Raw genomic sequence first — 72,089 nt, 5'->3', positions numbered from 1 at the left:
AGGATTATTCTCACGGATCTCACGGAGCAAAGGCATATGACAGAACTGGTCACGCTGAAGCAACCAATTCTTGGTCCATGAACTCCTCCCCACCCTGTTCATGGACTGGACTTGTGTCAAGGTAAGGACCCCAACACCAAGCCTCCACACAGCCCGAACTCTACGAGGAGTACGTATACGCAACATGGCTAGAAAACGGTCGGCTGCTCAGAACGAAGTAACAGAACGCACTGAAGAACAGCAAGGCCTGTGAAGAGCGACCCGAAAAACAGTAACGAACGAACAAGAACACAATGACAAGTCAATGGTACTCGCTGCACGCACTGAAGAGCAGATAAAACCCCACAAGCACAAACTGAACAGCAGAAAACGATCTGAAAACCACGAGTCTGAAAAAGCGTGAATCATCTCCCACCAAACTTTTACTAACACGACATTAGCAAAAGGAGCCCAAAGGGTGCCGCGCTTGGTTCTGAACTGGCTTTTTCTAGTCTCGTCGTACGTGGTGTACGTCACCGCGTTCTTGGCGATCAGAAATTCCGACAACTTTGTGCGACCGTGTGTACACAAAACAAGTTTGAGCCAACATCCGTCGGAAAAAATCCATGGATTTTGTTGTCGGAATGTCCGATCAATGTCCGATCGTGTGTACAGGGCATTAGAGTAAGTAACCCTCTACGCAGTTTAAGGTTAAAACTCTTATTTTATTTGTAAATTGAAATCATATCCCCTCTCAAGCGTCTCTTCTCCATAGAGAATAAGTTCAGTGCTCATAACCTTTCTTCATAACTTTTCAACATAATGTCCTCCAGTTTCTTTGTTAGTTTCATTGCCAGCATATAGTCAGTTTTTCAATTTCCAGCATATCTTTCCTGAGGACTGGTGTCCAGAACTGGACAGCATACTCCGGGTGCGGCTGGACCAAATTCTTGTAGAGTGGAAGAATTATCGCTTTATCCCTGGAGTTAATCCTCTTTTTAATGCATGCCAATATTATGTTTGTGTGTAGTATATGCTTTTTTTGCAGCAGCTTGGCATTGCATGCCATTGCTGAGCCTATCATCTACTAGGACCCCCCAAGTCCTTTTCCATCCTTGATTCCCCCAGAGGTTCACCCCCTAACGAGTAGATTACATTCATATTTTTGCCACCCAAATGCATTATTTTAAATTTTTCCACATTAAACCTAATTTGCCATGTAGTTCCCCACCCCATTAATTTGTTCAGATCTACTTGCAAGTTTTCCACATACTGCGGAGAAGTTATTGCCCTGCTTAGCTTAGTATCGTCTGCAAATACAGAGATTGAACTGTTTACCCCATCCTCCAGGACCTTTAGGAACAAATTAAATAGGATTGGTCCCAGTACAGAAACCTGCGGGACCCTACTTTCCACGCCCGAGTACTCCCCATTTATCACTACCTTACTTGCCCTTACTTGCCCTTGTGGCCAATTTTCAATACATGTACTCACTGTATGATCCTTGCCAACAGACCTTACTTTGTACAGTAAACATTTATGGGGAACTGTATCAAATGTTTTTGCAAAATCCAGATACACCATGTCTACGGGCCTCCCTTTATCTAGATGCTCACCTCCTCATAGAAGGTTAACAGATTGGTTTGGCAAGAACGATTCTTCATGAATCCATGCTGATTACTGCTAATGATTAGGGATGAGCCCGATGTTCGCCTGTTTGCCGAACAGCAAACAATATGCGGTGTTCGCGGCAAATTCGCAAGCCGCCGGAACACCGTTAAAGTCTATGGGACACTAACATGAAAATCAAAAGTGCTAATTTTAAAGGCTTATATACAAGTTATTGTCATAAAAAGTGTTTGGGGACCTGGGTCCTGCCCCAGGGGATATGTATCAATGCAAATTTTTTTTTTTTTAAATGGCTGTTTTTCAAGAGCAGTGATATTTTTAATGCTTAAAGTGAAACAATAAAAATGAAATATTCCTTTAAATATCGTACCTGGGGGGTGACTATAGTATGCCTGCTAAGTGGTGCATTTTTCCCGTGTTTAGAACAGTACCACAGCAAAATTATATTTCTAAAGAAAAAAATGTCGTTTAGAACTGATCGTGGCTGTAATGAATTGTCGGGTCTCGGCAATATAGATAAAACTCATTGAAAAAAAGAGCATGGGATCCCCCCAGTCCATTACCAGGCCCTTTGGGTCTGGTATAAATATTAAGGGGAACCCCGAACCAAAATTTATGCGTGGCAGTCCCCCTAAAATGCATACCAGGCACTTCAGGTCTGATATGGAAATGAAGGAGAATCCTGCTCCAAATGTAAAAAAAAAATGGCATAGGGGTCCCCCTAAAATCCATACCAGGCACTCCGGGTCTGATATGGAAATGAAGGTGAATCCTGCGCCAAATTTTTAAAAAAATGGCATGGGGTCCCACTAAAATCCATACCAGGCCCTTCAGTTCTGGTATGGATTTTAAGGGGAACCCTGCGCCAAAATAAAAAAAATGGCGTAGGGCGCCCGACGGACCGAAAAAAAAAAAGCTGCAACCGATCCGCCTCCATGGGAGGCTCCCACTGACTGTCGCGTCTTCTCTGTGACAGTTCTTATATAACTGAGGGTGGGGCCACCTGGTGACATAAACGGGTGACCCCGCCCCCTCTAACACCACGGGGGCTTTCCCGTGGCTTCCCCCTGGCGTCAGAGGGGGTGGGGTCACCCGTTTACATCACCGAGTGGCCCCGCCCTCACTTATATAAGAACTGTCACAGAGAAGACGCGTCAGTTGGCGGGAGCCTCCCATGGAGGCGGATCGTGGGACATTTTTATTTATTTATTTTTTAATAAAGGACTTGTCTCAAGCTGTCTCTTGTCTTTTTTACCATTTTTGACACTTTTTTTGTGAAATGGTAGTGGATGTACCCCATTACCAATTCATACAGGGAGGGAGGCCAGGATCTGGGGGTCCCCTTGTTAAAGGGAGCTTCCAGATTCCGATAAGCCCCCCACTCGCATACCCCCACAACCACCAGGCAAGGGTTGTGGGGATGAGGCCCTTGTCCCCATCAACATGGGGACAAGGTGCTTCGGGGTCAGACCCCAAAGCACCCTCCCCTTATTGAGGGCATGTGGCCTAGTAAGGTTCAGGAAGGGGGGGGCACTCTCTCGTCCCCCCTCTTTTCCTGCGGCCTGCCAGGTTGCGTGCTCTGATAAGGGTCTGGTATGGATTTTGGGGGGACCCCTAAGTCATTTTTTTTTTTTTTTGGCGCAGGGTTCCCCTTAATTTCCATATCAGACCTGAAGGGCCTGGTATGGATTCTAGGGGGACCTCCATGTAATTTCTTTTTAAATTTTTGTTCAGGGTTCCCCCTAATATTCATACCAGACCCAAAGGGCCTGGTAATGGACTGGGGGGATCCCATGCTCTTTTTTTCAATGAGTTTTATCTATATTGCCGAGACCCGACAATTCATTACAGCCACGATCAGTTTTAAATGACAATTTTTCCTTTATAAGTGTCATTTTGCTGTGGTACTGTTCTAAACACGGGAAAAATGCAACACTTTGCAGGCATAATATAGACACCCCCCAGGCATGATATTTAAGGGAATATTTAATTTTTATTGTTTCACTTTAAGCAAAAATCACTGCTCCCGAAAAACTGACATTTAAAAAAAAAAAATTGCATTCATACATGTCCCCTGGGGCAGGACCCAGGTCCCCAAACACTTTTTATGACAATAACTTGCATATAAGCCTTTAAAATTAGCACTTTTGATTATTCATGTTTGTGTCCCATAGACTTTAACGGTGTTCATGTGTTTTGCCAAATTTTTTGCCTGTTCGCATGTTCTGCCGCAAACCGAACCGGAGGGTGTTCGGCTCATCCCTACTAATGATACCGTTTTCATTACTAAAATCTTGTATATAGTCCCTTATCATCCCCTCCAAGAGCTTGCATACTATTGATGTTAGGCTAACGGGTCTGTAATTCCCAGGGATGTACTTTTTTTTGGCTCTTTTTTAAATATTGGTGCTACATTGGCTTTTCTCCAATCAGCTGGTACCATTCCAGTCAGTAGACTGTCAGTAAAAATTAGGAACAATGGTCTGGCAATTACTTGACTGAGTTCCCTAAGGACCATCGGGTGCGAGCCATCTGGTCCCGATGACTTATTAATGTTACGTTTTTCAAGTCTATTTCTAATTCTGTTCTCTATTAGCCATGAGGATGCTTCCTGTGACGTGTCATGAGGATAAACACAGCAGTTTTGATTACTGAAGCCCTCCCAATTCCCCTCGTGAAGACTGAGGAGAAGAATAAATTCAATACCTTTGCCCTCTCATCCTTTGCAACTGTCAGGGCTGGGATCAGCCCTTCCTTCTCTGAGCTGGCCGCTAATTGCCAGCTCCTATCTTTCCACAGTGACTCACCTGTTGATGATATCCTGCTCGTCAGTCCTGCCTACTTAAGCCGTCCAGCCCAGATGATCTCTGCCTTCACCTTGGTCAGATCTGTTCTGTAAAGACTTGCTTGGCTGACATTCCTTCTGGCTCCAGATCCTGCTTGCTGTTCCACTACGCTCATCTCTGGCTCCCTGACGTTTTGGCTTGTCTGACTATCCGTTCCGGTTCCTGAACTCTGGCTATGTTTTGACTACGTTTACTCTGTTTACCTTTTTTTATTATTATTAAACAAGTGAGATTTAACTGTACTTCTGTCTCAGTCTGATTCATGGTTTCTGACAGTAGGCAAAGACCATGAATTCAGAAGATAAAGTCAACCCACTTGTTGGTAATATTTTTTCCAGATTGGATGAGGCCACTTGTTGGTAATATTTTTTCCAGATTGGATGAGGAGGGTCACCGCATGGATCAGTTGCCATGGCGTTACAAATGCTCCTGAGTCACACGGCTCACCTGGAATCTCCCACTATGGCTGCTCCGGTACAGCCTGTGCTCCAGGCTGTCCCTGCTGCAGCTCCAGTCTTTGTGCAGGCACCCGCCTCGAGTATTACCTCTATAAGAGGTATGTCTGGTTCCGTTCTGCTTCCCCAACGATTTGGGGTCGATCCAGTCCAATGCAGAGGGTTTCTCAACCAGGTTGAGATATACTTTGAGTTGTTGCCCCAAGTGTTTCTCACGGACAGAAGCAAAGTAGGTTTTGTGATATCTTTGCTTTCTGAGAGAGCCTTGGCCTGGGCAAACTCTGGGAGATGCAAAAACCTGTTGTCTTGAGTTACCCTGAGTTTGTGGCTTCCTTTAAAAGGGTATTTGACGTTCCCGCATGCTCCACTTCTGCTGCCAAGTGCCTCATGTCCATCATACAGAGTACGAAAACAATTGCCGATTACGCCATTGAATTCCGTACTCTGGCAGCAGAGGTTGCTTGGAACAATGAGGCCCTTGTGGCTGCTTTTTCTCATGGTCTCTAGGATAACATCAAGGATGAGATATCAGCCCGAGATATACCCACTGAGCTGGAGAAGTTGATCACGTTTGCTATCCTCATTGACTCCAGACTCAGAGAAAGAACTCTCTTTTAAGGAGTGCTTGCGGAAGCCTCCTGTATATTTGTCTCCGAGCTGTGCAGTCCCACCCTTGCCTCCCTTACCTTCCATGCCTCCTGGTACTGAGTCGGTCAGTGAAGATGAACCCATGCACTTGGGCTTCACGCGTCTCTCTGCGGATGAGAGAGCTCTTACGAGGAGGGAGAGATTGTGCCTTTATTGTGGCCAGGCAGGTCACTTTTTGAAGTCTTGTCCTACCCGTCCAGGGAACGCCAGAACCTTGAGGTCCTGTCACGAATAGACCTTAGGTGGCATTGTTTCATCCCCAGTTATCCAGAAGGCTAAGCCCCTGGTTTTGTTTACCCTTTCTTGGGCTGAGTCGTCCGTCGAGATACAGGCTCTGATCGACTCTGGGGCTGCAGGCCTGTTCATTGATACTGACTTTGCATCGAAGCACTCAAGTCCGCTGCAGCTGGGTGACACTCCACTTGCCACTGAGGCTCTTGACAGGAGACCTCTACAGCCTGCCCATGTGACTCATGAGACTGTTCCGTTGTCCATGGCCATAGGTGCTCTTCACCATGAGATAATCCAATTCCAATTTATTTCCTCACCTAAGTTTCTGCTGGTTATTGGTTATCCTTGGTTACAGAGGCACAACCCATCTTTTGATTGGCTCCCTGCCGAGGTTCTCTCCTGGTCGCCACAATGCAGTAAGACATGCTTCCAGAAGGTAGCCAAGGTCCTGTGCTTTCCTGTTCTCTCTCCTCCCTGCCGGAGGAGTACCACGATTTTAGCAATGTCTTTGACAAAGGTCAAGCCGGTAGTTTGCCTTCACACCGGTCGTATGATTGCACAATTGATCTTCAACCTGGTGCCATACCCCCTCGTGGCCGGGTTTACCCTTTGCCGGTCTTGGAAGATAAGGCCATGGAGGAAACCTTTCTCAAGGTTTCATCCGCAAATCCTTGTCTCCTGCTGGTGCTGGTTTCTTCTTTGTGAAGAAGAAGAGTGGTGAACTGAGACCTTGTATTGAGTATAGGGGTTTCAACCGTTTCACGATTAAGAATGCCTATCCATAATAAATGTCCCATAAATCAATATCAATCTTGATAGTAGTACTCCAGTGTTATTATCATATCACCGTGCTTCTCAATAATTCCTATTGCTTGTGCAAGCCACAACCAGCTATTTAATCTGCTCACCTCAAGGATGAGTCAGGAAGACTCAAATTAACTCTTTATTTTCACTCCCCAAATGTCTTTTCTTTCTGTCAGGACTCAGCTGTTCAATTTCTCCTTTTCACGATCTCCACTCCACCCAATGTATCCCTCACAGATAGGGGGTTGATCTCCAAGATTATCCAGCTGTTCCTCCACTTCGAGGGACTCGTGTATCAACAAAAACAGCCGACATAGTGCTCTCTGCTATAAAACTTTTATATAAAACCCTGCTAAAAGAGGACACTTACTAGATATAAAAACGAAATTTGCTTGTTACATGTATTGGGTACGTCCGCTCGCTCACCACAGTGGCTGCGCAACATCACAGGCTCGGATCCTCTTATCTGCACATGTATCGACCTCTGAATGGTCTTCCTCAGCAGACGAAGCAGAGGATCTGCTGACGAAGACCATTCAGAGGTTGATACATGTGCAGAGGAGAGGATCCAAGCCTGTGACATTGCGCAGTGATTTCACTTAAAGTTTATAGCGGCTGCAACTTTGCACTTTAGTGCACTTGCACTTTAGATTTAGTTGATTACGGAGTTATTTGACCGCCGCAAGGGAGCAACGGTTTTCACAAAGCTTGATTTGAGAGAGGCATACAATCTCGTGAGGATTAAGGAGGGCAACGAATGGAAAACTGCATTTAATACCAGAACAGGCCATTATGAGTACCTCATAATGCCTTTTGGCCTTTGTAACACCCCGGCAGTTTTCCTGGAAATTTATTAACGATGTCCTCCGAGATTTGTTGCAGTTATGTGTGGTGGTTTATCTCAATTGTATCCTCATATTTTCCAAGTCCCTGGAGAGCCACCACACAGATGTCTGTCGTGTGCTTCAGAAACTAAGAGAGAACAATCTCTATTGTAAACTGGAGAAGTGTGAATTCCATCGTGAACAGGTTAAATTCCTGAGTTATGTCATTTCCACTGCTGTTTTTTCGATGGACCCAGAGAAACTTTCAGCAGTCCTACAGTGGCCCCGACCCGTGGATTTGCATCCTATGCAACATTTTCTTGGCTTTGCCAACTATTATTGGAAGTTTATTCGTAGCTTCTTGTCTCTGGTCAAGCCCCTGACTGATATGACCAGAAAGGACGGTAACCCACAGTTTTGGTCTCCGGAGTCAATTGAGGCCTTTGAAAGTCTCAAGGCTGCCTTTGTTTCTGCTCCTGTGTTGGCACATTCTGATCCTACGTTACCTTTTATCCTTGAGGTTGATGCTTCTGAGACTGGAGTTGGCACCCTTCTGTCTCAACGTCCTACGTCCTGAGAGCGCTATGCATCCTTGTGGCTACTTTTCCAAGAAATTGTCACCTGCGGAGTGCAATTATGAGATTGGTCACAGAGAGCTGTTAGAGATTATTTTAGCGCTGAAAGAATGGAGACATCTCCTCGAAGGTACCACTGTGTTGGTTCTCATTCTTACTGACCATAAGAATCTCACATTCTTGTCTGAGGCTAAATGCCTCTCTCTTAGAGGGGCTATTTTCTTGTCAAGTTTCAATTACATTGACTCATTCTTACCTGGCACTAAGAATGTAAGGGCTGACGTTTTGTCACGACAATCTTCCTCCACTTCCAAGATGGAGTCGGCTCCGGTTCCTGTGATTCCTCCTGATCGTATTCTGGCTATGGTTCGCACCAGTCTCACTTCTCTTTTGGGTGACAGAATTCTTGCTGCTCAGGTTCATGCTCCTCCTGAGACCGCTGCTTTGTCCCAGAGAGTCTCCGTACTGCCGTGCTCCAGACTTGCCATTCTCCCAAGGCTGCTGGCCACCCTGTGAAGAATCAACTCTTTTGGGCCATTTCCCAACAATTCTGGTGGCCTTGTCTACGTGCTGATGTAACTGCCTTCGTAGCTGCCTGTTCCATGTGTGCTCAGAGTAAGACTCCACGACACCTTCCAGTGGGCCTCCTACAACCCATACCCAATGGAGAGAGGCCCTTGACCCATCCGTCTATGGATTTCATTATGGAGTTACCCAACTTCCAGGGCAACACAGTTATCCTTATGACCTTTTCTTGAAAATGTCTCATTGTTTTGCACTTAAGAAGTTTACTACTTCTAAGGAACTGGCTTCCATTTTTGCTCGGGAGATCTTTCGCTTACATGGGCTAACCAAGTTGATTGTCTCGGACAGGGGTAGTCAGTTTGTGTCCCGGTTCTGGCAAGTCTTTTGTGCACAGTTGGGAATTCAGCTTGCTTTCTCCTCTGCGTATCACCTGCAGTCTAATGGGGCCACAGAACGAGCCAATCAGTCCTTGGAGCAATTCCTATGCTATATTTCTGACCATCATAACAACTGGTCAGACCTCTTACCGTGAGCGGAGTTTGCTCACAATAGTGCCTTGAATTCTGCTTCCCGATTGTCCCCGTTTATGGCAAACTATAGTTTCCAACCTTCCATGTTGCCTGACTCGTTTGTTCTGCAGAGTATTCCTGCATTAGAGGAACGTCTCCGTGGTCTTTGTTCCACTTGGGCACAAGTCCAGGAGGCTTTACGACATACTAATGTTAGGTTCAGACTCCATGCTGACTGCAGACGCCTGCCTGCACCTTCCTACCAGGTTGGGGACAGGGTCCGGCTGTCATCTCGCAACCTCTGACTTCGTGTTCCCTCTCTGAAGTTCGCACCTCGGTTTATAGGGCGCATATAGTACCTGGTGCATTGGAAAGGGTATGGTCCGGAGGAACGCTCTTGGGTCTCATCCTCAGATGTACATGCCCCTGTCCTCCTTTGTGATTTCCATAGATGTTTTCCCCTCAAGCCTGGTGGTCCTCCAAGGGGGAGGGGTCATTGAGGAAGGGGTATTGTCAGGGCTGGGCTCAGCCCTTCCTTCTCTGAGCTGGCTAATGTCCTTATTTAATATGCTCTTAAAGCAAACCCATCTCTCCTCCGTATTCTTCGTTCCTAAGATTTTATCCCAATTTATATCTTCTAGCAAGGTTTGGAGTTTAGGGAAGTTGGCTCTTTTGAAATTCAGTGTCTTTGTATTCTCCTTATGTTTCCTATTTGTGTGATTTATACTGAAGCTAATTGACCTGTGATCGCTGTTTCTAGGGATGAGCTTCGTGTTCGAGTCGAACCCATGTTCGACTCGAACATCGGCTGTTCGATCGTTCGCCGAATTGCGAACGTTATGGGCCGTTCGCGCTAAATTCGTGTGGCGCGTCACGGCCCATAATTCACTGCGGCATCGCAGTGCATTGCTGGCTGATGATTGGCCAAGCATGCACTATGACCCGCATGCTTGGCCAATCACAGCGCCGTCAGTAGAGAGAGCTGTAATTGGCCAAAGCCAGGGTGGCTTTGGCCAATTATGGCTCAGGGGATTTAGTACACACCCCACACTATATAAGGCCGCCTGCACGGCGGCCCTGTGTAGTGTGTGTTCCGGTGTGCTGAGAGATAGAGAGAGAGAGAGACAGTGTCATTTGATTTGAATAAGATAGATTAGGCAGAACAGTCAGTCAGTTAGCTGCACTTACAGTGTATTGTGTATATATATGCATCCCAGGTGTTGCATATATATATATACACTGTATTCAGTTTAGCTAGATCCGTTCCTGTTATCTTCTATCTAGACTATTTACATTTAATGCAGTGCGTCCTGCTCACAGTGTTCAGCTAGATCCGTTCCTGCTATTTACATTTAGTGCAGTGCGTCCTGCTCACAGTGTTCAGCTAGATCCGTTCCTGTTATCTTCTAGACTATTTACATTTAGTGCAGTGCGTCCTGCTCACAGTGTTCAGCTAGATCCGTTCCTGCAATTTACATTTAGTGCAGTGCGTCCTGCTCACAGTGTTCAGCTAGATCCGTTCCTGCTATTTACATTTAGTGCAGTGCGTCCTGCTCACAGTGTTCAGCTAGATCCGTTCCTGTTATCTTCTAGACTATTTACATTTAGTGCAGTGCGTCCTGCTCACAGTGTTCAGCTAGATCCGTTCCTGCAATTTACATTTAGTGCAGTGCGTCCTGCTCACAGTGTTCAGCTAGATCCGTTCCTGTTATTTACATTTAGTGCAGTGCGTCCTGCTCACAGTGTTCAGCTAGATCCGTTCCTGCTATTTACATTTAGTGCAGTGCGTCCTGCTCACAGTGTTCAGCTAGATCCGTTCCTGTTATTTACATTTAGTGCAGTGCATCCTGCTCACAGTGTTCAGCTAGATCCGTTCCTGCTATTTACATTTAGTGCAGTGCGTCCTGCTCACAGTGTTCAGCTAGATCCGTTCCTGCTATTTACATTTAGTGCAGTGCGTCCTGCTCACAGTGTTCAGCTAGATCCGTTCCTGCTATTTACATTTAGTGCAGTGCGTCCTGCTCACAGTGTTCAGCTAGATCCGTTCCTGTTATCTTCTAGACTATTTACATTTAGTGCAGTGCGTCCTGCTCACAGTGTTCAGCTAGATCCGTTCCTGCTATTTACATTTAGTGCAGTGCGTCCTGCTCACAGTGTTCAGCTAGAGCCGTTCCTGCTATTTACATTTAGTGCAGTGCGTCCTGCTCACAGTGTTCAGCTAGATCCGTTCCTGTTATCTTCTAGACTATTTACATTTAGTGCAGTGCGTCCTGCTCACAGTGTTCAGCTAGATCCGTTCCTGCTATTTACATTTAGTGCAGTGCGTCCTGCTCACAGTGTTCAGCTAGATCCGTTCCTGTTATCTTCTAGACTATTTACATTTAGTGCAGTGCGTCCTGCTCACAGTGTTCAGCTAGATCCGTTCCTGTTATCTTCTAGACTATTTACATTTAGTGCAGTGCGTCCTGCTCACAGTGTTCAGCTAGATCCGTTCCTGTTATCTTCTAGACTATTTACATTTAGTGCAGTGCGTCCTGCTCACAGTGTTCAGCTAGATCCGTTCCTGTTAAATTCCTACTGACAGGCAGGCTTGTCTGGTTACAGTATATAAAGCTACCTGAAGAAAATTACAGGTGTTCTATTTGATCCTATTAGTACCACGGTCAGGCAGCTAGACTATTTACATTTAGTACAGTGCGTCCTGCTCACAGTGTTCAGCTAGATCCGTTCCTGTTATCTTCCTACTGACAGGCAGGCTTGTCTGGTTACAGTATATAAAGCTACTTGAAGAAAATTACAGGTGTTCTATCCCAGCTTAGTGCAGCTACAGGCCATTAGTATGTCTGGAAGGCCAAGAAGGAGAGGCAGACAGTCACAAGCCAATAAGAGAGGGCAAGCAGGCTCTGTGTCTAGTGCTGGTCGTGGAGACGGTGCATCCTCATCAGCACGTGGCCATGGGACACGCTTGGCCTTTTTTTCGGCAGCTGGCCGTGTTGAGCCGCAACATGCGGAAGACTTGGTCGAGTGGATGACCAAGCCGTCCTCATCCTCCTCATCCTCTCTCACCCATGCCCAGGGTGCTTTGTCTGGCAAAGCAGCGGCCTCTTCCCTCAGCTCAATGTCATCAGTGACTCCTTCCCTAGCTCCACCATGTCCTCATGAGGATTCCCTCGAACTGTTTGACCACAGTGTTGGGTACATGCTCCAGGAGGATGCCCAGCGTTTGGAAGGCTCTGATGACGATACTGAGCTCGATGAAGGCAGTAACATGAGCACGGACAGAGGGGGTGCCCAAGAAGGACAGCAATCTGGCATTCATGCTCCCCCTGCTGCAGCATACTGCCAGGTTTGCTCCAGTGATGAGGAGGGAGGGGATGATGAGGTCACTGACTCAACGTGGGTGCCTGATAGGAGAGAGGAGGAGGAGGAGGCGGCGGCACATCACCAATGAGGCAGGATGCCCTCCAGGGGCCAGCCTAAGGGCAGCACATTGACTGCATCACACCCCAAAGCTCCACATGTGCAGGGCGCTGCAGTCTCTGCGCGTTATTCAAAAAGTTCTTTGGTGTGGGCCTTTTTTGAGACGAGTGCATCAGATCGCACCGCTGCTATTTGCAACATATGTCTCAAGCGTATCTCGCGTGGCCAAAACATCTCCCGCTTGGGTACCACATGCGTGACCAGACATATGTTGACCTGCCATGCAGTTCGTTGGCAAGCGTATCTAAAAGACCCACACCAAAGAACAAAGAGGATCTCTCCTTGCTCCTCATCAGCTGAGATTTCCAACCCCACTAGACCTTCAGTCCTCTCTGAGACCTGCAGTGAGAGGAATGAAGGTGTAGAATTAGGTGTGTCACAGCCAAGTACTTGTGGGCAATCTGCTTTTGGTACACCGACGTCAGATTGTACCAGGCAAATTTCCCTGCCCCAGCTGCTGCACCGCCGAAAGAAGTTTGCTCCCAGCCATCCACATGCCCAGCGGTTGAATGCTAGCTTGGCAAAATTGCTAGCACTTCAACTGCTGCCTTTTCAGTTGGTAGACTCTGCCCCCTTCCGTGAGTTTGTGGAATGTGCGGTTCCTCAGTGGCAGGTACCCAAACGCCACTTTTTCTCACGGAAGGCGATTCCGGCTCTCTACCGGCATGTGGAAGGCAATGTCCATGCCTCGCTGGACAGGGCGGTCAGCGGTAAGGTGCATATTACCGCTGACTCATGGTCCAGCAGGCATGGACAGGGACGTTACCTAAGTTTCACGGCGCATTGGGTGACTCTGCTGGCAGCTGGGAAGGATGCAGGACAAGGTGCAGTAGTGTTGGAGGTTGTTCCGCCACCACGCCTCCAAAATGCTGATTGTGACACACCTCTCTCCTCCACCCCCTCCTCTTCTTCTTCCTCCATGGCCTCTTCCTCGGAACCAGCGGTGCTCCGTAGGCGTTCAAGGGGCTACGCAAGTACGCAGGCCAAAAGATGCCATGCGGTGCTTGAGCTGGTGTGCTTGGGGGACAGGAGCCACACTGGGGCAGAGGTTCTGTCAGCTCTGCAGGGGCAGGTTCAGAGGTGGTTGACGCCACGCCAACTTAAGGCAGGAATGGTGGTTTGCGACAATGGCACCAACCTCCTCTCTGCCCTCCGACAGGGACAAATGACCCATGTGCCCTGTTTGGCTCACGTCCTTAACTTGGTAGTGCAGCGGTTCTTGGGCAGGTACCCGGGCTTACAGGATGTCCTGAGGCAGGCCAGGAAAGTCTGTGTGCATTTCCGCCGGTCATATAATGCCAGTGCTCGGCTGACGGACCTCCAAAAGGAGTTTAACCTGCCCAAGAACCGCCTAATCTGTGACATGCCCACCAGGTGGAACTCAACGTTGGCCATGCTGCAGCGGCTGCACACACAGCAGAGGGCCATCAATGAGTACCTGTGCGACTATGGCACCAGGACAGGGTCAGGGGAGCTTGTTTTTTTTTCCCCACGCCAGTGGGCCATGATCAGGGATGCATGCACTGTCCTGTCACCATTCGAGGAGGCCACGAGGATGGTGAGCAGTGACAGTGCATGCATCAGTGACACTGTCCCCCTTGTCCACCTGTTGGAGCACACGCTGCGCGGAATAATGGACAGGGCACTTGAGGCAGAACAGAGGCAGGAAGAGGAGGACTTCCTTAGCTCTCAAGGCCCCCTTTATCCAGACAGTGTTCCTGCGTGCCCGCCGATCACACAGGAAGAGGACGAGGAGGAAGAGGAGGAGGAGGAAGATTGTGTCAGTATGGAGGTGGAGCCTGGCACTCAGCATCAGCAGCAGTCTTTAAGGGATCAGTCCCAAGAAACACATGGACTTGTACGTGGCTGGGAGGAGGTGGCTGCGGACCATGTCGTTCTTAGTGACCCAGAGGACTCCGGACCGAATGCCTCAGCAAACCTACGCTGCATGGCCTCCCTGATCCTGCAAAGCCTGCGTAAGGATCCTCGTATTCGTGGTATCAAGGAGAAGGACCAATACTGGCTGGCAACCCTCCTTGATCCACGTTACAAGGGTAAGGTTGCGGACCTTATCTTGCCATCGCAGAGGGAGCAGAGGATGAAACATCTTCGGGAGGCCTTGCAGAAAGGTCTGTGCAACGCGTTCCCAGAGACTGGGAGGTTACAAACTCCTGTTTCTGGACAATGTGTTGCTGAGGCTTCGGTCAGTCAAAGAAGGAGCGGTGGAGAAGGTGGCCGTCTGACCGATGCGTTCAGACAATTTTTTGGTCCGCAGCCCCAAGGTATGATCGGTTCCAGCAACCATCGCCAGCGTCTGTTTTACATGGTGCAGGAATACCTAGGGGCAAGATCAGACTTGGACACCTTTCCCACCGAAAATCCTCTGGGTTACTGGGTCTTGAGGATGGATCACTGGCCAGAGCTTGCACAGTATGCAATTGAGCTACTGGCCTGTCCTGCATCCAGCGTTCTTTCGGAACGCACATTCAGTGCTGCTGGAGGCGTGGTAACCGATCACAGGGTGCGTCTGTCCACCGACTCGGTCGATCGGCTGACCTTCATAAAAATGAATGAGTCTTGGATCACCACCAGCTACCAAGCACCTGATGCTGATGTAACCGAATAATTTTTTTTGAAATCTCAGATCCCTTCAAAGACTGCCTATGCTGATGCTGAGTGACTATCCCTGAGTAATTATCCTCTTCCTCCTCAATCATCACGCTGATAGCTTGTAAGAACATTTTTGGTTCTGGGCGCCACCACCAGTGCCTAAGGCACAATTTTTCAGCCCCTGTTTAACAGGGGCGTGTAATTACAATTTTTGATGTAATACTTTGCAGCAGGGCTCGTTCCTGCATTCCAACTAGAGTGTCTGTGAGGGGTTGCAGTGTTGTGGCACCAGCACCAGTGCCTAAGGCCCAATTTTTCTGCCCCTGTCTAACAGGGGCGTGTAATTACAATTTTTGAAGCAATACTTTGCAGCAGGGCTCGTTCCTGCGTTCCAACTAGAGTGTCTGTGAGGGGTTGCAGTGTTGTGGCACCAGCACCAGTGCCTAAGGCCTAATTTTTCAGCTCCTGTTCAACAGGGGCATGTAATTACAATTCTTGATCTAATATTTCACAGCAGGGCCCTGTGAGGGCTTACAGTGTTGTGGCCACAGCAACACCTAAGGCCCAAATTTCTGCTGAGTATATAGGGCAGGACCCTACTTTCAAACATCTAACTTACAAACGACTCCTACTTGCAAACGGAAGGAGACAACAGGAAGTGAGATGAAATCTACCCCTAGGAAGGGAAATTCTCTCCTGTAAGAGTTAATATGGGAAAACAATTTCTCCTTTCCACTGATGCTTTCCAATCCTTGTTCCACAAAAAAACCCAAATTTTCAAAAAACATTTTTCATTGGGACAAAAAAGTGAGGTGAAATCTTCTGAAGAGGAGGAAAGACAGCAAAACAAATGTCACAGGGGTGATAACCCTTCCCTATGTTTTCCAAAAAGCTTAGAAAAGATTTTTTGGCTGGAGCTAAACACGTTAAAAATGTTCAAAATTACAAACAGATTCTACTTAACAACAAACCTACAGTCCCTGTCTTGTTTGCACCGCCTGTATACTGCTGTTCAGAGTATATAGGGCCTGGTGGCCCCACACCTTTCCTTATTTTAATTTGGGTGCGGGGTTCCCCTTAATATCCATACAAGACCCAAAGGGCCTGGTAATGGACTGGGGGGTACCCATGCCGTTTGTCTCACTGATTTTCATCCATATTGCCATGACCCGACATGACATTAAACCCGCAAGCAGTTTTAAATGAGATTTTTTCCTTTAAAAATGACATTTGGTGCAGGGACTGTTCTAAACATGGGAAACACGCGTCACTTTACAGGCATACTATAGACACCCCCCAGGTACGATATTTAAAGGAATATTTCACTTTTTTTTTTTTTTACTTTAAGCATCATTAAAATCACTGCTCCCGAAAAAACGGCCGTTTTTAAAAGTTTTTTTTGCATTGATACATGTCCCCTGGGGTAGGACCCGGGTCCCCAAACCCTTTTTAGGACAATACCATGCAAATTAGCCTTTAAAATGAGCACTTTTGATTTCGAACGTTCGAGTCCCATAGACGTCAATGGGGTTCTAACGTTTGTGCGAACTTTCGGTCCGTTCGCGGGTTCTGGTGCGAACCGAACCGGGGGGTGTTCGGCTCGTCCCTAGCTGTTTCCTAAATTGCACCGTATTTCCACATCACTGATCAGGTCTGTATTGTTGATAATCAGTAGGTCTAGTAATGCTTTGTTTCAAGATGGTGCGTATACCATCTGACCCACGAAATTGTCCTGTAAGACATTTAAGAGCTGTCGAGCCTTAGATGAATGCGCGGTTCCTTCCGCCCAGTCTGGATAATTAAAATCCCCCATTATGATGACACTTCCCATCCTTGCCGCTAATCAAAATTGCGATAGGAGGTCTGTCTCCCCCTCCTCCCTCAGATTAGGGGGCCTATAGCACACTCCTAGTATTACTTTCCCCTTAGTTTCACCCCTTTGGAGCTCTATCTATAAGGATTCCACCTCCTCCCTTGTTCCCTTAGTGGTGTAATCTCTCAGATGTACATTATTCTTGATATACAGGCATACCCCTCCTCCTTTTTTACCCTCTCTATCCCTGCGATAAAGGTAATACCCTTGAATGGTTTCCAGCCAATCATGAGAGCTGTTGAACCAAGTCTCTGAAATTCCCACAAAATCAAAATCCTCCTCGTACAACAGTATCTCTAGTTCTCCCATCTTGTCCGCTAGGCTCCTGGCATTCGTGAACATGCCACGTAGTTTATACCGGTCGCATACTATCTTCTTATTGGGTGTTCCGAGGTTTCAAATAGGACTTGTTACTATACTTACTTTGGGTTTATGTGTTTTAGTCAACCTACCACTAATGATATATTAGAGATCCGCGCTTAGGAAATTAAAGGGTTGCAGCCTCCTCCCAATGGGACCTATATGGATATATAAAGGAAAATGGGGAAATGGCGTTACCCTGAGTGCCACAGTATACATGTGTATGCAAAATAAAATAAACAAATAGATAGTGTATAGACCCCAATGTGCTTATACACAAACATATGTGCAAATCTATATGAAATGAACAGGTTTTAAAATTGGTGATAAAAATGTGTACAAATAGTATATGCGTGCAATGAACTATATCAAAAATTGTAACAGTGCGTACACCCTAATTATATGCAAAACCACAATCTAAGTCAATACATGAGTGTTCAGAAAATATATATAGTGCAAATCCCTCTCTTCCAGATGAGGTTTGTTATAAAACAAAAGCTTAAACTTAAACCAAAAAATATGTATATGTGTGTGCAAATATATTTATATAAAAAGCTCTTTTTAAATCATATAAAATATATTTTCATAATCCAGACCGGGATTTCAAGAGTGTCTCTACCCATAGTGTGTATTCCAAAAAAAGGAAAGAAAGAAAAAATCCAGTGACTTCTGTGCACATAGAATCTGGTGACTCAGGTGCTCCCCCAGTGTATCCCCACTCATCAGAAGTAGTCACCCCTACAGGGGTAGTAGGCATAGAGTGGGTGGCTTTAGATGGATATTCCCCTTGGATGTTCTTATTGATTCTTCTATGCCTCCGTTGGCCGTATCAGTAGTCCAGTCCAGGGGCTTCCAGCATGTGTTCCAGACCAGGGCACCTCCGATTCTTTTACCGCACCAGTCCGTCCTCTCCTCCCGGGAAAGAAACAAGGGACTCTCGTAGTGTAGTATACTCGGTTTATTTAAAACTTAATCCATAAAAACAATTGGCAATAAACCCAGTACGGCACGGATACATGCAGAGTTAGGACCAGGAAGCTAATCCATAGCGTGCGTCCCAACTGCGTTCCAAGCCAAGTCTTCCGGGTATGACATGTGAGCGTGACTCCACCTTACGCGTTTCGTCATAGGACGTTTTCAAAGACACACACATTATTTGCACACACATATACGTATTTTTTGGTTTAAGTTTAAGCTTTTGTTTTATAACAAACCTCATCTGGAAGAGAGGGATTTGGACTATATATATTTTCTGAACACTCATGTATTGACCTAGATTGTGGTTTTGCATATAATTAGGGTGTACGCACTGTTACAATTTTTGATATAGTTCATTGCACACATATACTATTTGCACGCATTTTTATCACCAATTTTAAAACCTGTTAATTTTATATAGATTTGCACACACGTTTGTGTATAAGCACATTGGGGTCTATACACTATCTATTTATTTATTTTATTTTGCATACACATATATACTGTGGCACTTCAGGGTAGCGCCATTTCCCCATTTTCCTTTATATAACCTACCACTAATGCCCCCAATACTACCCTCTGGAATATATTCCGCGCTGACTACCTCTACCTCTGGACCCTCCCCCCCATTGCCTAGTTTAAAAGCCCCTCTAACTTTTCAGCCATCTTCACTCCCAGCAGATCTGCACCCTCCTAATTTAGGTGCAGTCCGTCTCTTCTATAGAGCTGGTGACCGACTGAGAAGTTGACCCAGTTCTCCAGGAACCTAAACCCCTCCTTACTACACCAGCTCCTCAGCCACTTGTTTACTTCCCTAATCTCCATCTGCCTTTCTGGTGTGGCTCGAGGTACCGGTAGTATTTCTGAGAATACTATCTTGGAGGTCCATTTCCTCAATTTAGCTCCTAAGTCCCTAAAATCGTTCTTTAGGACACTTCATCTTCCTCTGACTTTGTCATTGGTGCCAATGTGCACCATGACAGCCGGGGTCTTCCCCAGCCCCTCCCCGTAATCTGTCCACCAGATCCACGATGTGCCGAACCCGAGCGCCCGGTAGACAGCATACAGTTCGGCGCTTCAGGTCTTTGTCACAGATTGCCCTCTCTGTCCTAAGAATTGAGTCCCCTACCATCAGAATCTGTCTTTCCTTTCCCTATGCTTCCCCCTCACTCTCATTGGAAGAGTTCTTCCTATGGCAGCTAGGGGAGTTCCTCAGCTCCAGCAGTGCTGGTCCCTGACTGGTTTCACCAATGTCACTGAACGGGGCGTACTTATTTGGATGTTCCAGCCCAGGATCGTCCTCCCTGGCACTTTCCCTTCTACCCTTCCTGACTGTCACCCATCTACTCTTTTCTAGTGCCTGCACCTCTTTGTCTCCACCCGCCTCTATGCTGGCCGCTGCTGGCACCTGCCAGGTGCGTTCCCAGCTCTCCTTCAGTATGGTGTGTCTTCACAACTGAAGCCTTCAGTTGCTTCCCTAGATTCAGAACCTGGGCTTCCAGGGAAACAATGTGCTTACATTTTGCACAGCAGTAATCGCCCTTGATCAGATGATCACGGAACTCATACATGTTGCAAGATGTACACTGAGTCGCATCTTCACACCCCCCGGGCATCGTACCTACTAATTTAAAGAGGAGTGGGGATTATACCCTGTCCAAATTAACTAACAACTAGCTTCCTGACACTAATACTCAACAATACAATACACAGGTACTCAACAATACAATACACAGGTATTTACAGCCCACGTGCACTTATAGTCCACGTGCACTCACAGCCCACGTGCACTCACAGTCCACATGCTCTCACAGCCCACGTGCACTCACAGCCCACGTGCACTCACAGCCCATGTACATGAAGCAAGTACGACTTTAATGTGACTTTTGAGGGTTTGTATTGAAGTCTATGGCCCTCAAGCTTCATAAAGTCAGACCTAAGTAGTGCTGGAACTACATTAAAGTCGCACAAATGATGAGGCTGCACTGATAGGCTGCACTGATTGGCACTGATGAGGCAGCACTGATGGGCACTGATGAAGAGGCACTGATGAGGCTACACTGATAGGCAGCACTCATGGGCACTGATGGGAGGCAGTGATGGGCACTGATAGGTGGCACTGATAGGCAGCACGGAAGGGCACTGATAGGTGGCACTGATAGGTCGGACTGATGGGCACTGATAGGTGGCACTGATGGGCACTGATAGGCGGCACTGATGGGCACTGGTAGGCGGCACTGATAGGTGACACTGATGAGGAGGCACTAATTGGCAGCACCGATGAGCAGGGATCGGCAGCACTGGTGGGTACTGATTAGCAGCACTGGTGGTCACTAATAGGCAGCACTGGTGGGCACTCTTGGGACTGCATTGATAATCAGTGCCCTGATTATCAGTGTATATTTTTCTTTTACACAAACCAGTTATTGACTCTTCTCTCCTCACACTGAACGTGTGGGGAAAGAAATGTTGATAACCGTCTTATGTTTACATTGTGATCAGCTGTGATTGGACACGGCTGATCACTTGGTAAAGAGCCGCTGATTGGCTCTTTAACCCGATCTGTGATCAGCTGTGCCCCAAGGACACAGCGATTCCAGAGCACACCACCCGCGTGTCGCAGTGGGCAAGTGGCAAGAGCGATCATGGGAAGATGTCATATGATGCCCTCCCAGAACTGGACGTCATTTAGCTATAGTACATTCAGCAAGTGGTTAAAAAGCATGGTAAAATGTTTAAAATAGCAGGGTTAAATGTTAGCATGATAATTTTAACGTGGTTCTAAAGGTTCAGTGTGCAGCTTTCCCCTCGCCCCCCCCCCCCCCATACTCACCTGAGCTTAAACCAGATGCAGCGATGTGCAGAAGTGCAGAAGCTCTCCTGGGCCTCTGCCTCCTCATTGGATGAGACACAGCAGCGGGAGCCAGTGGTTCCCACTGCTGTCAATCACATCCAGTGAGGAGGAAGCAGGGGTAGTGCTGAGCCATGCTCTGTGTGTCTCATAGACACACAGAAGCAGCTGGGGAGAGAGCATACACAAGTGCCCCCAAAACAAGCTGCTTGTTAAGGAGGCACTCAGCAGGGGGGAGGAGCCAGGAGCATGACGGGGGACCCGAGAAGAGGAGGATCAGGTCTGCTCTGTGCAAGACCATTGCACAGATCAGGTAAATATGACATGCTTGTAGTTTAAAAAAAAAAAAAAAAAAAAAAACCCTTTAATCTAATCTAATCTAAAGCAATGCTCAGTTTCATTTTAAATGGGACTTAGTAGGGCACGGTGGGCTTCAAGACTTTGGTATGTTCTGGCAGTCTATGGCTTAATATTCAGCCTTTGTGCCATAACCTCTGCCTTGAAACCTATGTTTTTTTTTCTTTTATTACATTTTGGTATTTGTACACTTACTGCTACTGCAACATCAAATCTAATTAATGTAGATAAGATGCTGACACATTTGGAATTGCGGTGGAGCTGGCAAGTGCTACAAGTGGTGATATAATGACATGGCCATCATAGGACGAGTCATTTCTGAGTGTGCCCTACTTTTCTATAAGAAAAATGTGCAAATTTTGTCTTTGGTGGCAGGGTACAACAGAAGGAAACAGAGTGTAGTTTCCGTCACCAGCAGGCAGGTATGCAAGGTAGTATGATACAAACAGTGTATGTTAGGTGTATTAAAGCCACTTGAGATGTATCTTGTGTTGCTGTGGAGTCTGACATTAGTGGCCTTTGTCACAGAAAAAAATCTTTCCTGGCTTCCTCTTTTTCTCTTTTAAATAAAAAAATTAAAAGATTTAAAATCTTTGTAGGCCCTAGGTGCTGTGTCTGCAAGGGCCAACTGGGAAATCCAGTTCTGGCTTAATCACACATGTGCTTTTATATTTGACCTGTCACACTCAAGTACATCGCGTTATAATACTGTCAGCCCAGCCCAACTGTCATAAGACTCTTGACATTTTCAAGCAAATAGTATGTCCTGTAAATAGTCCCCTACCTACACCGATTATTCTGCAAAGTCATACCGATGCTTACAACGAAAGACCTACTCATAGATAGGGCCGCAACTGGGCGCCCAGTAGGGACACATGACATCAGTGAATTCCTTTCCATAATCCCAGGAGTGAACCTCCATAGCTTTTTAACTTAAGTCACACTTCTACAAGGTTCTGAAATTTTAAAGGGCCTGTTATCTCAACTCAGGGGTAGCAGGAACCAGTCTGCTGGCCATTACATAGCAGATAATTAATAAACAGGCATTTGCCAGAGCTGTGAATATATAACTGAGGTTTTGACAGGTCTGGCACAGAACACTACGCTCTGTCAGGATTTTTTTACCTCAGTAGTGTCTGCTAATAATAAACATCTGAAGATTATCACTTTTCTCTGTGGGAATTGGGATTGACCCATCCTAAAATGGTAACAAAATTTACAAAAATAACAGTTCTGTTAAGCCTAGTATACACCGGCCAAATGTTGGGCAACATCGGCCTGTACAATATAAATCGGCCGACATTCGGCCCATGTGTATGGCAGCTGGTATGACAGAAGCAGGCTGTTCAGAGAGCTGGGGGGATATCTGGGGTGTAGAGGGGTCAGAGTGCTGGGGGGATATCTGGGGTGTAGAGGGGTCAGAGCCCTGAGGGTTATATCTGGGGAGTAGAGGGGTCAGAGTACTGGGGGGATATCTGGGGTTTAGAGGGGTCAGAGCCTTGGGGGTTATATCTGGGGTGTAGAGGGGTCACAGTGCTGGGGGGATATTTGGGGTGCAGAGGGGTCAGAGTGCTGGGGGGATATCTGGGGTGTAGAGGGGTCAGAGTGCTGGGGGGATATCTGGGTTGTAGAGGGGTCAGAGTGCTGGGGGATATCTGAGATGTAGAGGGGTCAGGGTGCTGGGGTGATATATGGGGTGTAGAGGGGTCAGAGTGCTGGGGAATATCTGGGGTGTAGAGGGGTCAGAGTGCTAGGGGGATATCTGGGATGTAGAGGGGTCAGAGTGCTGGGGGATATCTGGGGAGTAGAGGGGTCAGAGTGCTGGGGGAAATCTGGGGTGTAGAGGGGTCAGAGTGCTGGGGGATATCTGGGATGTAGAGGAGTCAGAGTGCAGGGGGGATATCTGGGGTGTAGAGGGGTCAGAGTGCTGGGGGGATATCTGGGGTGTAGAGGGGTCAGAGTGCTGGGAGATATCTGGGATGTAGAGGGGTCAGAGTGCTGGGGGGATATCTGGGGTGTAGAGGGGTCAGAGTGCTGGGGGATATCTGGGGTGTAGAGGGGTCAGAGTGCTGGGGCAATATCTGGGGTGTAGAGGGGTCACAGTGCTGGGGGATATCTGGGGTGTAGAGGGGTCAGAGTGTTGGGGGGATATCTGGGGTGTAGAGGGGTCAGAGTGCTGGGAGGATATCTGGGGTGTAGAGGGGTCAGAGTGCTGGGGGATATCTGGGGTGTAGAGGGGTCAGAGTGCTGGGGGATATCTGGGGTGTAGAGGGGTCAGAGTGCTGGGGGGATATCTGGGGTGTAGAGGGGTCAGAGTGCTGGGGGGATACCTGGGGTGTAGAGGGGTCACAGTGCTGGGGTGATATCTGGGATGTAGAGGGGTCAGAGTGCTGGGGCAATATCTGGGGTGTAGAGGGGTCAGAGTGCTGGGGGATATCTGGAGTGTAGAGGGGTCAGAGTGCTGGGAGGATATCTGGGGTGTAGAGGGGTCATAGTGCTGGGGGATATCTGGGGTGTAGAGGGGTCAGAGTGCTGGGGGATATCTGGGGTGTAGAGGGGTCAGAGTGCTGGGGGGATATCTGGGGTGTAGAGGGGTCAGAGTGCTGGGGGGATACCTGGGGTGTAGAGGGGTCAGAGTGCTGGGGGATATCTGGTTTGTAGAGGGGTCAGAGTGCTGGGGCAATATCTGGGGTGTAGAGGGGTCACAGTGTTGGGGGATATCTGGGGTGTAGAGGGGTCAGAGTGCTGGGGGGATATCTGGGGTGTAGAGGGGTCAGAGTGCTGGGGGGATACCTGGGGTGTAGAGGGTTCATAGTGCTGGGGTGATATCTGGGGTGTAGAGGGGCCATAGTGCTGGGGAGGCATCATTCTAGCAGATATATTATATGCACAGAACAGCTTTGTTACTTTTTGTATGTAGTATTTTCCCATTGTTTCTTTGCTGTACAGAATGATTGTTCATGTAGTTAATGCGGAGCTGCACCCAAAAGGGGAAGCTTCGCTTGTCTGCCTCCTACCTACTTGATGTCTGTTTACCTGCGCTGTCTCCATTGTAGGGGCCCCAGAGCATTACTTTACCCAGGGGCCCATGATGCTATTAAGACGGCCCTGGGTGACACTGGGACTGGTGTGGTAGTGACCAGAAAAAAGTTGCTGGATTCACTGGTTTGATGTGGTGGAAATCAGGAACCTTTTCTCTAGCTACACTGGTCTGGTGACACTGGGACTGTTGTGGAGGTGATCAGAGATACTATGACTGGTGCGGCAGTGATCGGGGATACTGTGACTGGTGTGGCAGTGATCAGAGATACTATGACTGGTGCGGCAGTGATCGGGGATACTATGACTGGTGCGGCAGTGATCAGAGATACTGTGACTGGTGCGGCAGTGATCAGGGATACTATGACTGGTGCGGCAGTGATTGGGGATACTGTGACTGGTGCGGCAATGATCAGAGATACTGTGACTGGTGCGGCAGTGATCGGGGATACTATGACTGGTGCGGCAGTGATCGGGGATACTGTGACTGGTGCGGCAGTGATCGGGGATACTGTGACTGGTGCGGCAGTGATCGGGGATACTGTGACTGGTGCGGCAGTGATCGGGGATACAGTGGCTGGTGTGGCAGTGATCAGGGATACTGTAACTAGTGCGGCGGTGATTAGAGACTATGGAGGAGATTTACTAAAACTGGTGCGCACAGAATAGAAACCAATCAGCTTCTAGGTTTTATTGTCAAAGCTTAATTAAACAAGCCGAAGTTAGATGCCGATTGGTTACTATGCGTAGATGTACCAGATTCTGTGTGCACCAGTTTTAGTAACTCTCCCCCTGTGTGACTGGTGCAGCAATAATTAGGGACACTGTGACTGGTGTGGTGATGGTCTGGTGACATTATACTGCTGTGGTCACTAGATCGGTGACAGATTATGCCACAAGCAGCCAATGAAGGAGGACATATGGGTACGGTACATCCACTCACATCAGTGCTGCTCCCATCTGGCTTTATATCTGCATTGGCTGGACAGGAAGCTGTCAAAAGCATCTGCTCACAGCAGCCACAATGTCAACGGCACAAGTGCGAGTCACACTACGCCTGATGAATGGTCTGGCAGTCTTCTGGGACCTGTGACGTGTCCCAAAAGAATGCAGGGAGGGAGGGGGAGAGGAGAACTTCTGCTCTGATCACCTAAGTGGGAGTGGGTACCTGTCAAAGATAGATACCTACTCCCCCCCCCCCCCCCAAAAAAAATGACATGCCAAATGTGGCAGGGGAGGGGGTTGGGAGGAGTGCTTAAAGCGGAACTTCCACTTTTGGGTGGAGCTTTAAAGTGTTATTAAAGGTGTTCTTAAACTAGCGGAGCTATTGAAAACTGACAGTGGGGAGAGTTCCCTGCCATCAGGATACAATGATCAGTGTTGCCGACTAAAAGTGGCGGCACTGATCAAGTGAAAAAAACCTGAAAGCTGGTTGTACAGAAGTCGATCGAGAGATTGACTTTTGTACAACCAGCCTGCCCATAGATGGATCAAAATTTGTCCAGTCACTGCTGAACCATCTGAATTTTGATCCATCTATCACTGGCTTTCGCTCCACTTTTGCAGTACCCAGCCAGAGCTCTCTGCTCCTTCTTCTTCCAAATGACTCCGCAGCAAGCCGGCTGCTAAGGGGGCACCCATGCTCCCTCACTCCCGAGCCGAGCTGTGGGCATCCATAGACACACACAGCCCGGCTCGGCCATGCCACTGAAAAGAGAAATAAGGTATGAAAAGAATAAAAAGCCTGCAACTATCTATAAATATCTGTTTAAAGATTTCCATTGCTAAACATTCTAAAGGAGCCTTTGTTGTCATTTTAAGGATAATTGTGCAGTTCCTCATTAATAAGAGATACTGTGGTTTTTTGGGGTTTGCTTTTTTAAGTAAAATTAAAGTCAAAGCTTTTTTTCATTTTGGATAGAGTTAAAGGAGAGCTACCCTCTGTATTTGTTTTTTCTTTTTGCCATCTGTATCTTGTTGGAGAGATTACCCTTCACTTCCTTTCCATAGCCAAAACAGGAAGTGATATAAAATCCCGCCAAAGTGAGGAATTCTCTTACCAGGGTCACTAGTATCACTATTGTAGTTCTACCTTCTATTCCTGTTCTGGTGAAAACCCAGAATTTGGCATTTTCACATTCACTGATTATGGTAAGAAAAATTGAAAGAGGGTGGAGGGCACAGACAGCAATACAAATCTGACAGCTATTCTAATCACTCTCTAATCTAAAACTAAAAAAAATGCCTTTAGTTACATAGCTGTCCCTGATTTTGAGGGACTCTTCCTTATTTGGAACAATGTCCCTCTGTCCCTCATTCCTCCTCATTTGTCCCTCATTTTGGTCTGATTTATATAGTTCTATATAAAATGCACTATTTATCTTTCAAAAAGTGTTTCCCAGTGCTAAACATTTCATCTGATTTCTAAATTGCTGCATTTGTAAATACCAAAAGCCAATATAAAGGAATAGTAGTGGTAAAAAGCACTTGCGGTTTAACCAATCCTTTTTATTTTTATACATTTCTCCTTTAAGGGAGCGTGGTAGGGATGTGTCCTATGCCTACATACTTTTGCTAATGGGTGTCCCTCATTCCCATTTCAGAAAGTTGGGAGGTATGTAGTTATACTTTAATTTTGGTACATGTTCCCTGTGGCCGTGCCCAATTTCCCACGCCATTTGTTTGACAATGACTTGCTTTCTAGCTTTACAAATGGCCACATTTGAACTGATTAGGTCCTGTGTAGACTTCAGCTGAGTTTTCTGCAAAGTTCGCAAGCAAGATTTGCAATTCCATTTGTCACCCGAACCAAGGAAGATGCGTTCATCTAACCTAAGTCCTGGTTCACATCTATGCATTTTTTAGTGCATTTTCAGTTTTGCAGTAACACACTGCAGTCCATTTAACACAGTTTCCTATGGGTCACGTTCACATCTGTGCATTTTATGGAAAAGAGTCAGGGACTAGCAGCTTATGTTTTTGGTTCCATAGACTTCAATGGATCAAAAATGTGTCTTGAAAATGCAAAAAGGCACCCGGAATACGCATCAACTGCAATCTGCATAGGTGTGAACCAGGCTGTATTATTTATATGCAATATTTCATTTTTTTTAGCTAAAAAGGAAAAAAAAAATGTAGATTTTATTTATTTTTTCATTTTAATTTTTTTAATCCTCATCATAAAAATAATAATAAAAAAAAAAAAACAAAAAAAACAAACAAACGACAAAGACTCTCTACATTTCTATTAATACGGGATGAATAATTGTTAGTCAGGCAGAGCTGCACGTACTCTTCAGTTGATGTTCCCTGTTCTGTCACCCAGGAGTTAAAGGAAGTCTTTGTTTGATACAGGCAGGTTACGTCTAGGTTCTTGTAACTTCTGTTCCTGGAAGGTGATGGGTGCTTCCTCCTTCCCTGTGTGTAGAGTGTTTCCTCATAGAGAAGGAGTGGAGCTGTCAGCACAGGAATCCCTCCCTGTTGTCAGGTGTCTATAAAAGAGTCATCTATTGTGTGCGGTGCTTGGAATGAAGAGAGAAATGCTGAAAGTTCCCTCCTCACTGTACACTCATCCAGCAAACCACTGTGAGTACCATGTTTCTCTCCAATTTCTCCCTGTCCCAGTGCCGAATATGCTCACAGTGCCTTCCTGTATACAATATCCCCCAATAGGTCACACAAGTGGCAATGTGGCAGGCTGGAAGAGCTTGGTCTATGGTAGTCGTGTCCCTTATGGGTGACATATAGGACTGGCTGGGGCTGTGTGCTGTGTATGGCTCATTTTACTCTGTGTTATGTTGTCCTTAGTACATTCTAAGTCAACGAAATTTAGTCTTATAAACCATTGCCCCTTTTTTTTCTATTAAAAAAACTTGTTTTCACCTTTTTTCACTCTTTTGTGTTGTCTCTGTGCTGGTGATCTCCTGCAGCTTACTTGCAGCCACCCCCTGTCCACTTGCCCAGATTCCAGTGATGGATACGTGGTATTGCTCAGAGTGGGCTTCTGGATGGAGACAGTGTAATATGTGTTAAAACTCCGTCAGAAGCTCCAGTGACGGGGTGACAACCAAGAGCACTACTAGAAGACAGGTACAGAGCGTTGTCACCTGCTGTAACAGGAGGAGCCTCAAAAGGGTCTTCATGGCTTGGTCAGCAGTAAATTATTTTAATGAAAAATGTAGATCTACAAAGATCACTTTAGTATAGAAACATAGAAGGGTGATGGCAGAAAAAAGACCAAGTGGTCCATCATTGAGTCTGATATGTGTGTATATATATATATATATATATATATATATATATATATATACGAGGGATAGTTTCCATACTTTTTTATATTTAATAGAGTTTAAAAAGTGTGAAAACTTTTTGAAGAACATATATATATATATATATATATATATATATATATATATATATATATATATTTATTTATTATTAAAAAAGATAATAATAATAATAATAATGTTATATTTTTTATTATTATCTGTTTTTATTATTATTATCTTTTTTATTACCATTATTATTATTATTATTATCATTATTATTATTATTATTATTAATCTATTTATTTATTACCTTTTCTTTTTTTTAATTTATATATTTATTTTTTCTCTGAGTATAGATTTATGTTTATTCCAAGCATGTTTGAATCCGTTAACTGTTGACGGACTCCCTACTTCTGCTGGAAGTCTATTCCAAGCATCAACTGCTTTTTTGAACTTTTCTAGTTCAAAGTTATGTCCCTGTGTTCTTGATTTTGGGTTCATATTGAAAATACTGCCCTCCTGTACATTAGACTGTTATAGCTTATGTGAAATATTAGTAATATTAGTGATTGGGTTTACATGTCCTTTAAATCTTTCACTTTCATGGGCTCCTGTGACTCTGGAATTGCTTCTAATGTTGGTCATACGTAGTTAGATTTTCATTTGAATGGAAATTGGGAAAGATTGTTCTTTCTTGTCTTCATTGAGTCAACTAATTTTGTTGCAAATCTCTTATTTCATGGGTGCTTAATTGCGGCCCTCCAGCTGTTGTGGAACTACAAATCTCATCATGGCTCTTCCCTCAGGAGTCATGCTTGTAACTGTCAGCCTTGCAATGCATCATGGGACTTGTAGTTCTGAAACAGCTGGAGGGCCACAGGTTGAGCACCCATGCCTTATTTCATTCTGCAATTTGAATGCAATCCATTAAACAGTTTTCATTACAAGATGTACAATTTTTCCCGAATGAAAACCACATTCACAGTTAAAATTTTGTTTGTCCAAGAGATTTTCCATCCTGCTCCTTCGGATTTTCCTGTCAATACTGCCAAGAACAAACATCAATCTGACCACACTCACCACTGGAAAATCTGCCAAACCTTTGAAAAGCAAACATTTAAAAAAAAATCTTATTGTGTGTAACTAGTGATGCATCCCCCTCTTGTATGTTATCTTCTCCCCCCCCCCCAGGTGTGGTAGGTGTGTGGAAACATTCACAAGGTGCGGTTAGTGATCGATTGTCAAGGCATGGACATTGGTCAATGCATTCACCTTATTTAATCACTAAGTAAATACAATTCAACTGTCATTCATAATATTTCCATTGGAGAGTTGGAGGTGTGTAAGAGGGATTGTCCTAGCCTGTGTGGCCTTTGGATTGTATCATTCATCTGTCACCATGATTCATCCAAAAGATGGTCATTGCTTGTGTGTATGCCTCGGATTGTTAGTGTTTGTGACATACATTATTCACACGTATATCAAACGTGATTGCAGAAGCACAATTCAGCTCTTTTAAATAAAACAGAAAACAGCATTTACGTTCTACATGTTTTTTTTATTTTTTTTCCCTTCCCACAAAGCTACAGTTGTAGTGTATATGTATCCATTGTAGCAATGGGGGAGATTTACTAAAACTGGGGCATGCAGAATCTGGTAAAAGCTCTGCATAGTAACCAATCAGCTTCTAGGTTTTATTGTCAAAGCTTTATTAACCGCTTGCCGACCAGCCGCAGCAGTTATACTGCGGCAAGTTGGCTTGGCTGCGCGAATCGCTGTCATGTTATGTTGCTTTCCAGATTTGGCCACTAGGGGCGCGTGTGCCGTCGCCAGAGGCCCACGGGGAGCCCCCTGCTCGCCCAAGGAGCCCGTGTGAGTGCACGGCAGTCGCGATCACCGCTGGGCTCCCGCGATCGCTCGGGGTACACGGAGAACCGGTATCTGTGTGTGTAAACACACAGTTTCTGGTTCTCTGAGGGGAGAACAGACAGATCATCTGTTCATACAGAGTATGAACAGCGATCTGTCATCTCCCCTACACAATCCCCTCCCCCCTTCAGTTAAAACACACAATAGGGAACACAATTAACCCCTTGATCGCCCCCTAGTGTTAACCCCTTCACTGCCAGTGACATTTTTACAGTAATCAATGCATTTTCATAGCACTGATCGCTGTATAAATACCAATGGTCCCAAAAATGTGTCAAAATTGTCCGACATGTCCGCCATAATGTCGCAGTCCCAATAAAAATCGCAGATCGCCGCCATTACTAGTTAAAAAAAAATTTATAATAAAAATGCCATAAAACTATCCCCTATTTTGTAGATGCTATAACTTTTGTGCAAACCAATCAATATACCCTTAGTGCGATTTTTTTTACCAAACATATGTAGAAGAATATGTATCGGCCTAAACTGCAGAAAAAAATAGTTTTTTTTATATATTTTTGGGCGATATTTATTATAGCAAAAAGTAAAAAATATTGTGTTTTTTTCAAAATTGTCACCCTTTTTTTGTTTATAGCGCAAAAAATCAAAACCGCAGAGGTGATCAAATACCACCAAAAGAAAGCTCTATTTGTGGGGAAAAAAGGACATCAATTTTGTTTGCTAACGTCGCACAACCGTGCAATTGTCAGTTAAATCGACGCAGCGCCGAATCGCAAAAAGTGCTCTGGTCAGGAAGGGGGTCAAATCTTCCAGGGCTGAAGTGGTTAAACAAGCTGTAGTTAGAAGCTGATTGGCTGCCATATACTCTCCAGTTTTAGTAAATCAATCCCTATGTATACTAAAGACAAATCTTTCTTTTTTTTATTTAATTTCTTGGAGTAAGGCACAAGTAGAACTGCTACCCGTTTCCCCCTGGGGAGATTACCCCTCACTTCCTGTCCTTGTGACACAACAAGGAAGTGAGAGAAATTCTCTCCAAACTGAGGGGAAATCCCCTTTTGGTTGTTACCAGAACAGGATTCCTGTTTAAGTGATAAATGTAGCATTTTGGATTTCTCATCACTGTGAAGGGAATTCACTAAAACTGAAGCAGACAACATTTCTGCATAGTAAGGTTCTATATGCAACATATTCAGTTAGACACCAGGGGGAGCCGCTGATGAGAATCTCTAGATTCTTACCCACGGTACCAAATGTGTGCAAACAGAGGCTGTCAGATTTGTACACTGCATACACCACTGGCCAACGCTGCAACTCTTTGCATGTACCTGCTCATCTTACATGCGAATAGAGTTCCTGAGTGACACTGGAGGCAGCGAGTGTGCATCCAGGGTTCATGTGATAGAGGAAATCCGGGCAGCCGCACTCCAGTAAAAAATATCTTTACTGAATACAATCAGTCCATACAGCAATCAAAGACAGAGGATAATCAACTGACGCGTTTCCCACCGTTACTTGTGCTTAGTCATTGCGTCCAGGGTCAGCGTTTCTGACAAGTTTTGGCCACGTCTGGCGGCAGCTAATTGGCCACTTGGTATGTGACCATAGCACAGTGATGCCATGTCCGTTGCTGCATACTATCAACTATATAGTGCAAGGGCCTGCCTGACTGGATCTAATTTGAAAGGATTGTTTAGGCTTATCCCCTTGGCATGCTGTTATTCTAGTTTCTAATAAATTTCTAGCCACAAACCTAGTTACTATTTTAGATTCAAGGTAGCCTATTTTTGTCTGTGATTTGTAAAGGAGATGTAAAGTCTCACAGTTTTTCACCTGAATGCATGAAATGCATTCAGGTGAAATACCTTCTGCGCTGCAGCTGCCCCCCAGAGCCCCCCTTTTACCTTACCTGAACCCGATTGTTCCAGCGACGGGGACGAGCACAGCAGCTCCAGCCAGTGTCTCAGGTCCTTATTGGATAGATTAATAGCAGTCAATCAAATCCAGTGACCCGAGGGGCGGGGCCGAGTCCTGCTGTCTGTGTCAACAGACGCAGCAGCAGGACTCGGTAGCGCGCCCGCACGGGTGCCCCCATGGAAATCGACTCTCTGTGGGGCACTCGCTGAAGAGAAGGAGCCAGGAGCGCCACCAGGGGACTCCAAAAAAGGAGGATCGGGGCAACTCTATACAAAACCCTTGCACAGAGCAGGTAAGTATGACATGTTTGTTATAAAAAAAACAAAAAAAAACTAACAAAAAAAACAAATCTTTACAATCACTTTAATCTGCAGATAAGCCAACTTCTACAACAAAGTTAGTTTCTATTTTGTAGCTGTGCCTACAAGGTCACTCTGAATCTACAGCCAATTACTCTGTAAATGTTCAACTCTTCCTTTATGATGTTTTTCTTTCAGCCCACGTACTGTATATATAAGTCTTGTAATTTTAACTGTCATCACTAATCCTTTGGTTCATACTACTGCAACCCGAAAGTCGCACGACTTACGGTGAGACTTTGCTAGGCGACTTCCTGCCGACTTGAGTACTACTTTGATGCGACTTTGTCTTGTGCGGGTATGCAGAGATAACAGCATACAGGAAGATGCCATGCACTGCCTAGGTAATCTTCCTGTAATGTCGGATCCAAATCACATCAATATAGATGAGAATCCGATTTGAAGGTGACTTCCAATAAAGTCTACGGGCACAAGTCGGATAGAAGTCGCCTTGAAGTAGTACAGGAATCTTCTCTAAAGTCGGAGTGACTTTAGTAGTTCTAATAATAAATTTAATAATAATAATAAACATCTCTCATTGACTAACATGGGATTTTTATGCGTCACGCAACTTGGGGTCTCACAAGTTGGATTCCAAGTCATGGCAGTGTGAAGCAAGCCCTAAAGTGATAGTAAAGGCAATGTTTTTTTTTTTTTTTTTTTAATAACAAATATGGTATACTTATCTGCTGCATAGAGCAGCCCTTATCCCCCTCTTCTTGGCGATCCTGGCTCCTCCCCCTTGTTGAGTACCCCTATAGCAGGCCGCTTGTTCTGCTGGATCGTATGCGTGTTTGCTCCTGAGGTGTCCATAAAACACACAGAGTGAGTAGGGCTCTCCCCCGCTCCCTCCTCACTGGCTGGGATTGACAGCAACAAGAGCTAAAGGCTCCCACTGCTGTATCTGAGCCATCAAGGAGAGAGGGAGCCGAGAAAGCCACTGCTCTCATGCACATCGCTGGATGGCAATCGGGCTCAGGTAGGTATAAGGGGGGCTGGGGGGGAAGCCGCATGCAGAAGGTTTTTTAACCTTAGTACATGGAATGCATGTAAAGAAAAACTTCTGCCTTTAGAACCTTAATTTCCATGACATCATACTACATAACTTTGGAAAATCAAAAAGGAGGTCGTACAATCACATTGTATAGTATATGGCCAGTTTTAGGATTTGTTCTTTTGGCTGGCCAGAGGCAGTAAAAGCAGGCATTGAGCCTCGGTTTTACCACCCGCATCCTGATCGCCCACCTAAATACAGAAATGCAACCACACAGGGCTGTTCCCGTGCAAAAAAATCAAACGGCGTAACCCATTTGGCATTATCACCATTGAATGTGACCCATTCAACGTGACATTCAGGCCTCATGCACACTGGACGTTAAAATAACGTTATAAAAACGTCAGTAGCTTTGCAGTGAGTTTTTCAACTTTTTTCAATGTTTTTGCAATAGCGTTTTTTTAGCGTTTATTTGCGTTTTTCCACGTTAGCGCTTTAGCGTTTTTTTTTTTTTTAAGAAAAAAAAGTTTTTTAAATTTTTTTTTCAATGGATCAAAAACGTTAAACGCTGGCGAGCAATGATTTTGAGCGTTTATGGACGTTTATCAGCGTTAGAGCAGAAAAATACTTTTTTTTTTTTAATCCCTTTGCACAACGTTCCTGTACGTCACCAAACTTTACATAATGCTAAATCAAATGATGATTTTTGAATGTACTTGTGTGCATGTAAATAACATACATCATACGCGGTCCCTTTAAATGAATATTTGCGTGCGGTTTTGTTGTTGTAGTTGTAGAACTGATTCAACCTGTCCCCATATTAAAAGAGCAGATTAGCATAGGAGGGTGCAGTTCTTCACTTGACTATGCTTAGCAATGACACTCAACGGCAGCATATTGTATCACTAACAAGTCCACAATTTGCAGTAAATGTAGCTTTAAATCACCGGATCTGCCTTTGTCATTATTACCACCCACATGTACACGCCCGGCTGACTATACTGTAGCTTCCTGTTACATAAAAACACAGAGGAAAAATGTCACAGGCAGGCCTTCGCTGCAAGTCTGAGCCTGGAAACTTCAGCCGTTCTATTTTACTTGTCTGTGCGGCTCTGATCATCTGGTAAGAAAGACCTGTCTTTTACCCTAACTTCTCTAATGTCATCACAAGCTGTCACACACAATCTCTAGGCAAAACACACACACAAAAAAAAAGCAATAATATAATCGCAACATGTTGCCTTTGCTTTTAAACTAAGAGTTTTCAGCCATTTTAAAGTTTCCTTTTTAATGTTGATACATAGCTGGAGAAACTATCCGTATTTATGATTTGTCATGTTTTATTGTATATGTTTTTATTAGGTGCCTTTTGTGTTAAATTCGTCATTGTTTGTTTTGATTCTCTATATGTTATTCCACTTAAACATCTGTCCCGTTAACCATTTTATTATACATGTGATAGTTTGCTGAGATACTTTTTACAAAAACTGACTTGGTAAAACAAGAATAAATGTATACTGAAAACATATAGGGACGCGTAGAACACGTATCTTATGTCATATGTGCTTTTCCCGATCTGCATTTTCAGCTCCGTAACTGTTTTATTATGCTGTATGCCAGGGGTCTCAAACTGGCGGCCCTCCAGCTGTTGCAAAACTAAAAGTCCCATGAGGCATTACAAAGCTGACAGTTCCAAGTATGACTCCCACAGGCAGAGGCATGATGGGATTTGTAGTTTTGCAACAGCTGGAGGGCTGCCAGTTTGGGACCCCTGATGTATGCTTTAAAGTAGAACAAGATTCAAAATGTTTTGCAAAGAGTAAAGGAGGGTTATAACCCCTGCCAGTTTTTTTTTTTTTTTTTTTTGTGTGTGTGTGTGTGTGTGTGTGTTCCATTGAGGAGGTTTCCCTTCATTCCCTGTCCCATAGCCAAAGCACGGATAGAAAAGAAATCCGTCTAAAGCTGTGGTTTCTAAACTGTGGCCCGTGGGCCAGATGCAGCCCTTTGCTTGCCTTTACCCAGCCCTTGGGGCACTTTTCCTTCCACTGATTCAAGACACTATTCCTCCCACTGGCACCAATAATGGGGTATAATTCCTGATAATAACATTAAAAACAGGGCACTATTCCCCGCATTGACACCAACGATAGGGCACTATTCCTCCCCATGCATGAAACCAATGATAGGGCAATATTCCTCCCACTGACACTAACGATGGGGCACTATTCCTCCCAATGAAAGCAACAATGGGGCACTATTTCTCCCCATGACACCAACGATGGAGCACTATTCCTCCCCATGAAACCAATGATAGGGCACTATTCCTTTCACTGACACTAACGATGGGGCACTATTCCTCCCCATGAAAGCAATGATGGGGCACTATTCCTCCCACTGACACTAACAATGGAGCACTATTTCTCCCCATGACACCAAAGATGGGGCACTATTTCTCCCCATGAAACCAATGATGGGGCACTATTCCTATCACTGACACTAACAATAGGGCACTATTCCTCCGCATGAAAGCAACGATGGGGCACTATTCTTCCCACTGACACTAACAATGGAGCACTATTTCTCCCCATGACACCAAAGATGGGGCACTATTCCTCCCACTGACACTAACGATGGGGCACTATTCCTCCCACTGACACTAACGATGGGGCGCTATTTCTCCCCATGACACCAAAGATGGGGCACTATTCCTCCCACTGACACTAATGATGGCGCACTATTCCTCCCACTGACACTAACAATGGGGCACTATTTCTCCCCCCATGACACCAAAGATGGGGCACTATTCCTCCCACTGACACTAACGATAGGGCACTATTTCTCCCCGTGACACCAAAGATGGAGCACTATTGCTCACACTGACACTAACGACCGGGAACTATTCCTCTCACTAATATCAATGATGAGGCACTATTCCTCACACTGACACCAACAATGGGGCACTATTTCTCCCCATGACACCAATGATGGGGTACTGTTTCTTCCACTGCTACCAACGATGAGGCACTATTCCTCACACTGACACCAACGATGGGGCACTATTCCTCCCCATGACACCAACAATGGGGCACTATTCCTCCCCATGACACCAATGATGGTGCACTATTCCTCCCACTGATACCAACGATGAGGCACTATTCCTCACACTGACACCAATGATGGGGCACTATTCCTCCCCCTAATGACAAAGATGCAGTGTTTACTTCCGCTATCGCTAAGACAATTTATACTCCTAATGGCCACAGTCCTGCCCCCCTCAAGCCCAAGGGTCAGTAAACTGGCCCTTTGTTTAGAAAGTTTGGTGACCCAAACTCTAAAGTAATGGAATCCCTGGTTGTCACCAGAGTTAGTGTCCCTTCTCTTCGTGGTGACACCCCAAAATTTGGGATTTCACTTTCGGCGATAAAGGTCAACAGGAAAAACAGAGAGGTTGAATCCCCTTATAGGGGCAAAACTAAAAGAAAACAAAAAAAAATGTTGCCTTTAGTTATACTTTGTTTCACAATGTTGCAAAGATGTTAAACGTTCTTTCTTTAAGAATTTGTGGGCAAAATTTGGCTTCTAATATAAAGTGGATAAATTCTAGAACAGTAATAGACAGCACAAAATCACAGCCCCCTGTTCTTTCTTGTAATGTAATGCCCCCTTTATAGTGCTCCCTGTTAAGATGGAAGTCCTGACATTTTTTTTTCAGTTTTGGATGGAGCATTGAAAGGTTTCAATAGTTGTCAGGTTTCTGTAAGTGAGATTTCTCTGCACTTCCTGTCCCCAGAGGCACACCAGGAAGTAAGTGAAAGTCTACTGGAATCAAAGGGAATCCCACCTGATGCATTGGTATCAAGGGCAGGTATCCCCTTTAACCAGTTGCGCCCTGCACAGTCCCAGCACAGTCACTGGTGGGGATTGAAAGCTCCTGATGCATACTTGCGATCGGGAGCTTTCCGATCATGTGACCACTGTGACAGCCAATCACAGCGGTCACATGACCTGAATGCCCACCTTCCGGCACTTAGAAGCTGCTAAAAGGGCCAGGAGGCAGTGGCAGGAAGGAGTTAAAAGATATTCCCTTTACATCTATTCCAGTGGCAACCACCTCACTATCCAGGTAAATTGGTCACCATGAATAGTTCATGTAGATCCCCCCCAACAGTGACAAAGACAAAAAAAGCAGATAGAGCTTGTCACCTATTTCTGCTCTATCCAAAAGTAAAAGAAAACTTGAGTGGAGTTCTACTTTACGGCTGGTTCACACCACAATTTCTGCATTCCGGATGCATTTCTGCATGCATGTTTTTAAATGTGTTCCGGTGTATTTTTTGAATGGTTCTGGTGCGTTTTACCCCCCTTTTTTTTTCTTCATCTCAATTGATTACATATGCGTTTTGCCATGTTCCAGATAGCATTCCATACAGAAAAAAATGCAACATGCTCTAATTGTGTTCACTGCACTGGAACTTACCACACTAGGGCCATTGAAATCCATGTTAAACACTGTCCATTTTTGGTGCAGATTAAAAATACACTGGACTGCATCTGGTATGACCCAGCCCTAAGACCGGTAATAAAGTATATACTTAAAGAAGAACTATAGGCAAACCTTTTTTTTTAATTTTGGATAGAGCAAGGGAAGGTTATAACCCTTGTCAGATTTTCTTTTTGCCATCTATGTCCAATTGCAGAGATTTCCCTTCACTTCCTGTCCTATAGCAAAACAGGTAGTGAGGGGAAATCCCTGCAAATGAAGGGAATCCTTTGGGGTCCCCTTAGGCCCCTAGAACTAGTATCCCCATTGGAAGATTTCCCCTCTATTACTTTTCTGAGGGCAATGCAAAATTTGGGGTTTTCTTGAGATCAGATGGTCAAACCCCGCTCCCTGCATATGTAATATACTAGTACTATAGATGTAGGTGGTCACTATTGCACTAAGACTAGAAGGTGACTTGGAAGCACGTCCCCTTCTGCTGATTTGACATTACACTGAATGTGTGGTTAGCTTCTTGACTCCTGATTTTCTTTCTTTGGTTCCAAGAGCCATGGACCTATTCTAGAATACTCTGTCATTTTAAAGTCATATTCTATCTAGTAACAAAAAGTCTTGTGGTGACGTATTTCACAATGTTTAGCCTGTCTTACCTAATTGTGTTACAGACGTTATACCTTCAATATTGAGCCATATAACCATTAAGAAAAGCAGAAGTCAAACCACATTTATAGGAAATTGAAACATGAAAACTATAAATAATGTATACAAATGCAATATAATGTACAGATCATCATGTCAGTAGGTTCATTTGATGGGGCAATGCTGACATTAGGAGAGTAAAGTTGAAATCCAGAAAACAAAGTTCTTTGCAGTAGGCCTGAATTTCAAGGGTAAACTGCATGTTTAAGTCTAGAGGAACGCTTAGCCTAGCCTTGCATTGGACATGTGGACGCTGAGGGATAGTCCACTGCTGCAGTGGAGGGGAGCGGATGACCAGGTCAGTAAAACTACTTTTCCTGTCCCCTAAATTAGGCAGTTAAAGTGATATTAAAGGTGATATTAAAGGTTCACATTCGTTTAAAACAATCATGTCATACATACCTGCTCTGCACAAAAACTTTGCACAGAGAAGCCTTGTTTCTCCTCTTCTCAGGTCCCCCTCCAGCGCTCCTGGCCCCTCCCCCCCTGCTGCGTGCCCCCATTGCAATGGGGGCCCTCATGAGTGCTCCCTCCTCACTGACTTTGATTGACAGCAATTGAGCCAATACTGCTGTGTCTCAGCCAATGAGGAGGGAGAGACCAGGGGGAGCCACTGCTCCTGTGCGCATCGCTGGATCGCGATGGGGCTAGGGTAAGTATTAGGGGGGTTCTGGGGTGGCATGCTGCACACAGAAGGTTTTTTTACCTTCGTGCTTAGAATGCATAAAGGTAAAAAACATTCAGCCTTTAAAACCACTTTAACCCTTGTAGATATCTTATGTAATTCTTAGTATTCCAAAACTCTTAACATGATAAATGCCGCTATCTGTTAATAATGGTATGCTTCACCCTATTTAAGCTTCCATTCTAGCCTTACTTCATATCCAGGTCAGAGTCACCTTGAAGGTGTCCTTGTGAAATGCTTTTTTAAAAACTTGTAAGACTTTTAATTTTGGTTCATTTTTACAAGAAAAAATGCTTGCCAGATGAATGGCATTGATCATTAACCTCTGTAGAAAATTCTTGAGATAATGCTATGAGGGGAAGTGAGGTATGACATGTTGCAGTTAATACCACTGTTAAAAGTAACTGAAGGTTAATCATTAATTTTTTGTTTGCAGTTGAAACTGGAGGTCATCACAGCATTCTAGACTGAAGAACTCGGTATGGATAGTCTTCCATATGATTTCAACCACTGTTTGGATATTTCAAGATGGAAGGAGCCCAGTAAGTCAAATGGGCATGAAACGCCAAAGAATGACACTGTGAAATATGGAGACGCATATGACTCTGGCTTTCAAAGCATGAGCTATGTTCCGTCCCGGGGAATGGCTCCTAAAAGACAAGGGGATTGGTCACCTGAAAAGTCCAGTTCTGATGTTGTGGACCAGTCAGAGATGCAGATGAGAGTGGACTTCTTCCGAAAACTGGGTTATTCTGCAGTAGAAATTCATTCAGTTCTGCAGAATCTTGGTGTTGAAGCAGATACAAACAGTGTGCTGGGAGAACTAGTGAAACATGGAGGAAACCCAGAACGGGAGGCTGTGCCTGAGGAGACCCTAGATCTTACTTTAGTCTCTCGAGGAGGTCTGGGGACAAGGGCAACCACATCTCCTGAGGAGGGTGACAGTAACAACCTAAGGCCCATTGTCATCGATGGAAGCAATGTTGCTATGAGGTTTGTTATATATTTTCTTTGTTTGGGGGTGGGGGTGAGTGCAAAAAATAACCTCCAAGAAAGCTTTAGATAGCCTATTTAGTGACCATTTGTGAGTGTTTATTTTTTCTGTTACCTGGCCTACTGCGGAACTGTACTGAGATGGATATTACGTGACTCATGCATTTACCTATGCAAATATGATACCTAACCTTAATTCTGGGCAATACGGAAAAGCAGTACAGGTTTTCTCACAAAAGGGAGTGTATGCATAAGTGTCTACATGAAACAAGATAAGTAAAACAGGTCATCATTGTACTAATGTGACCTGACAAAACCTAATCATAACAAAAAAAGGAAGAGGAAAGAATGGGACTTTATATCATCCATTAATAATAAACATAAGCAATTGCTATTAGTGAGCCAAATTTGTCTGGGCATCAGTTCAAAGTGTACTCGACGCACGTTTCATGGCTCACGGCCCTCATCAGGAGTAAAATGCTCTGAAATTAAATCAATAACATAAATATAGGATACCCTTTAAAAAGAGAATCATCTCTCAAAAAAATAAGCAATTGCTTATGTTTATTATTAATGGATGAATGATCTATGAAATTGTACTGCTAATCATTTTGTATTTTACTTTGTATAATAATTGTATGTGTATACTGTTATTTACAGTATATCATGTCTTTTACCAAAGATTACTGATACTTTTTAACTTGATTTGGAAATAATAAACAATTTAATGATCAATATAAACTAGATATTTATTCAGTGACATGCCTCATTTAAAGTTCCATTCTTTCCTCTTCCATTTTTTGTTTAAACAGGTCATCATTAATCCTTTGAACCAAGCTTTCTGAAACATATTCAAATTTAAAATACAATTTGTAAAATGTAGCAGCCCACACCTACAAAAATAATCTTTCATTGTTAATTCTGCTCTAAAGTAACCTGACTAGTTTAATATTAGAATAATCTTTGTACATCTAATTAATTGGACCTTTTTTTTTTTTTTTTTTTTTAGAACTGATTTACTGTACTTCCTAAAGCAGTATTACACATGTGTTGGTGGTGGTGGTGGTGGTGGTGGTGGTGGTGGTGGTGGGGGGGGGCTTTCACCATAACCTGCAAATGAGATGGCACACTTTACCGTGGTGTCCTTCAAAAGTAATGGGTCCAGGATCCTTTAATGAAAACAAAAAATGGCCAGGAATCCCAATCTAGCAATCAGCTTCCCTGCACAGATTAAAACAGGAAACCCTTAATTTGAGTCCACTCAAGGTTCTAATTTTTAACTGAAGCCCCAAGGAAGGGGGAGTTTGACCTCTGAAACACGTTGGCTGTCTTTTAACAATATCAATATTCATTCATTTATTCATTTGAGCTCTTTTGGCTCTCCTTCCATATATGCGGGTCCAGGATTCTGACAGCGCTTAATCTGCACCCATCACCATCTCCACCAATGCTTCTTTCGGTCCCTGCGGCGATCCTCTTTGGTCCAGTGGATGACACCCAGTTCCACAAAACATTGTGAACCTATGTCATGCAGTTTACAGAAAGTACAAATAGTCACCAGGAGTCAAGGCAGAGTTTCTTGCAAAACTGACTTTGCGTGATTCTTTTCCTGGAAAAGTCTACCTCCTGGTGATTATTTGTTATGGGAAGTTTAGTTCCTCTTCAGAACTTTGCCAAGTTTACCATTCGTGATCCCATGTTCCCCTTTGATTTAGGCAAGTACAATATGAGTCACTGACTGCAACAAGTCTGCTGTCAGTGAAATGTAAACCATCTGAGCATCTGTGCTACCTGTGCTGTGCTATAGCAGCTCCCGTAATTTTATCCCTACAGGTTTCTTATAAATCTGGATTTGAGCATAACTGAACCTCATTTGGGGGTTTTGCACACATTATAATCATCACTTAACGCTGACTTTTTGGCCTAGTTAAGTAGGTCAGTAAGCCTGATGTGTTTTGTATGACAATCAGTAAGCATCACAATACCAGTTTGTAAAGCCTATGCAAAGTAATGACGCGTAGACTCTGTTGGTTTATGTAGTTTACAAGCAGGGCTCGCTGCTGAATCATTTCCTGTTCTAGAATAGGTTTGCTAGCTGATTTTGAAACCTATTTCAGAGAAATTAATGCTACAAGATACAAACTATTTGACCCATATTTAGATAGTAAACCAGTGGCACTTTTGGCACGTTTCTTTTTTTTTTTTTTGCTTTTTTTCGCTCCATATGAAGGGCTTTGTTTTAATATAAAAGAATTTAAGAATGTAAGAATGTACTGTATACATACTAACAAAAATATTAAGAATTTGTTTATATTGTGGGGAGAAGGGCTAAAACCTTTTCCAGGGTTTTACTGCTATCAGCATGCCCCTTCATTAGATTCTCCTTCACTTTTTTTTTTTTTTTATTGGTGACATCTGGTTAAAGTATGCAGTTTTCAGTGGAACAGTGGATGGGAAATCTCCTAATGTGGACTGGACACTTGCCCCAGTGACAGCAGTTAGTGATGGGATTTCCTGTAACTTTAGGGAGATTTCCTCTTGGTTCAGCAATATTAACCTGAACGATTTAATAATGGTTTTCTTTTCTATCCAAAAAACAGTTCTGACTGAAAATGTAATTAAAAGAGATTAAAAAAAAATACACATTTACACTCACCTAGGTGGATGCAGCATTGGTCCGATTCTGCATCTGTCCTCCGCTGGCTCTGCACTGAGAAATGAGGGATCAAACACCACTGATCACTTTGTTCTCCCCTCCAATCTGAGCAGAGAGTAGTGACTGTCAGTCAGCGGCTCTCTGCTCTGCCCCTCCAGCGCTCACTGGAGTTCTGGGCTGTGCAGGGGGCAGGAGCAGCTGGCTCAGCCTCTTAGCGGTTTGCTGAGAGGCTGAGCCAGCTGCCGGTCCAGGCATCTGAATGGAGCCTGGACCAGCTGAGCGACATCAGCCAACAGCAGAGTTTAGCCTGCTGTCGGCTGAAAACGAGTCACAGGAGTGATCCAAAGGAGAAGAAGAGCAAAAAAAACATACTACTCCTTTAAACCCATTATCACCTGCTTTAACCTATATGCAGTATATAATAGCATTATAACCATGGGCCATATATTGAAGTAGTAGAATGGTTGCCAATCTTGATCTTCTGTAAATTGGTCATTATACAGCTACACTGCAAGTCACGTTGTCACATGTGGACATCCTGCGCACGTCACTGCAGTATTTGTGTCTTCGAGTCTTGGTCGCCCTGGGCCAATTCGTACTCTGGCAGTAACGTGACCATATGTAAAAAAAAAAAAGAATCTAAATATTATTAGAAAATGAAAAAGCATAAAATAACAGTCATTATAAAAAAAAATATATATATATATATATATATATATTTTTTTTAATATGGATAGTCCCCCTCCATGATTCATTCCTACAGGTCTTGGGGGGAGGGGGGGATGAATGGGCGGATCCAGCCTCAAGATTGACAGCAGATTACTTGCTCTTTTCTCCCCCTTTAGTCAAGCCCACCTGACACAGGCGATTGTGTCACCACGAGTAAATAAAAGTAAAACAATATAAATGGATGTAAACTCATATAAAAAAGCAATGAATGTTTGCTTGTATACAGTATATTGATAATGTTTATTTAAAACGCACAATATTTGTTATAATCATTTCAATGCTTGGGGCGAAGCTTATTTTTATTGATAGCAAGCAGGAGTTTGTGTGCATTGACTTCTCCTGTCGCAGCCTCTGACCTCTATGTGCAGGAAAAGTGATACACATAATCATAAACGTGCGATCAACCAACATAAAATCTGCCCCAAGCATTGAAATAATAGCGAATATTGTGTGTTTAAAAAAATTGTCAAGCATTGATTCTATTATCTTTTTGTATGATTTTACATCCATTTAGAAGACTTATTTTTTTTCAGTTCTATGGTCAAGTGGGCTGGACCACAGGGAGAGAAAAGAACAAGTAATCCCCTGTCTGTCTTGAGGCTTAACCGCCTCGTATGACATGTAGGCGTGTCACATAGGGTGGATTACTGGGGAAGAAATAGAAAGTGGCTTCCCCTACACAGAGAATGGAGCATGCACAGAGTGGCAACACAGAAGACTGTGGATTGGGCTCTATAGTGTTGCCACTCTGATCAAGGGAGTCTTATGCACTGGCAAGATCACCATGTTTTCACAACCTTATTCTTTGTATTTTAAAGAAAGTTTCAATACACATATAACATTTTTAGAGCTATTAAATAAATAGATTTTGGATTCACTGACACTGTAAAGGGTTCTAAACCTTCTTAAATTAAAATAATAAACAGAATTATACTTACCTGCTTTGTGCAATGGTATTGCACAGTACGGCCCAATCCTCCTCTTCTGGGGTTCCCCGCTGGCTAGGCTCTTTCTCTTCTCCATGTGCCAACACCGGAATCCATTTCTTATGGTGTCACACTCCCAAGCTATAAATACATACAGTGTGGCTCAGCCCTACCCCCAGCTTACAGGATTTGATTGACAGCATCAAGACTCAATGGCCCCTGCTGCTGCCTTTCTGTCCTGTGAGAGAGGGAAGAGAGGAGAGATGTGCTGCAGACTGGCACAGTGTTGGATCTATACAGGACTCGGGTAAGTATTTAGTGGGTGAGAGGGTAATACAAATACTAAAACATTTTTTTTACCTTAATCCAGAGAATGCATAAAGGTAAAAAATGTTTTCCCTTATGAACCACTTTAGGTACTTGAAAAATAGGTAAATAAATAAATAGTTAAATAATACTGCTTTGGTTTAGACCTTATACACACTGGATGTTTTTTCTGCTGTCTCATGTTAGCCTATGTGTCCACGCACATATAGGCATTTAGAGGACTTTAGAGGCAGGGGTGTTTAGAGGCAGAACCCCCCCCTACAGCCAGTGCATCCAGGACCAGCGGAGTTTTGGCAGAAAAAAAACACATGATGTGCCTAAATGCATCTAAACACGCCTAAGTGCTGGGTGTGTTTACTACTTGAACATTAATTGATTTAATTGGCCAGAATAAATTTTTATTCTGGCCAAAGAGATGAATTGATGCCCAAGTGCGTGATGCACCTAAATGTGCCTGAACACACTACACAAGTTTACAAGTGTCAAGCATTTTTTTTTGTGCTGCCAGGAGGAAAGGAGTCTAGGAGAATTAGTAGTGTGTATGTGATCCTTATTACCAAAAAAGCAAATTTAGTAAAGTCATGTTTAGTGCATACAGATTATTAAGCTCACCCTTCTTTTAACATGTAGGTGTGAAAATTTTTCTTCCAGACACTTTGTAAAATTAGCCTTGCTTATGGAATAATACATATTCTCTTTTTTTTTTTTTTTTTTTTTTTTTACTGTGCTTTTCTACTCCTTGGGGTTAATAGAGACGTGCAGGAATCTATAAAAATAACCATTTATACTCACCTATGTAGATTCAGCATCTGAGAACTAAGCGACCAAAGACAGCTGATTGCTCACTTCTCATGTCCACTCTGAGCACAGAGCAGTGCCTGTCAGTCACCGCTCTGTGCTCTGCCCCTCCAGTGCTCACTGGAACGCTGGAGAGGATGATGGAAGGGGCTGGCTCAGGCTCTCAGTGGGGCACTCTCAGGGACTTTACTGTTGGGATTCCTGCGGAGCCTGGACTGGATCTTTGACATCTTTAGCACCTATTTTCTACCAGGGTTTGTGTTTATTAAAAGTCTGCAGCTACAAATAGTGTAGCTGCTGACTTTTAATAAACACACACTCACCTGTTCCACAGTCCAGCAATGTGGGCACCCAAAGCCTCACTCCTTTCAACCACCTGTCCGCTGTGCTGGCATTACCACTGTGGGCACCCGACTGTGACAGCTTGTGGCTTTACAGCTGGGTGCGAGTCGCTCTGCATGTCATGAAAGGCCGTGCAATGTTCCGGGACCTGTGATGTGTCCCATAAGATTGGGGGGAGGCAAGGGGCCACCTAGGGGGAGCAGAGGAGTCGCGTAGGCGGCCCACAGCGGGAGTGGAAACGGGGTACCTGTCGAAACCAGGTACCCCCACCCCAAAAAAAATGACATGCTAAATGTGGCATGTCAGGGGGTAAGAAGTACTTAAAGCTGAAGTTCCACTTTTGGGTGGAAATCCGCTTTAAGCACTTCATTCTGCACTCCTATGACCCACAAGAGAAGTATGACCAAAAAGAGCTTTGGCCATACTTCTCCATTAAAGACTTCTGTCTATAGAATAAAAAAAACAAGGAAAGGAAAGCAGCTTCAGACCCAGTGTTTGAGTACCTGTTTATTGTATCCAATCAAAGAAAGATGTTTGAAGCCTGTGTGTGTGGAACAAGTACAAAGTTTAATCTGGTGTCAGGTGGACAGCTGGGAATTTCCACCTTTCTGCTTCCTGTATGCTTAATCTGCTAGTACTACATTGTTCTTTACTGATTCACATGCACAAAAGTCCTACCTGCCTGAACAAGCTCACTATCAACATTATGCAAATTCAGTTTATGTAAATATACCCATTCTTCCTGCTTCTGGGAATTTCTCTGCATTTGAAAAACTCAAACCCCCTTGTTAAATGCTCACACCTTTCAGCCTTAAGCAAATTTTACAGATAGTTGTAAGTCTAGTGAGCATTTCTACGTTTGTTTAAAAAAAACAAAAAAATAAAATAAAATGATACACATTTGTAAATAGATTTAGGAAAGCCCTCCACCCTTTTTTTTTTTTTTTTTTTTATTATTATTTTTATTTATTTTTTTTATTTGGATTTTGCTTTGTTCATCAGACAGATAAAAATAATGTGATACGTTTTAATTTCACAGTGTTGTTTTCTTCTGATCATTTGGTTAAACGGTGACTTTTAAATGGGGATTACATTTGCAGAACAGGCTGTTCTGAATGCTATTAGTGATGCTATCTTAGCGGCCACCAGCGCACTTATCTGTGCTATGTAATAGTTCTCCATTCAAGTAATACTAAACCCAGAACCTGCATTCACTATATCTGGTCTCCCACAGTCAGGGCTGGACTGGGACAAAAATTTGGCCCTCAACTTCATCCAGACCGGCCCATATTAATTTAGCAAACACGCACAAAAACGGTATATAAACTATAATAGCAATTGGGTAAAAAAACATAAGTAAAAACATTCCACTATTGGGCATTGAACAGAACAAATATATGTGTCCTCCTAGTTTTACAACATTTATTTTTCTGTTTGAAAATGTGTTAACTGAAACTATACTCCTCACTCACCTCTTTTATTATTTCACTTTATCGCCTCTGTATTTTTCTCCTCCTCACATCACTGCATGAAGTAGGAGGGCTAACGTCATGCAGGAACATTGCTACAGCCTCATTGGCTGCAATTTCAGAAACCGGCAGTGCTGCACAGTTATTGGCTGCCTTTCAGCAATACAGCAGCGCTGAGGCTGAGCCAGGTTCCCCCCCTTTGAAGTGAGGTGATTGGCAGTGCGGATGAAAGATCTCTCCCAATGCAAACCTGCCCCCCCCCCTTCTTCTCTGGCCATTAGCCATTCTACGTTATTTCTCTTATAGGCAGGGCGTACCTAGAGAATTTGGCACTCGGGGCGGATCCTATATCTGGCAACCCCCGCCCCCCCATAAAGACGAATGCAGTTGCAGCGAGGTGATGCAGGTTTTTAAGTAAAAAATCAGATGGTGAGGAGGCAATATAATGCTTCCTTGCCAACTGTTAAACACCCTCTGAAAAGTGATCCACTGTGGTTCACTCTTCAGAGGCCATCACTAGTGTACCCTAATCTACAACAATGCCCCTCACAGGGCCGATCCTAGGGTCACAGGCACCTGGGTGCAGAAATATTTCGGGCGCCCCCACATGGGTGTGGTCATCTTACTAACTACTCCCCTTTACAAATGTTTCTATGGCAATGACTGCAGCCTCATTAGGGCCCATCAATGCAGTCTCACCGGCGCCCATCAGCACAACCACATTAGTGCCCATCAGCGCAGCCACACCAGTGCCCATTAATGTAGCAACACCAGTGCCCGTCAATGCAGCCACACCAGTGCCCATTGATGCAACCACACCAGTGCCCATTAATGCAGCCAAACCAGTGCCCATCAGCGCAGCCACACAAGTGCCCATTAATGCAGCCTCGCCACGCCAGTGCCCATCAGCACAGCCATGCCAATGCCCATTAATGCTGCCTCGACAGTGCCCATTAATGCAACCTAATCAGTGCCCATCAGTGCAGCCACACCAGTGCCCATTAATACAGCCTGATCAGTGCCCATCAGCTCAGCCACACCAGTGCCCAATTATTGCAGTCTCACCAGTGCCTGTTAATGCAGCCTGATCATTGATCCATGCAAACCCGAACGTGATGAAATAGTTGGCTTTCTGTCCCCTGGCCCCAACTGAATACAGGAGGCCCGGAGAAGTTTTTTTTTCTAAACAGCTGCACAGCAGGAGATTCGGGTGGACAGGGATGGGGAATCCCGGCCCACTGAGTTATCGGCCCACCAGGAAACTCCCGGTAGTCCAGCACATGCCTGCCCACAGAACATGATGAGAAATACCTTTTCTCATCAGCAGTATATGGCAGTCTTGTGACTTCTATCAGTGTCTGGTTAAAACTTGTAGGGGGAGTTTTCATTCTACTCTGACCGTCCTATGAGGCTGCAGGACCCCCAACCCTCTGTCTTGACAGAGCTGATTGGCCCTGTGCTGATCACATGTACCCACTCAAGAAAAAAAGAAACTCTCCAGCAATACACACCAAACTGAGCATGTGCAGAGTGACTCCAAAGGCTCTAAACTATCAGGAGATGGATTGGGGACAGTGAAAGAAGGTGGGGGGGGGGGAAACAGGATCAAACAGTCTTTTTTCACAATGCGCAGGATTAACCCCTTAGGTTCAGTGAGTATAACAAGCATGCTTTACTGCATATACAGACCGATTTTACTGTTGTGGGTTTAGTAACACTTATTTTACATATAGGAAACCACAGCACTTATTCCAAACTTTCTGAAAACTGTGCAATATCAGTAAATGATGGCATTGAAGTGGAGGTGCTATCAAGAACACCAACCAGTGAATATCTTTTGGGAGCTTTGAAATGTAAAACTTTAACATATCATATAGACATATTCCACAAATCTATTAGGGCCTAATTTAAATGGCGTTAACACACTATTAAACCCAAAATCAAAAATGTAATATGTAATATATTGCAGCTTACCAATTCGTAGTTATGGTGGCTGCATGAGTTCTTCTTTAGGCATTATTTCCTTTATTTTCACCTGGTGACCAATAAGTCTGTTGTTTTGCAGCAGAACAAGCTGTCCCGCAGATGTAGCAGTTAGAGGATTGAGACAAACCATTTACCACTGACATGGGGTGCTTACTATGATCAGCTTTTATTTTATTATGTAAAACCTTTATCCTCAAAGGAAAAAAAAAAAGTTTGTTGTATTTAAATCTGCTAGTACATCTAGCAGCCCCCTCCCCCCCAACTGACAATGCTGCTGTCCAAAGATGCCTCTTGTGCTACTTTATCCAGAGTGAGGGAACACTGATGTTGAGGTGTGTTACTGGCTAGTTCACCAGATGAAAACAAAGGGAAAAAAGCCTACAAAGTGAAAACTAATGCTGCCCCCACATATAATAATGAGTAAGTAATATAACTAAAGGCAAAACTTTTTTTTAAGTTTTGGATAAAGTGGAGAGAGATTAGAGTGCATGTCAGGTTTTATTGCTGTCTGTGTCCTTGTTAAGGAGATTCAGACTCTGTTTCCACTACTGCGAGTTGTTGTGTGACTTGACACATGTGAAGTCGCATGACAAGTCAAAACCCATGTATTTCAATGGTCCCCGTTCTAATTGGTGCGACTCAAGTCGTAGCGACTCCAAGAAAGGTTTTTGCACTACTTTGTTCCGACATCGGTGCAACTTGTTCTCACATGGTTTTCATGGCGGTCGCATGACATCGCATCACAAACAGCCTAGCAAAGTTGCAGTGTAAATCGTGCGACTTTGAGGACACAATAGTGGAAAAATAGCCTTACCCTCTCTATTTGTCCTGTTTACTATTATCATTAAAAGTAAAAGAAAATCCCACATTTTGGGTTGTCCCCAGAAAAGTAATAGAGGGGAAATCTTCCAATGGGGACACTACTTCTGGTGACCTGGGGGTCCCCAAGGGATTCCTTTCTAGGGATTTCCTCTCACTTCCTGTTTGGCTATTAGACAAGAAGTGAAGGGAAATCTCCGCGATGGGACAGAGATGGTGAAAAAAATCGGATAGGGGTTATAACCCTCCCTTGCTCTATCCAAAATGGAAAAAAAAAAAAGGTTTGCCCGTAGTTTTATTTTAAATGTGCAGTTCACACATCCAATTATGTGCAAGGAAATTTCAAAAAAAGAAAAAAAAAGAAATGACTTCTTCCAATACTTTATTTGAGGTTAAAGCTGGTTCCTTACACTTTGCATAGGTTCTCATTTATCCAGGTCATGGTATATCTAGTAGTAGTTAGTCACATTACGAGGTCAAAAGTAATCTTCGATCTTTATTTAAGTATAATCATAAAAATACATGCCACAGCATCACAAAGCAGGAAAGCTGACGCGTTTCATACTGTAGTCAGTGCTTAATCTATGATTAAGCACTGACTACAGTGTGAAACGTGTCAGCTTTCCTGCTTTGTGATGCTGTGGCATGTATTTTTATGATTATACTTAAATAAAGATCGAAGATTACTTTTGAGTGTGGCTGTCCAGGATTTCTCGTTTACCTCTCAATTACCAGCATTGCCTGCACCTGTTATTTCCAGCATGGAGAAAATGTTTGTTCCTCACAGACCTCCTTCAGAGCGGTGATATTTTTCTCTCTCAATTAGTCACATTGCACTGGACATGTTCTGTAATGTTGAAGATAGTTTAATAGCTTACCATTCATATCCACACAGACAACACATATACCTTATCATAATGGAATATGTCAAGGTAGATGTTGATTGTCCAAGAACAAGGTGGGAGTTATGAAATAACCCTGTTCTAACATAATTCCATCCATGCTGTCAGGAAGTCTGCATAGGTGTTAAATCTCTCAATTCACATGGTTCACAATTGCTCTCATATCAGCGTGGGACAAAGATGTTACAATTTCATGTGGAAGGAGATTTGATGCTAATTGCCCCAGATGGCAGGAGACCGGAGATCTTATACATATGGTGTGGTGGTGTCCAAAGTTATTTTGATACTGGTCAGAGGTTCTTGACACCATAAATAAGATCTATGGGACAACTCTGGGGATGGAAGCTAAGTTCTGTGTATTGGGACACAGGGAGAAATCTAGGGAAGGGTTGAATACCACAGTAGCGATGCTAAGATGCTTATTTCAACCTATAAAATTGATTGCACAGAGATAGCAGTCAAGGAGACCCCCCAGCAGTGACTGAATGGATCAATACTATAAATGAGACAATACAGAAAGAAAAAGTAGTCTATACAAAAAAGAGGAAATCTTAGGGAATGTGAAAGGATGTGGAGACCGTGGCTGGTTAAAATGGGATTCCCCTCTTACAGGGAAGGAGATAGAGAAAGATCAGAGAACCACTTAACCACTTAAGGACCGGGCCTCTTTTTGAGATTTGTTGTTTACAAGTTAAAAACTTTTTTTTGCTAGAAAATTACTTAGAACCCCCAAACATTATACTTTTTTTACTAACACCCTAGAGAATAAAATGGCGGTCATTGCAAAACTTTCTGTCACACCGTATTTGCGCAGCGGTCTTACAAGCGCACTTTTTTTTGTAAAAAACACACACTTTTTTTTTAATTAAATTAAAGTTAGCCCAACTTTTTTTTTTTTTATATTGTGAAAGATAATGTTACGCCGAGTAAATTGATACCCAACATGTCATGCTTCAAAATTGCGCATGCTCGTGGAATGGCGACAAACTTTTACCCTTAAAAATCTCCATAGGCGACATTTAAAAAAAATTTACAGGTTGCATGTTTTGAGTTACAGAGGAGGACTGGGGCTAGAATTATTGCTCTCGCTCTACCGATCGCGGCGATACCTCACATGTGTGGTTTGAACACCATTTTCATATGCGGGCGCTACTTACGTATGCGTTAGTTTCTGCACGCGAGCTCGGCGGGACAAGGGCGCCTTTAAATTTTTCTTTTCTTATTTATTTTACCTTTTATTTTTACACTGTTCTTTAAAAAAAAAAAATTGTGTCACTTTTATTCCTGTTACAAGGAATGTAAACATCCCTTGTAATAGAAAAAAAGCATAACAGGACCTCTTAAATATGAGATCTGTGGTCAAAAAGACCTCAGATCTCATATTTACACTAAAATGCAATAAAAAAAAAAAATGGCCCTTTAAGAGCTATGGGCGGAAGTGACGTTTTGACGTCGCTTCCGTCCTGCAATGGTATGGATACGGGTGGGGGCCATCTTCCATACCTAACACCAAGAAGGATCCGATCGCCTCCGCCGCTGCCGACGGCTCCGGTAAGCAGCAGAAGGCACCGGAGCGCGGCGGAAGGGGGGGCCCTCTCCCGCCGCTGATAAAAGTGATCTTGTGGCGAGTCCGCCGCAGAGACAACTATTATCGGAAACTAGGGGGGGGGGGGGGGGCTTTGACACCATTTGCCTTAGGCTGCCAATTGATTATGCAAAAACCTGAGGTGGAAGGAAAGAAAATTGCTCAATTCTCCCATCAACACATTCAGGGTTGATGGGGGAATCCCCCCTGCAGCGCTATTGTGTGTTCTTCTGGCCGGGAACCTTCCTTCCATCACCATGGACAATGTCAAGGTTATTGATTGTCCAAGAACAGGGTGGGAGGTGTTTCTGGCTCCTCTTCTTCTCCGAGTGCTCTCATAGCAAGCTGCTTGCTATGGGGGCACTCATGCTTGCTCACTTCCAAGCCTTGCTTTGTGTATCCATAAGACACACTGAACGGGCCACAGCCCCTACTCCTGCCACACTGGCTGTGATGGCTCCCGCTACTGTCTCTCAGCATACGAGAAGGAAAAAACCCAGGACAGCAGCTGCTCTCGTGCACACGGCTGGATCACGATCGTGCTCGGGTAAGTATCGGGGGCGTTGCGGGGGGAGCTGCATGAAGGTAAAAAACCTTCAGCCTTTAGAACCACTTTAATCCAACTGAAATCACCTAATTTTTTTGCCTAAGGGCATTTTAGAATTTCTTGATGAAAAAAGATGTACAGGAGGTACGGTGGGATTTTTTTTTTTTAATTCTATAAAACACTGTTTTATACTTTGAAACATGTCTGGCTAGTTAATGTATGGAAGAATGTCATTTCAACATATGTAAATCAAGAGGTTATTAAATCTAGTTGATGTGTACCTGAGACTGTGCAGTTAAAACAACAGCCTTGATGATCATGAAAAGAACCTTGTTCAACACAGAACCAGGAAATCATCTCCAAAAATATACTTGCAAAATAACAAGGTGAAGGTCGACAGTAATATGAGATGAGTGCTATTTTAATTCGTCTTAATTTCCCCTTCTGTAACCCATGATGAAACAGTTGTTTGTCACTGAATTTAATAGCAAGGCATGTTGAAATTCAGATAGAGGTGCCAATAAATTTAACGCTTTACTTGGACAATCTGATTACAAATTCCTTTCCTGATGTTACAGTGTTTCTATCATCATAGTTTCTTTTCACTAGAAAAATCGTAATTTGAGACTGTAATAAAACCTGCAGTTCCAATTAATCATTAGATGTATATAAAAAAAAACTTCATGGCTATTGGGCAAAGTATTAATAGGTCTCCAAAGTTTCATATAACAGCCATTTATGCTTCAAATTAGCCATTTAAAGAGGAACTGGATTCTGGAAACTTTTACCAAAAAGGGCAGGCATAGGGCAAAAGATTAGTCAATAATATTGTCTGTGGTCTCCCAGCTGCTGATCCTTTTCTAGTCACTGACTTGCCATGCCTTCTTCTGCACTGTGTCTCTGTATGAAGGTGACCATCTTGGCTGGGTTTTGCTTCCTTTTGTCGGAGCCTCCAGCAAGGATAACAGTGAGCAGCACAATAGCGGCAACACTAAATAACACTCAAAATCTTCCGAGACTTATGCCCTGTACACATAATAGGATTTTCCGACAACAAAATCCATGGATTTTTTCTGATGGATGTTGGCTCAAACTTGTCTTGCATACACACGGTCACACAAATCTTGTCGGAAATTCCGACCGTCAAGAACACGGTGACATACAACATGTAGGACGAGCCAAGAAAAATGAAGTTCAATAGCCAGTGCGGCTCTTCTGCTTGATTCCGAGCATGTGTGGAACTTGCGTGCGTCGGAATTGTGTACACACGATCGGAATTTACGACAACGGATTTCGTTGTCGAAAAACTTGAGATTCAGATCTCAAAATTTGTGTGTTGGAAATTTTGATGGAAAATGTCCGATGGAGCCTACACGCGGTCGGAATTTCCGACAACAAGCTCCCATCAATCATTTTCCGTCGGAAAATCCTATCGTGTGTACGGGGCATAACAGTCAGAGACACAGTGCTTTAGATCTCATACTATTAGGGTTGCCACCTCATCCCTTTAAACCCAAACACATATGAATTACACAGGTTCCGAGGCTAATTTAATGCAGATAATGCACTGAGTTAGTTTAATTACCATCTTAATCAGCCACAGAACCTGTGTAATTAATATGTATTCAGGTTTAAAGGGATGAAGTGGCAATCCTACATACTACACAAATAGAGTATTGGGACTATATATGCAGTATTACTTAAAGCCCTCATATACCAGGAAATGCACTGCTATTTCCAGAAGGAGCTCAAGACAAAAGATTCATTAAAGGGGTTGTAAAGGTAAAAATTTTTTCACCTTAATGCATTATATGCATTAAGGTGAAAAAACTTTTGACAATACCGCCGCCCCCAGCCCCCCCGTTTTACTTACCTGACACCTCGAATCTCCGCTGCTCGTTCCCGTCATCTCTATTGCAGCTCAGCCTGGTCGCTAATTGGCTGCAGTGGATGGATTGAAAGCAGCGCAGCCATTGGCTCGCGCTGCTGTCAATCACATCCGATGACGCGGCGCGCCAGGGAGCGGAGCCGAGTGATACAGTGAGCGGCTATAGCCGCCGGCTGTATCACGGGAGCGCGCCCGCAAGAACTAACCACCATGCCAGGGAGCTCGCATTAAGGTGGATAGTTCTTGCGGGGAGGAGCTGAAACAGCCGCCGAGGGACCCCAGAAAAGCAGGTTCGGGGCCACTCTGTGCAGAACGAGCTGCACAGTGAAGGTAAGTATAACATGTTTGTTATTTTTAAACAATAAAAAAATTACCTTTACAACCCCTTTAAGGTACTGCTTAGGTTTAATCAGAGAAAAGTAACAAATACTCCTGATAGGCCTCCATTGTCACTACTGATACATTTCTATTCAGGGGTGCGTGAATGCTCAGACACTAAGCACTGAATTATAGAAGGAAGAAGGAAGAAGAGAGAATAACATACTTCCCCTATACCCAAGCGTACTGTGTATTTCTGAAGAAGATCAAGGCCACAGGAGGATGTGGGAAAGTATCTACAGTGGTTCCTGATTAGCTTAAAGCAGAACTTCATTTTTTTTCATCTTTCCTTCTATTAAATCCTCTGCCCTTGTTGTTCTAACTTTGGATAGTGAAAAAAAAAGTTCTGGCAGTAAATACCTAATACAGACCACTTCCTGTTTCTTGTCTGGTCATTAGCCTAGGCTTATGACATCATGCACAGCTCTCTCTCTCACTCTTGTGAGAGTTTGCCAGGACGGGAGGGGGGATGAGTCATAAGAGGGCCAATGAATGCTGCAGAGTTGGAGGTGTGCCTCTGTGTGTCTGTGTAAATCCAGGAAGTGAACAGGCAGCAGCTTCAGCTGCCCACAGTTAAAATGGCTGCAGCCAGGCTCAGTAGAGGGAGATTTCTGCAGCATATTTGGCAAGTACAGAATCACAATATATATAAAATATTATCCAAAGTGGTTGGAGGGAAGCTTCGGAATGGCAAAGATATTTTTATTACAGATTATGTGAGCAGACTGCAGTTTTTTTAAGTAAAATTTGCAGTTTCTTCTTTTATTAGGCCTGCTAGACACTCAGGATTCCTAGAACAGAACAGTAAAAAGGCATGTGAAGTAAAGAGGTAACGTGATAATACAGCTGGTAATTAGAAAGGGAAAGGAGCAGTTATGCTTTAGATCTGCTCGGTTGTCAAAAGACCTAACAAACTATTTTGAATCCTTGATGGATTTCTTCTGCACATTCAGAAAGTCTGATCAAGGCTAACCATAGACTTTAGAAGGCAGCTGGCACAACCTAACCACCCCAATGTTATAGTATAACTAAAGGGAAAACTGTTTTTAGTTTTGAATAGAGTGGAGAGAGATTAGAACCCCTGTCAGTTTTTATTGCAGTCTGTGCCCCTGTTAAGGAGATTCACTCTCTCTATTTGTCATGTTTACCATTATCATTGCAAGTAAAAGTTAAAGAAAATCCCAAATTTTGGGTTGTCCCCAGAAAAGTAATAGAGGTGAAATCTTCCAATGGGGACACTAGTTCTGGTGACCTGGGGGGCACAAAGGGATTCCCTTAATTTCAGGGATTTCCTCTCACGTCTTGTTTTTACTAGAGGACTAGTAAAGGCAAATCTCCACAATGGAAAACAGATGGCAAAAAAAAACAAAAAAACTGACAGTGTTTATAACCCTCTATCCAAAATGAAAAACTAAAAGTTTTGGCTACATTGGCATTGATCATCTTCAGTCTATGTTCAGCATAGGACCTGGGGTATTAATAAAGTAAATAGATACTACCACTGCTTAATAATAAATGATATGTAGCTCCATTAATTAAACATAGCTAAGATGGTATAATGTTTTGGCTATAGTAAGGTTAAATGCTTGTCCTTTATGTTCCTTCTACCTATCCTTTGTCCTTTCCTAGTTTATCTGAGAGATTCAAATGAAAGCCATGTCATCATATAGCCTGTGCAGCATTGGGCAAGCCTGATGATAATTATCACATTCCCATGCTCTCCACATCCTGCGCGGGAGCATCTGTATTGATACCACACAGTGCTGGTGCCAAATGCTCACAGTGCCAGTGTCTTGGGCCTGGAAATGTGTATTGGTTGATTTCAGTAACAACTGTAAATGCTAATGAAACGTTATAAGGGAACCTGTCATATTAGAAAGGGGCAAGCTGCAATTTCATAGACTGTCTTTCCCATCCCTTTGCTTCTCTAAATGGTCACATGCCCAGTGTACAGCCTGGGAATTACTGGCTGTGCATACATCTGTCAGCAACTTATTAGGAAATTAAGCTAGTGGGTACAAATGACAGCTTGGGAGCTTGCAGTTGCCCCTCTTTCATTACTGGTTCCCTAGGGCTAGATTCACACTGTTGCAGGAGGTGTGGCTCACATTTGTTCAGGCACAGCAGACAATTCTGCCCATTCAGCCCATTCCTGCACCTTTACTAATGGGAATTCTAAGGCCCCTTTCACATGACAAGCATGCTCGGATCCGCCTGACAGTTTTTCAGCTGGATCCGAGCGGGCCATCCATTGACTCCTACGGGCAGACAAATGTCAGTGGAGATGTGTCCGTTGACACCCTCCTGCTATCTGATCTGCTAAAATCAGATGTATGGTGATACGTTCAGCCATCCGTCTGGCGGATGAGATGAAACGAACATGTTCTCTGTTTTCATCCAATCTCTCCATAGAAATCAGCAGCGCTCCCCGCTCAGTGAGCAGAGACAGACCAGTCATCCGCTGGCTCAGCGGAGATCAACGGAGCGATCTCCTGCTGAGCTGGCCGACACTGCTAAACGGATCTGCCCTGTGTGGAAGGGGCCTAAAAGATAAACAAAGGCTTTATTTTACATAGTTACATAGTTAGTTTGGTTGAAAAAAGTCACAAGTCCATCTAGTTCAACCAATAGACGTTGATCCAGGGAATATCTCATTGCTTCTTGGGGGATCAGGAAGGCATTTTTTCCCCTGCTGGAGCAAATTGGATCATGCTTTATTTTAATACAGTTTATTTTGAAGCAGAAAGTGATTTATGCCCCTTGCAGGTTACAAAATCTAGTTGTAAAGTTGTGAAGTTCTCCTGGTCATCCCCTCTACCCACTGCTCATAGGAAAAAGACATTGTTACACAAATTTTGCTTGGTAATGCCACAAAACCTTTTGCATTATTTTCCTTTGAAGGATTTTGAACCTTTACATAAAAAGAGAACAAAGACAGCGAAAGAGAAGAAATTTCAACAATTTTGCTATGGGGGAAATCATTAAATTATTGGGCTGCTGGATAGGAATGTAGAGCAGGAACCTGTGGCTGAAATTATTTTTCTGGTTCAAGAAGCACAATACCAATTATATTATAACTTCTATCTGTTTGTTTATGATATACAGTACAACAATCTGTCTGGCTATCTCCTAGTCTGTCCACTGTTAGATGACCCCGAAAAAATAATCTCTTCAAGGAAAGCTATACCACTGCCCCCCTAAAAACTGAACTTTTCATTTTTCCATCAGTGCTACTCTTTCACAGTTTATACCTTTTGTACCACTTGTCCCTCCCTAATAAGTTGTAAGCTTTCAGGAGCAGGGCCCTCCTGACCCTCTTGTATTGAATTGCATTGTAACTGTACTGTCTCCATTCATATTGTAAAGTCCTGCGCAAACAGTTGGTGCCATGTATATCCTGTATAATAATATTAATTCGGTGTAACTTAAGATAAAATTTGAGTCTGCAGGCAGATTGTTTGTTCATGAAGTTCTATATTTCAGTTTTTGTACATTAAAAGTGTGCACACTGTTTAAAACCTAACTTATGTATTTAAGAATAATGGTCTACTTGCTTTTCAAAGAAGTTTACGTGCAATCTGGATTACATTTAGTGCAGGTTTTACTCCTAAACATACTAAAGCCAGCCATAGATGGTTTGAATCTCGACCGATGTAGCAGGGACCGGCCGAGATTTGATCCATGTATGGGCAGGCTGATTGTACTCTTGGGTACAATTAACATGTCGGATCTCTAGCTGTTAGCAATGACCACTGTGTTCTCCCAGGATGGACGGCTCCCCCTGCTGGGAGAACACAATAGCTTCAAAGGAGGGATCCCCATCAACACAGTCAGGGAATCGAGCTGTGGTTGCAGGAAAGAAATTTGCATCATCCATGGCCTGCCTAAAGCCTCATACACATGGGCTGAATGCCGGGCAACATTGGCCAGTTCAATAAAAAACGGGCGACATTCTGCCTGTGTGTATGGCAACTGGTCCGACAAAAGTCGGACGTTGCGTTGGACGAGCATGCTGGAAAACGAACTGCCGACTGGGTCCTGATCAGCGCTCTCAGCCAATGGCTGAGAGCGCTGATCAGAGTGTTCTGGTGGGGGGCTGTCCCCCTGCCAGAACACAACAGCTCAGTGGGGGGGGGGGGGGATTGCTCTTCTAATGTCGGATTGTTAGTATACAGCGGCCGGTCCAGACAGCCCTCTGGGTTGAACCGAAAAAATATCATAGTGTGTACCAGGCTTTAGTGTTTTTAGAATGTTGATGATAGTTACATAAAATCACATTAGTTAGGGCATTAGGCATATAATGTGGATGATTTTGTCACACCTTTACAACAATGTGACAATGCTTGGAGTGTAATAATTACTTTCACCTATGAAAAGATATTTGGATGGGGCTATCTACAGACATATTATGATTGGAATAAGCCTAATGGATACATCATGGCCTCTGCAGACACCCCTTGGCTGACCTCATGGGAAAAATATCAGCCATTTGGAATGCATTACCTCCAAACAATTAATATGGTATTTCTCACGATAAGGTCTGCTACAGGGGTGTTGACCTGTTGCATAAATATGAACATTTACTATTCAAAAGTGCATGAACGCGTAGGGAAAATCCTTCAGAGGTTGGATCTTCTGACTGCCATGTCTTGCCTGTGGCACCCATAAAGGAACTCCACTCTTCTTTTTTCATGACAACTTCCCATAAGGTGCTATATACACGATCAAGGTGTGGGTGTGTGTAGTGGGGAGGGCATGTTACTTGAAAAATTATTTGCATTACTGTCTATCGTAAATAACCCCCTATGTGTTTGTCTAAGTAGTAAGACATTTTTATTTGATGCATATTCTTTAAAATCTAAAGGGTGAAAAAAGTCAATGGTCCTTCATATGGTGTATATAAACTTTTTTGTCTGGTAATACTTATTTATTTTTCTCAAAAGTTAACCCCTTATTGACTTCTCTTTTTACAGTCATGGTAATAAAGAGGTATTCTCATGCCGTGGAATTTTACTTGCTGTCAGCTTCTTCCTGGAAAGAGGCCACACAGATATCACAGTGTTTGTTCCATCATGGAGAAAGGAGCAACCTAGGCCTGATATGCCTATTACAGGTAAAAACTGATGTCAATAAAATTGTGTTTTTTTCTTCGTAAGAGCTAATAGTCCAAATTAAATTAGATGACTATTATTATTATTGTTACAGCTGAAAACACAAGAAATCTGACAAAAAAAAAAATAAAAACACATAAAAAAATGATGTTATTTGATTTTTCTCACCCTTAACCCTGCTACAGTTAGTATTATTTGGATACAATATTTGTGTTTACAGGCAGATGCCAAAATTAATAATGTTAAAGTAAAATTCCAGGTATGGCATTTGTTTTCCATAATTTCATTGGTCCACATTAAACTAATGTAACTATGCGTATGCCATACATGTGAGATCCCTTTAGAAGCTGGAAATCACTGTAGTAGACACCGCTGTTAGAATGATCTCCAATAGCTTCTGGCTTCCGTTCCCAGCAACTGCACTGCTGTTTTCTGTAGTAAGGAGCCTACTACAGAAATTTCAAGCTTCTGCATGGACCCCAACAGCATGGTAAATGCATAGTTACATTAATCCAAGCAGAACCAATGTAACTATGTATTTACTATTTCAGTGCATGACCGTTGTTCTTTAGAAAGCAGAAGACTTTGCCAGGGTTCACACTGATGTGCTGCAGTTTGGCCACAGTGCGGGTGTATTTGCGGTTTTCGTGCATGTTCCTGTGCTTTTGCTATGGTCCCTACAGACAACATATGAAGCAAAACAAATGACCAAGCAAACTAAAGGTAGCAACATAGCAGGAAAACACATAAAATCACATAAAATCACAAGATAGTCTCAACAACTAATTCTGAATCAAAAGAGCACCACCAACCATGTCTACCCTCACTGATCCAGGATCCAGGACATTTTCTACCCCCAATGGCCATAATTCTGCCACCCTGGCCATAATTCTGCCACCCTAAAATCTGAAGTACATAAAACTGACCCTTTGTTTGAAACTTTTGGAGACCCCGATCTATCAAAAAGTGTTTCCCAGTGCTAAACCTTTAATTCAATTTCTAAATTGCTGAATTTGTAAATTATACAAGCCAATATAAAGGAATAGTAGTGGTAAAGCACTTGTGGGTTTAATTGATCATTTTATTGTACAATTCTCCTTTAAGGGGGGGGCAGGGAATGTGTCCTATGCCTTCATATTTTTGCTAATAGGTGTCCCTATTCCCATGTCAGAAAGTTGGGAGGTATGCTGTAGGACTACTATGAAGGTTGGGTTATTATTAAGGAGAAATGTATTTTGTGCTCAGTAATAGCTTTTAATAGCATATAAACATGAAACAAAGACTATTAGTTTTAAGCGATTGCTATTGTATAATGATACATGTATTGAGTATATTTTATGAATTTTTATTCAAAGTTTTATTGTATCTTTTATTTAGATCAACACTTTCTGACTGAACTTGAGAAGAAGAAAATCCTGGTCTTCACTCCGTCACGACGGGTCAATGGGAAACGGCTAGTGTGCTATGACGATAGATTTATAGTAAAGTTGGCTTACAAATGCGATGGGATCATAGTCTCAAATGATACTTACAGAGACCTCCAGAGTGAGAAGCCAGAGTGGAAGAAATTCATAGAGGACCGGCTACTCATGTATTCTTTTGTCAATGATATGTAAGATCATTTTTATACATTACACTTTCTAATATCATAATGGCACAAATATGTCTATTCGTTAAACAGAAAGATGTAACCTATTAGGAAACTAGAATGAGCGAATATATTTTTAATCATTGTTTTATATTAGGAAAACACTATTCCATCTTAGGTGGTATATGTTGTACCTCAGTGTCTCATTAATATTGTACTATTTCTTTTGGCTTTAGGCAGACATTTCACCAAAATGTATATCTATTATTCAGAATTAGGAACAACATAATGCATCCTCTGTTGAATCTGTATTAGTTTACTGTAAAGGGCAATTCTGGCATTTTCCTCAGTGGTTTATGGCTTCTTTCACACAGGCATACTTAAAGTGATTGTACAGTCTTGTTTTCTTTTTCTTAAAAATAACAAACATGTTATGCTTACCTGCCCTGTACAGTGGTTTTGAATACAGCAGCCTGGATCCTCTTCTTTTCAGGTCTCATTTTGGTGTTCCTAAGGCCCCTCCCTCCTGACGAGTGCCCCAACAGCAAGCAGCTTGCTATGGGGGCACCCAAGCCCGATCTTTCCCCCTTTCTCTCCTCATTGGCTCACTGACTTTGATTGACAGCAGCAGGAGCCAATGGCGCTCAGCTGCTGTCTCAGCCAATGAGGAGGAGAGTCCATCTCTGGATAGAGTTGGGGCTCAGGTAAGCATTAGGGGGGCTGGGGGGGCTGTCAGTTGGGACACAGTGGCTTCACAGACACAGAAGTCCAAATTTGACAGCCATGGAGGTGCAAGCCCAAATGCACATTGTCTACACTCTGAGTTTGAGTCCAATTGTTTTTGTGCTGAGTTGGCAAAGTGCAGATATAGAAATATTATTTAATATTTAAATATTTAATCCTAACAAACTGTCTGCATCCAGGGACCCGCATAACAAACATATCATACTTACCTCCACTGTGCAGTTTGTTTTGCACAGAGTTGCCCCAATCCTCCTCTTCTGGGGTCCCCCAACAGTGCTCGTGGCTCCTCCCCACATCAGCAAACCACCTAGGAGCGCTCTCCTTGAGGGTCCCCGTGCGGGATGCTCCTGAGTGCAGCTTTGCATCCATAGACACAGAATGCTGGACTCGGCCCTGCCCACCTGGCGCCCGTGTCATTGGATTTGAGTGAGAGCAACAGGAGCCAATGGCTGCACTGCTATCAATCTATCCAATCAAGAGCCGAGACAACGGGCAGAGAGGGTGAACGCGTCTCCGGCGCAGGAATAACGGGGCTCAGATGAGTAAAACAGGGGGGCTGTTCTGTGACAGGAGTTTTTTCACTTTAATGCATAGGAGGCATTAAGGTGAAAAAACACAAGGGTTTACAACCCCTTTAAGTCTACACCCATGCAAAGGCTGTGTTTGCCTGTACGGCAATGCACAGGTATTCCATGCATCCCCAGGCAGTCCCATTCATGTCAATTGGGATGCAGAGGCTGAACGAAAACAGACGCTACTCCAAATTTGACAGCTTCATGGGTGCAGGTCCCCGAATGCACACTGTGTACATTCTGAATTTGAGTCCCATAGTTTTTGTGCTGAGTTGGCAAAGTGCAGATATATAAATATTATGTATTATTTAATCCTGACAAACGTGATCACATGAAATGATATATTTTATAAGCCAGGCTGCATTTTAGTTCCAAGCCTGGTCCTGGACTTTAGCATTACAGTAATGGCAGTAACCCGGGAAGTGATGTCATGTGGTGTTAGATCTACATTTTATGTCACCTGAACTGATACACTTAGGTTGCAGTGTGAGTGGGAGTCTTAAAAACACGGGGACTAACTTCAAATTCTTTTTACCATCCTGTCATCATTGTTGGTCCAATAGCTACAATAAGACTGAAAAGAGGAGGGCCCATGTGCGACTTCTGCATCTTTGCTGTTGTGCATATATTGTATATATATAAATGTAAACAAAGTGTGCATGTTAATCAGTTCTAATATGGTGCCTTATGCTATGCATTTTTGTAATTTTATTGATTTATATATTTATTTTATCTTAGATTCATGCCTCCAGATGATCCCATGGGTCGAAAAGGACCAAACTTAGATGATTTTCTAAGAAAAAGGCCTCTTGGACCAGAAAACAAAAAATCACAGTGTCCTTATGGTAAGGAAAAGTATCTAAATACATGCATACCTAATGAAAGCAAAAATGAAAGTAATGACATATGTGTACCTTGAGTCATATTATTCATTAAATTAAGCAAAAGTTCCCCATTCCCCATGGTTGAGTAAATCTGGCCATACACTGAAAGATTTTGTTTTGTTCAGCCTTTTGATTGAATCTCCTGTGGTTATTGTATTTTGACAACCAACCCTTACCAGCTGTCAAAATACCCAAACAGCAGCTACATCTGACTGGTTGCAGATAATGTTCGTGACAGTTGTCTGCCTGGCTTTTTCATATTTTCAGTCGAAGTTTGTTAGGTGGGAGGTGGCCAACAGGAATAGTAAATTTTGACCTGTGAGGATAATAGGAAACCACGATCATGATACAGAGTGATAGCCTGTTATTGCTGACCTTACAGAAATTTAGGTTACAGTACCTAGCTTTAGTTTAAGAAACCCTCTAGTATCAGCACCTTCTAGGTCACTGTTCTGGAAAAAGTATGTAGATCAGGAGTTCTGACTTGCTGCATGCTTACTAAAGGCAAAAAGGCAGCATAACAGCTAGACAACAAAAAATTTATTTTTAGAAGGAGGCCAGTGATGGACACCCATGTATTTCTTATAAACATAGCAACTATAACTTACTATATGACTTCTTGAATATATAGCTTATTTATTGCTTTATGTTTCTCTCTTGAAAGCTATTTTTTTCACTGTGTAATTCAAATGGCCTTGCTTCTCTGAATGACAATGTAACTGCAGCTTGTGAACTTTGGCAGCAGATATACAATATACTTCATAAAAGTTGCTGTTGTATGTTGTTTAGTAAAATGAAACGTCCATATAAACACCTTGATTATGATAATAACAGAGAGGATTGCCTGCTTTTATATTGCATTATGATCATGTCTCTACTTTTATTTTCATTGTTTCTTTCAGGTAAGAAATGTACTTATGGCATGAAGTGCAAGTTTTATCACCCAGAAAGAATAAACCAGACTCAACGTTCAGTAGCAGATGAACTTCGTGAAAACGCAAGACTTTCTCCCACCAAAAGCACTACTTACTTGGAGGACAAGAAAACAAGAAAGCATTCTGCTGCTGAAACTTCCAATGTAGATGCAGACACTTCCTCTCTACAAAAACATTCTTTAGAGAGAACTGGATCTTCTCAAAAAACAAGGCCAATGGACAATAATGCAAAACAATTTCACTCCAACGGTGCTTCTGATTGGTTCCCGCCATCACTTAGCTCCAAGGATTCCCATACTCACCATTCTGTCGACTCTGGTGTGGAGTTGTGGACAAGTATATCAAACAGTTGCTGTGATCCTTCTCATGACCCAATGCAATACTGCAGCTCTAGTCAACAGATACCGTGCTGTCGGCATAGACCTGATATGGACTCACATCCTCATAAACACTATAATTCTCCACATGGTCCTCATTCAGCACCTTTCTTTCCCTATAACCAGTCTTCCCCATGGTCAGCCCCAAATATAGCACATCACGTGTACAGAAGGGAAATGTCACAATCAATGCCAACTACCCATAGTCTTCCACCTGACTACCCCAATTCAGCTACTCGGTCACGTGAGTTCTGGAGTGATCCAATTGCAGACCATCATTCCTCAAATAGATCCCATTCTAACTACCAAGGATACATTCCAGTTCAACCTTCAAGCAATGATTACCACCAATGGCAAAACCAGGAAACATACACAGCTGAGAGATTGAATGTGCGCACTAGGCTTTGTGCTATCTTCAACCCTCAGTTAGTCGATGTTGTCATGAAAATGCACCCACAACAGATGGATCCACAGATATTAGCAGCAGAAATATTCAATTACAAATCCCAAGTCCGAATGTGAAAGTAGGGACACGTTATAAGGCAGCCCCAAGATTAATATGGGAAGTTTAATATAATGGCCCGAAACAAAAAAAATAAAAAATAAAAAAACAGTCTTTCTGCTTCATTCCCCAAACTGTGGGTTATTGTTTTGTGTTACGTAATGGATTAGTCATGATCCAGATTTATTGGCTCTTTGTGCTGTAATGACAGCTTTTTAGCTAGTAGAAGTAAGGTAACACAAAACCATTTAAAACATATCAATGTGTGTTCATTTAATTCTAAACGAATAATAATAACAATTGATATCCATTGTGGTAATCCAATCTAAAGGGGTATTCTATAAAAGTGGATAAAAGCATGTGTTCAGATATTGCACATTGCAAAACCTATATTTTAATTGCATTCGATATGCAGGGGAGTTTTTCTTTTAAACACTTGTATAAGATGTCCATTGGATTGATCCCTTCTCTCCCTTTACAAGTCTGAGTTAGAAGAATGACATATAAATTCACCTCTACCACTACCATTACCTCTACAGTACTTTTCCTTTTCCCTAAAATATTAAATATGTCTGTTATACCTTTCTTTTGTATATTTAGAGACAGCTGATGTAACACATAATATAACATATTATTGTACACTTATGGAACATTCTAAAATGAAACGTTGTATGTTTCAGCTACAATTTAATAAGGCTATTTTATCAGCTCATGCTTTTCTACGGAGCTATTCTTTTTTTATGTCTGTCCTGCACAGATGCCTAAATGTTTTTGTAAGGGATGCAATGATTCCAGTATATGGAATTCAGCTAATCCTTTTTATGTTAGTACAGGAAACTGAAACTCATTCAAATTGGTTTCTTTTATTTATTACTTCAAATAACAAAATCCAAAACCAGATGCAAATTAGAACTAGCATTGTGCATAGTATACCTTTTTGATGGGGCTTCAGTTTTCCATCAAATTCACATGTGTGGATTAGGTACATCCCTATGTTTCAACCACAAAGAAACTTGGCATGTCCCCACAAGAAGAGGATGTGAATAGAGCTATAAGTAGATTTTTTAACATCTGAATGTTCCTTGTGAAAGGAAACAAACAAAACAATTGCTAGAGAGCAGTTGGCACGTTGATACACATTGTATCTGATGCAAATGTAAAATCCAGTGGTTGGTCTACAATGAGTGAGAGGGTTACGCAATGGTAGAGAAAATTTACATCAATATATATATATATATATATATATATATATATATATATATATATATATATATTTCATTTTATCTGCCTTTACAGTGTCTTGTTTTTCCAAACCGTTGCTTATTACCTGTGAAGAATTCATACAGGTGAATTATGCTTCTAAAAGAATGTTACCAATTAATATTCATGTGCTCCATGAATGGTAAATGGTACTTGGAGGGCCGATGAAAAACTAAAGTGCAGTAAAATGTGTGTGTTTGAACACAATTGATATGTCTGTTTGCGGCCAGGCTGACCTGACCTGCACACTATTTGGATTACAAAAATATGTTAATTTTCCACTCAAGAACTTGTATGACCAGTTGAATTGACACTATGTGCCATTTCACCACCAACAATGCAATTATTTTATTGTTGATTGTACACATTACATAAATTGTAATGTTGTACAATGTTAAGTAAAATGCTTTCATAATTTTGTTGTTATAATAGAGACTGTGTAATAATGTAAAAATAGTTGGCTAAATCACTTGCTTGGGTTTCATTGTAAGTAAGACTCTGGTTACCCAGTGGGTTACTCCACTATAACAGTGGTTTATATATTGCTGATTGCATGAATAAACCTAAATATTTTCACTAAAGTTTTGGTGTATTTCTTCAAGCAATTAATATTAAGAGTAAAGCTATGAGAGCAGTATTCTGTTTGGCATTGTGATTTTATGATTTGGGTGTGTTTTGTCATGTATAATGAGCTTCTTTGTAGCAGGACTTTCTATTTTTTCAGCTTCGACGTTGTTGTTTTCCCTCCTTTGAAGCTCATGAAGAAGACGTGTGTCCTTGTTTAACCCATAACAGACTAACGCGAAGGCCTGTTACACAGTAAAATCCTAATTTTCATGAAGTTATACAGTATCTCACAAAAGTGAGTACACCCCTCAAGTTTTTGTAAATATGCAGTGTAAATTTGCTGTCCCTTCAAAATAACTCAACACACAGCCATTAATGTCTAAACCGCTGGCAACAAAAGTGAGTACACCCCTAAGTGAAAATGTCCAAATTGGGCCCAATTAGCCATTATCCCTCCCCGGTGTCATGTGACTCGTTAGTGTTACAAGGTCTCAGGTGTGAATGGGGAGCAGTTGTGTTAAATTTGGTGTTATCACTCTCACTCTCTTATACTGGTCACTGGAATTTCAACATGGCAAAGAACTCTCTGAGGATCTGAAAAAAACAATTGTTGCTCTACATAAAGATGGCCTAGGCCAGGGATATGCAATTAGCGGACCTCCAGCTGTTGCAAAATTACAAGTCCTATCATGCCTCTGCCTCTGGGTGTCATGCTTGTGGCTGTCAGAGTCTTGCTATGCATCATGAGACTTGTAGTTCTGCAACAGCTGGAGGTCCACTAATTGCAAATCCCTGGCCTAGGCTAAAGGAAGATTACCAAGACCCTGAAACAGAGCTGCAGCACGGTGGCCAATACCATACAGCTGTTTAACAGGTCCGGTTCCACTCAGAACAGGCCTCGCCATGGTCGACCAAAAAAGTTGAATGCACGTGCTCAGTGTCATATCCAGAGGTTGTCTTTGGGAAATGGACGTATGAGTGCTGCCAGCATTGCTGCAGAGGTTGAAGGGGTGGGGGGTCAGCCTGTCAGTGCTCAGACCATATGCTGTACACTGCATCAAATTGGTATGCATGGCTGTCTTCCCAGAAGGAAGCCTCTTCTAAAGATGATGCACAAGAAAGCCCGCAAACCGTTTACTGAAGACAAGCAAACTAAGGACATGGATTACTGGAACCATGTCCTGTGGTCTGATGAGGCCAAGATAAACTTATTTGGTTCAGATGGTTTCAAGGGTGTGTGGCGGCAACCAGGTGAGGAGTACAAAGACAAGTGTGTCTTTCTTACAGTCAAGCATGATGGTGGGAGTGCCAGGGGCTGAGGGTGCACGAGTGCTGCAGGCATTGGGGAGATACAGTTCATTGAGGGAACCATGAATGCCAACATATATTGTGAAATACTGAAGCAGAGCATGATCCCCTCCCTTTGAAGACTGGGCCGCAGAGCAGTATCCCAACATGATAACGACCCCAAACACACCTCCAAGATGACCACTACCTTGCTAAAGAAGCTGAGAGTAAAGGTGATGGACTGGCCAAGCATGTCTCCAGACCTAAACCCTATTGAGCATCTGTGGGGCATCCTCATACGGAAGGTGGAGGAGTGCAAGGGCAACCTGTGAAGCGCTGGTGAACTCCATGCCCAAGGAAGTGATGGAAAATAATGGTGTCCACACAAAATATTGACACTTTGGGCCCAATTTGGACATTGTACTCACTTTTGTTGCCAGTGGTTTAGACATTAATGGCTGTGTGTTGAGTTATTTTGAGGGAACAAATAAAAATGTACAATGTTATATAAGCCGTACACTCACTACTTTACATTGTAGCAAAGTGTCATTTCTTCAGTGTTGTCACATGAAAAGCTATAATAAAATATTTACAAAAATGTGAGGGGTGTACTCACTTTTGTGAGATACTGTATATACTGATAGCATTTTAATATGCTCTGGCATTTTTTTGTACCCATCCACACTTGCACCTTCCTTCAGGTTTAGTTTTTACCTATGGATATAAAATTCTGTTTCATTCTTTTACACTAAGCCTTACATCAGTCCCCAACTATGTAGAGTCTACAATGTAATACATCTTCAGTATAAACAAACACATGACACAATTACACAAGTTATAACCTGTATAGGTTTGGGAGAAATGTGTATAAATACTGGGAGATCATACAAATGCCTGAAGATAATGCCATAGTGGACTACTGTCTTAAATAGCCTTTCTGTCTTATCTCACTGAACCCGGATTGTAATGTAAGCGGAGCAGTTTAGACGAGTGGCATCCCGGCTTCTTGGCTACAGGAAGGACTAATGGAATCAAACGTTGAACTTCAGAAAGAAGAGTGTCCCATCTTTTACCAATACTGGTAGAAAAAAGAGGTGGAATTAAGGGGTAATTCCAAAGAGAGCAATTCATCAGGGAGGAACAGGCAATTAACAAAAATTATATATGTAGTTTATTGAGCAATTCACTTAAAGACCAATCAAAAAACATGATTGAAAAGAGTACCACCAACAATTCATTAAAATAGACAGCGTTGTCTACACACACATAGATGGCCACCAGACACTATTCCATACAAACTCCCAATTAATAACTAATATGAATGATGGTGACTGATGGATCATCTAAGGGGAAAGATGATTGTCCTTCAAATAGCACCAACGTGGGAAAAATGGGTCAGAGGAGAGTATGAATAGCCATTCGATCATGTATACCTCTTATCCACTATATGAGAACCAGTGAGTGACAGTGATTATAATCGACTAACTGATGGTGCAGATAGAACATAGTCCTTAAATGCAGAACTCACTGTAACAGTACAGGACCAATTGAGAAATAAACACTGGGGGGAAGTTCCTGGGATGAAGCTGTGATTGCTAGGGAGCTATAGCAGGCTCAGAGATACCTGTATCGGTAAGTGAGTAAATGCCTTAGGGGAGAGCGGTAGAATTATGTATATAGTACAATCACATTTGGGAGGTGTAAAAGGTAAGATCTCACCGCTATGTAGACACCGGAACACATCCCCGAACTGATGGATGAGCAGTTCCTGCTTGTTCAGTCTCCCGGCAGCTAATCAGGATAACTTCCTTCCTTGTGCAGGGTATAGTCAATAAGGTCCAGATAGTGCCGGTCAGGTAGAGAGATGTTAAGTGGAGCAATGTAGTAGCCCAGACGTCACGGCCATCACAAAGTTCCGGGGCTTTCCTAGGGCACTTGTGGAGATGGCAGAGGTATCCCCTTGGCGTGTGGGTGGGTCTGTGGATACGCTATAGGGAGCGTGATGGCGTCATGCTGACGCGTTTCACCCTT

General features: G+C 43.3%; 1 protein-coding gene across 2 annotated transcripts; it reads left to right on the top strand.

The window, feature by feature from the left end:
• The first annotated feature begins 28,000 nt into the window (after positions 1 to 28,000).
• Positions 28,001 to 68,785, top strand: ZC3H12A (zinc finger CCCH-type containing 12A). 2 transcript variants are annotated; one of them, XM_073615532.1, is made up of 6 exons: positions 28,001 to 28,158; positions 40,323 to 40,879; positions 61,205 to 61,344; positions 62,720 to 62,954; positions 64,985 to 65,091; positions 66,033 to 68,785. In XM_073615532.1, exons 2-6 carry the CDS (start codon positions 40,368 to 40,370, stop codon positions 66,962 to 66,964), a joined length of 1,926 nt encoding a protein of 641 aa, XP_073471633.1. In that variant the 5' UTR covers positions 28,001 to 28,158; positions 40,323 to 40,367; the 3' UTR covers positions 66,965 to 68,785. The 2 variants fall into 2 exon arrangements, with proteins under 2 accessions (XP_073471633.1, XP_073471635.1); XM_073615534.1 differs by lacking the exon at positions 28,001 to 28,158 and adding an exon at positions 34,979 to 35,124.
• The last annotated feature ends 3,304 nt before the right edge of the window (positions 68,786 to 72,089 follow it).

The sequence above is a fragment of the Aquarana catesbeiana genome, linkage group LG02 (genome assembly GCF_042186555.1).
Source record: "Aquarana catesbeiana isolate 2022-GZ linkage group LG02, ASM4218655v1, whole genome shotgun sequence".
NCBI classification, from domain to species: domain Eukaryota; kingdom Metazoa; phylum Chordata; class Amphibia; order Anura; family Ranidae; genus Aquarana; species Aquarana catesbeiana.
Note: the sequence above shows the minus strand (reverse complement) of the source record. Positions and strands in the feature narration are given on the sequence as shown.

Bases quoted from the DNA above. Each gene is read 5' to 3' on its own strand.
- ZC3H12A (XM_073615532.1), top strand. From the start codon at position 40,368: ATGGATAGTCTTCCATATGATTTCAACCACTGTTTGGATATTTCAAGA. The intron at 40,880-61,204 runs GTTTGTTATATA...CTCTTTTTACAG, and splicing joins GGAAGCAATGTTGCTATGAG to TCATGGTAATAAAGAGGTAT. The intron at 65,092-66,032 runs GTAAGGAAAAGT...TGTTTCTTTCAG, and splicing joins AAAATCACAGTGTCCTTATG to GTAAGAAATGTACTTATGGC.